This window comes from Ursus arctos, unplaced genomic scaffold (genome assembly GCF_023065955.2).
Source record: "Ursus arctos isolate Adak ecotype North America unplaced genomic scaffold, UrsArc2.0 scaffold_4, whole genome shotgun sequence".
In the NCBI taxonomy this organism is placed as follows: Eukaryota; Metazoa; Chordata; class Mammalia; order Carnivora; family Ursidae; genus Ursus; species Ursus arctos.
The window spans coordinates 85551204-85623292 of record NW_026623056.1 but is presented as its reverse complement, the minus strand read 5'-3'; the positions used below and the strand labels follow the sequence as shown (position 1 = coordinate 85623292).

The window sequence follows — 72089 nt, the reverse complement described above, 5'->3', positions numbered from 1 at the left end:
TATGTTAGTTACCATACAGTATATCCTTAGTTTTTGATGTAAAGTTCGATGATTCATTAGTTGCATATAACACCCAGTGCACCATGCAATACGTGCCCTCCTTAATACCCATCACTGGCCTATCCCATTCCCCCAACCCCCTCCCCTCTGAGGCCCTCAGTTTGTTTCCCAGAGTCCACAGTCTCTCATGGTTCATTCCCACTTCTGTTGTCTCTTTCTAAAGTCATTGCTAATCTCTCCTTATCAACTGGGGATCTTGGTTCCAGTAGAATTTGTGGCTTTGGAAGTTCTTTTTCTTTTACTTATGATTATTGATAATATTTCTTTTGAATCAATATCATGTGGAAGAGGAAAAATTAAATTTAATGAAAATACAGAATTTTTTTCTAGTTGTCATTTAAATATGGTAAAAAAAAAAAAAAAAGCAACCCCCCCCCCCCCCAATCCCAAGAATTGATTTGAGGGTAACAATGAAAAACCTCTGTTTTGTCTGTGGCTTAGTAGCTGATTTTATTTCTATCATGAAGTGTTGGCCATATCTCATTTTTGCTTTAGCATATTCTTACATTTAGGTATTTATGCATGCTACCTTAAAGAGAGATTTACCACTCAATATTTTTAAAAATTGAATGATAAATGAATAATCTTTTTTGTTAACCTGGCATTTGTTTTGAAATTACATATTAAAAGGTCCTTTCAAAGAGTTCAAATCTAAGGATGGTGAGCTTTCTTCTATTTTGAGAATAGTTTGCCTCTTAGTGTCTCTTGAGGCAGCAGAAGGTATAATACGTGAATATTTGTGCATATTTTTGAGACATTCTGAAGTGAATGCAGCATATCAATTAAATTATGTTCTTAATTTGTCTGAATAAGAAAAATCAGAGTCTTTAGTTCATTCATCTCTAGGTTACAGAGTTTCTCAAGGCAGTTCATATAACTGCTTTAGAACCACTCATGTGGGTTTTTCAAATATGGCATAGACCTTTCCCAGCATAGACCTACTGAACGAGAATTTCTGGGTGAAGCCAGGTGTCTGATCTTTAGTCCCCAAGTTATCTTTATACTCACCTGCAGGCTAAGAGCTTAGTAGAGTGGTTCCAGGGTATAGGCGAGGACTCCATGCTGAGGCAACAGGGCTGTGCATGGAACTGAGACAGGCATTTACAACACCACTCAATGTGAGGACAAGAGTCATAATCCTTTTCATTTCAACACTAGATCCTGCAACTGTAGATTAGAAGAGAAAGCACTGTATGGCAGCTGTGTAGGCATCAGTCTTAAACTTGCAACTATACTTGAGTCTAGTCATTATTTGTTTAATTTCTCTATGGCCATGTAGACTGTAAGCTCCTGGAGGGCAGGGACTGGTTCTTCATTGTTTGCATCCATGTCCTCATCTTGGAGCTTGATTCACAACAAATACTCAATGTGCCCTTATTTACTGACACACAGGAAAGCTATCTACTTAACCTGAGGCAAGAATTACACACACTTGTCCTCATTCACATGCAAGCATATATCCCTCACACATAGCTTGGAATGCTACAGGACTAGGTTCAAAAGACAATGATGACCATTCTTGCCTTGCTATGTCAGAATAATTCCAGTAGGATCACATGATGAACCTCAATCTGTTCAGAAGCAAGAGAAAAATGAACATGACATGAGTTCTCATGGACAAGGTTCTCATTTCAAGATAGAAAAATTTGGGGTATATCTATTCTATTTCAAGTATGACCCCAGAAGGGGTGAATTTATAATGAATGATATTGGCTTCCTTTGGGAAACTCCTTGAAGCTCACATTCAACTGAGTGTGAGCTCTCCTGTTCTTGACTCCCCCAGCACCTTGCACCTTTCTTTGGTGTTTTCCAGTCCACTGTATTTTGGTTTAACTGTCTTGATTATCTTATTAAATTATGAGTTCTTTGAGTGCAAGACCTTCCTTAGGTTGAATAACCATAGCCATGTCTTGGACTCTGGTTGTTTAATTCCAAGTCCTTCTTTGCACTAAAATCATAACCAGAGATGATTATGAACTAAAGTTTATTATTATTCAAAGGGAATGGTATCAGATTTAGGACAGATAGGTGGTCGATATCAGGTGTCTTGAGAATAAGAAGCAGTAAGGATATTTTTATTTGCAAAGACAGGGGAAGAGAGTTTTGGAAAGCAGGGCTTAGTTAGTGAGGATGGTCTTGGGAAGAGGCCACCTTGTGAGAGGGGCCCCATAGGCAGTAGAGGCCAACATGCAGACACAGAATATCTTGATGGGGAGTTATCACTGTGTAGTGTGGGCATCATGAAGTCATTGGAAATTCCGAGTAGGGGACGAGAAGGATGATTCCACTATTTCAGAGTTTGACCTCTCTTAATATTCTTGTTGCAATGAAGGTATCTGGTCTGATTAAAGACTGTAGAGGTACTAGAGTAATTTTCTAAGACTGGACTTGGGAGGCAGAATTAACAGATGCTGCACAAAAATATCGACAAACTACTTTATTTTTTAATATTTTTTTTCATTTGTTTGTTTATCAGTCATAGAGAGAGTGAGAGAGAGAGAGAGAGCACAAGCAGGGGGAGCAGCAGGCAGAGGGAGAAGCAGGCTCCCCGCTGAGTAAGGAGCCCAATGTGGGACTCGATCCCAGGATCCTGGGATCATGACTTTAGCTGAAGGCAGACGCTTAACCAGCTGAGCCACCCAGGTTTCCCTAGACAAGCTACTTTACAAAGTACTTCTCTGTGCTGGTGTTCATGGCCAACCTTGCTCATATGTGCTGACAAATGCTTTTTATTGAAAATATGAATAATCAGACAAGTGAGGATAACGTGAAATCTTTTGTGAGGGCCATCTATTTATGTCAAGAGGGTGGAATGAAATGTAAAGCAAATTAATATTTTAATATTAAATGTAATTTAGTATTTAAATTTAAAGGGTAATATTAAATTTTAATATTGTAGTATCTTGGTATGCTGGTATTCTATAGTACTGCTAACTTGCATTCATTTATAATCCTTCAAAATTTAGAGGAAATGAGCAAACACAGTTAAACACAAAATTCTTGATAGTTGAATTGGAGTGTGTGTGCCAATTGATTGCTAAATTAGGCTTTAAGTGGATGATAGTACTAAGTTTCTCTGGTTGAGGTTTAACCTGTGACATAGGTGATTTTGTGAACTGGAAAAAGTATTGTTTAATGTGGCGATTCTCATATGTTATCATGCTTAAGAATCACCTGGGTGTTGTATATAAGTGAAAAATCACTAAATTCTACACCGGAAGCCAATTTTATCATATATGTTAACTAGAACTTAAATAAAACATTATATTAAGAAAAAGATGAAAAAGGAAAAAAGGATCGCCTGGAGAGCTTCTTAAAATGCAAATCCCCAGGCCCCATCCCCACATATTCTGATTTAATAGTTCTGGGGTGGGAATCAGGACATACATTTTAACCAAATGCCCAAGGAATTCTAATCCTGCTGGTCTGTGGAACCCTCCTACAGAAGCAAGGATCTAAAATAATTGAAAAATGCAGTTTCTTAGTCACAATTCTCAGCACTAAACCAACCAGTATGGTGATCATTAAATTAATCCTACTCTTAATATAGTTTTCCTAACAAAGAGAAGAAAGAGCATGAAGCCCAATTAAATTTTTTTTTTACAGGACAACTTGGCATTGATTCTGACTTCCTCAAATTATAATTTTATTGATTCTTCTTTTTATTAAATAAATGTTCCTCAAGCTTGCTTTAGCTGAGTGGGGGGGGGGGGTCAGTTTTCAATGCAGTTTTACTCCCATCTATTGTCTGCTTGTTGAAGTGCAAAAGAAATATTTTTTTATTTTTATTTTTTATTTATAATAATTTTTTATTATGTTATGTTAGTCACCATATAGTACATCCCTAATTTTTGATGTAATGTTCCATGATTCATTACTTGTGTATAACACCCAGTGCACCATACAATACGTGCCCTCCTTAAAACCCATCACCGGCCTAACTCAATCCCTCACCCCTCTCCCCTCTGAAGCCCTCAGTTTGTTTCCCAGAGTTCATAGTCTCTCATGGTTCATTCCCCTTCTGTTTACCCCCCCCTTCATTCTTCCCTTTATTCTCCTACCGATCTTCCTATTTCTTATGTACCATAAATGAGTGAAACCATATGATAATTGTCCTTGTCTACTTGACTTATTTCACTTAGCACAATCTCCTCCAGTCCCGTCCATGTTGCTGCAAATGTTGAGTAATCGTTCTTTCTGATAGCTGAGTAATATTCCATTGTATATATGGACCACATCTTCTTAATCCAGTCATCTGGTGAAGGGCATCTCAGCTCCTTCCACAATTTAGATATTGTGGACAATGCTGCTATGAACATTGGGGTGCATATGGCCCTTCTCTTCACTACGTCTGTATCTTTGGGGTAACTACCCAGTAGTGCAATTGCTGGATCATAGGGTAGCTCTATTTCTAACTTTTTAAGGGACCTCCACACTGTTTTCCAAAGTGCCTGTACCAACTTGCATTCCCACCAACAGTGTAAGAGGGATCCCCTTTCTCCACATCCTTTCCAACGTTTGTTGTTTCCTGCCTTGTCAATTTTTGCCATTCTAACTGGCATAAGGTGGTATCTCAATGTGGTTTTGATTTGAATTTCCCTGATGGCTAATGATTTTGAACATTTTTTCATGTGTCTGTTAGCCATTTGTATGTCATCATTGGAAAAGTGTCTGTTCATATCTTCTGCCCATTTTTTGATTTGATTATTTGTTTCCTGTGTATTGAGTTTGAGAAGTTCTTTGTAGATCTTGGATACTAATCTTTATCTGTAGTGTCATTTGCAAATATCTTCTCCCATTCTGTGGGCTGCCTCTTAGTTTTCTTTGACTATTTCCTTGGCTGTGCAGAAGCTTTTTATCTTGATGAAGTCCCGCAAGACTGAAATTATTCCCTGCATATTCTCAGACCACAATTCTTTGAAATTGGAACTCAATCACAAGGAAAAATTAGGAAGAAACTCAAACACTTGGAAACTAAGAACCATCCTGCTCAAGAATGATTGGGTAAACCAGGAAATTAAAAATCAATTTAAACAATTTATGGAGACCAACGAGAATGAAAACACAATGGTCCAAAACCTATGGGACACTGCAAAGGCGCTCCTACGGGGAAAATACATAGCCATCCAAGCCTCACTCAAAAGAATTCAAAAATCTAAAATGCAGTTTTTATATTCTCACCTCAAGAAGCTGGAGCTGGAACAGAAGAACAGGCCTAACCCACGCACCAGAAAGCAGTTGATCAAGATAAGAGTAGAGATCAATGAATTAGAAACCAGGAGCACAGTAGAGCAGATCAACAGAACTAGAAGCTGGTTCTTTGAAAGAATAAATAAGATTGATAAGCCACTGGCCAGACTTATTCAAAAGAATAGAGAAAGGACCCAAATTAATAAAATTATGAATGAAAAAGGAGAGGTTACAACCAACACCAATGAAATAGGAAGGATCATTAGAAACTTTTATCAACAGCTTTATGCCAATAAATTAAACAACCTGGAAGAAATGGATGCCTTCCTGGAAACCTATAAACTACCAAGACTGAAACAGGAAGAAATTGATTATTTAAACAGACCAATTAATTATGAAGAGATTGAAGCAGTGATCAAAAACCTCCCCAAAAACAAGAGTCCAGGGCCTGACAAATTCCCTGGGGAATTCTACCAAACATTCAAAGAAGAAATAATACCCGTTCTCCTGAAGCTGTTTCAAAAAATAGAAACAGAAGGAAAACTACCAAACTCATTCTATGAGGCCAGTATTGCCTTGATCCCCAAACCAGGCAAAGACCTCATCAAAAAGGAGAATTACAGACTGATATCCCTGATGAATATGGATTCTCAACAAGATCCCTGCTAATAGGATCCAACAGTACATTAAAAGGATTATCCATCATGACCAAGTGGGATTCATCCCTGGGATGCAAGGGTGGTTCAACATTCGCAAATCGATCGGTGTGATAGATCATATCAACAATCAAAGAGTCAAGAACCATATGATCCTCTCAATTGATGCAGAAAAAGCATTTGACAAAATACAGCATCCTTTCCTGATTAAAACCCTTCAGAGTGTAGGGATAGTGGGTACATTCCTCAATTTCATAAAAACCATCTATGAAAAGCCTACAGCAAATATCATTCTCAGTGGGGAAAACGTGAAAGCCTTTCCCTTAAGATCAGGAACACGACAAGGATACCCACTCTCGCCATTATTATGCCAAAGAAATATTTAAACAAAATGGACAAAAAGAATCATCACAAAAAAGGGATGAACAGAAAATTACATTATCATTTGTATTAAGACAAACAGAAGAAAAAGTGTATTTGCTTAATATTTGACAAAGTTACCATGACAGTTAATTTTATGTAAATTTGGGTCATGAGGTTCCCAGATATTTGGTCAAACATTATTCTGGGTGTTTCCCTGAAGGTGAAGTTAACACTTCAATTGGTAAGTAAAGCAGATTGCCGTCCCTAATGTGGGTGGACCTCATCCAATCAGTTGAAGGCTTTAATAGAACAAAAAGACTGGACCTCTCTGAGTAATAGAGAACTCCTCCTTCCTAAATGGCTTTGACCTGGGACACTGGATTTTTCCTGTCTTTAAAATTGAACTGAAACATTGGCTCTTCATGGACCTCAATATAAATAAATATATATATTTACATCTCCCATCAGTTCTGTTTCTCTGGTGAACCCTGGCTAATAGAGTTATACTTTTCTCTCTTATTTTGTCTTTTTATTAAAAAATGCTATAATTTTCATAGTATTAGGAAACACAGAATGTTCGAACCCCTGTTTACATCATATTGTGTGCCTCAGCACTTTTTGTCTTTGACGGACTACACACAGAGGATAGGAATGAGGTACGTCTCACATATATCACAGCAGCACAGCCCAGTGCAAACTGGAGCCTGGTGTGTAGCCTGGAGCATCATACTAGCTAGTCTGTCATCTCCCTTGAGAGCATGTCAACCCAGGATATCATATGATAGACCTTTCATCAAGGTGTAGACGAGACAGGGAAGGACAACGGAGGAATAAACACTTGACAGGTGCACCTGCCACAATGTTCATAGCTACATCATGGGCTGTCTGTCCATTGTGGTGTCTTATGACTCCACAGTCATCATTTGAGAACCCTTCATCAGAACAAAGATGGACAGTTTCTGCATCCCACTGCAATCTTGGAGAGCTATTCTGCTCCACTGTATGTATGTATGTATGTATGTACGTATGTCTTTACTTACTTTATTGAAGTAGAATTAACATACAATATTATATTAGTTTCAGGTGTAGAATATATTAACAATTCCATACATTACTCAGTGCTCACCACGATAAAGTAATAGTGCCCTAGAGTGACTATAACTTCAGTCTTCTTAAAAAGAGAATTGCCTTTAAGGTTGTGGTCTCATTACCAACATGGCTTAAAAACATGTACACATACACTTACATAGAATCCTGTATGAAGGACTCATGGGAAAAATCATTTTCCTCCTTTTCTTAAAAATACTGACTTCATTAGTAAAATGGAGATGTTTACTTAGTTGCAAGAAAAAGATCTGTTCAGCTGAAAATGGGAAAGAATTTACTAAGTTTGAAAAACTAAAAATAATTCCTGGCTGGTCTTATTCCTGTCCTCTGTATTTAGAGGAATTTACTCCTGATACTGTTATTACAGGAAATTCCAAAAGCATGAACATTTTCTGGTATTTTCATAAAAACAAGTGTTTATGTTTTGTTTAATTTAGGCATGGAGGAAAGCAGGTTTGCTTTGTGTGCATTGAAGTGTCTAGTGGACGCCGTGACAATGTGATTTTGTGTAAAATGTAGACAATGAAAGCATTTAAAAATTCATGGGAGGCTTGTAGAGTATCACACTTACATAAAATGTCTTTTAAACTCTATTGAAGTCCATTACAAACAATGGTTCTTAACACTAACACTGTCAACATTACTATTTTGGGCAAGTGATGTTGTTTTCTTTCTCCACGATCAGCTTTTAGGTTATTATGAAAATGATCAGTGCTTAATAATCATGAACAGATCTGATTACTGTGAGATGTCCAGTTATTGTTGGCAGCTAAGTAAGTATAGGGATTGAAGAGTGATAAAATATCAGATGTTTAAGAAAAAAAACCATGCGGGCCGGTCTTTGGTTAATAGCATCTCGTGCTGGTCTCGGCTCCTCTTTCATCTTATCTATTAATTTTGGAGCATGGAAGCACCATCCTCAGGTGTGTCAATATTGTACATGTGTAGGACAAAGATAAAGATACCGAAATGTTGCCCTCCAGTTTAAAATGTCTTCAGACCACAACTCTGAATTTCCAAGTTCACTGTGCCCTTTCAAGGTCCTATAAAAATTCCATCTTGATTTATAGTTAGCATTTTTTTTTATGCCTGTAAGTGGGTTTCAGGAAAGGAGAGCTACACAGTGAAGAAAACTCTTTACATGCCCATGAGTTCAGTTCTTGTGAGTTTTATACAATCACCACCATGGGTCATGTCAATAATTCACTGAAGAAAGCTGAAAGAAGTTCTGTTCATCGAATACACCGGTGACATTTGCCTGAATATGTTCCTTAACTCTTTTAGCAGTCAGCTGAACATGTGCTTTTATTAGAGTCATTGATGCCACAGGTAACTGTATAAAAATCTCATCTAAGAACTTTGACTTAAATGTGCGTCGGACAATACCTTTGTACCAGCAGGCCGCATTAATTTTTTTGCATCAAACAAAATCATTATTGAGAAATTTGGTATTGCTTTGCTAAAGTGGGTATCTACTGAATATCCCCAATCCAATTCTTTCCTCTAATATGGTAATCTGTTATCTGTATTCAATTATCTGGAAGGTGAAAGTTGCCGGGCTGCCCAATGGAAAATTTTAAGCCCTTTCACTCTGGGTCTGTTGTCTTTTCAGATCAATCTTTCTGCTAATGACAACCAATACTTTCATATGTGATTACAGGCCTGCTCCATCTTTTCATGAGCCGAGACTCTTTGGAATCATATGTATTGATCTTTTTAATAGAAGTCAGGAAAAATAAAATTACTCTGGCTTCTTGCGGCAAAACGATGATAAATGAGAACTTAGAAACTTATGGGAGAAATTTTTTCTGCCTTGGATTATTTTAATCACTAAAAATGATTGTCTTTTTAATAATATTTGCTTTCCATTATGCACATTTGCAGCAAAGCCAAAAATTGTTTCTGTATTGCTTTATGTAACCACACTGAGGCAGGGGACTGTTGGTATTCCCGTACCTGCTGGTGACTCAGGTACAGCGGCCCCTAACAGGAGGCAAAGAGCCAAGCTCCGGTTGAGTTTCTGCAGAGCACTTCTGATGAAAGAGAACTTGCTGAACTAGGCATTTTTAAAAAGGACTTTTGTTTAGAAGCTCATTGTTAATACTATTTTCTTAGAAGCAAGCTTATATATTTTTTTAGACTAAATATATTTATTTATTTTTTATAATAATTTTTTATTATGTTATTTTTTAAAAAAGATTTTATTTATTTATTTGACAGAGATAGAGACAGCCAGCGAGAGAGGGAACACAAGCAGAGGGAGTGGGAGAGGAAGAAGCAGGCTCATAGTGGAGGAGCCTGATGTGGGGCTCGATCCCATAACGCCGGGATCAAGCCCTGAGCCGAAGGCAGACGCTTAACGACTGCACCACCCAGGCGCGCCTATTATGTTATGTTAGTTACATCAAAAACTTGGGATGTACTGTATAGTGACTAAGCTTATATTTTATCACTCCTCCTTTTTGATTTCTCCTTGGCTAAGACTGATTATTTCCCAATCAGTCTTTGCTTTTTTTTAAAGAGGAAGTATATACAATTCCTCGCCTGTGGTTTTGGTTGCTTTCTCTGTGTGTCCAGTAGCTGCTGCTGGTGCCATTTGTGATAATTAGGAGTCAAACATGTGGGGTCACTGTTATATCACCTTTTCTCTGAAACCTAAAACTATAGGACTCACTTTGGCCCTCATTTTAGAATCTAAGCTCTATGTTTTGTATTTGAATCAAGTTCCCAGTTCTCAGCCGAAGACAGGATTGTTTTCCTGGCTTCAGGGGAACATGTGGCCAACATAGATGATCAAAGAGAGTCGATGCCACTACACACAGAGATCAGATCTCTGTTGGTATGAAGACATGGATGAGGATCAAAATTTTGCAGATGTCAGTTCAAACTACAGCCTTACTTTGCTTTGTTTGGCCCTTGGAGACCTATCTGTAAGAAGGAAAACTTGTCCCACTGGGACGCCACATAAATAGCTTCCATAGTTCAATGGGATTGTTTCACCATGATGCAGCGATGAATCCCACTCCACCCACCCACCCCCCTCCATTTCTGTCTCCCTACTACCTAAACATGACAAAAAGAAAGATCTCATTCAGATACAAATTATGTTCAATGAACTTGTCATTTAACTTGGTTTAATCCAGTCCCATGAAGACTTGTCTGGAGTATACTATGTATGTGGCAGGCATTGGGAATGTAGGACCGAACAGGGGAGGCAGGTTTCTGGATTGCGTGTATAGGATTGATGGTCATTCAAGGAAGATAGCCAGCAAACCTCATTATGAGCCTGAGGCATGTTGCCAAGCCTCAGGTGTCCAATGACACTGAGGATAGATAGAGTCTGATATGGGGGTACAGGGAAAGCTACATTTAAGTTGAGAACTGAACAATAGGAATAAGCCAGAGGAAAATTAGAGAAGATTAGTGGAGAAAGAATATTCTAGGCTGAGGAAACTGCCGCATGGAAGTGGGAATTTGAGGGCAATGGTCTTTGTGAGAAACGGGTATTATTCCAGTATGGCTTCAATACAGAAAGTGCCCAGAGATTGGAGTAATTGTTTCTAATGTCATCTGGTAGTACAGGTGATCTCTGAGTCTAAATTTACTCACACATGGATGTAATGATGATTCTAAGGCAGCTGCTGAATGAGCTGTGTGTGTGGTGTTGCCTTTGTCTAGACTGTTCAACTTTGGCCCTTTGCTATCTTTGACTGAAAGGCAGTGTTTGTAAAATTGTTTGAATATTTCTAAAATTTTGGCCTTAATTTATAAAAATGAGTGGAAAATTTTAGAACCCAAATGCTGATATCTGTGATAAGAAACATAGGCTTTAAAAAATTTATAAAATTGGAAGAAAATTTGAAAGTTTTGTGGTATATTAACCTGAGGCATGCATTACTTTTAAGCCCATCAATCGTGTATTCAGATGTGAACCTTTAAGCCTGTCAGTTGTGTATGCACACGTAAAAAACAAACTAAATATTAAGAGGCGTGCTTGAAATACTAGAAATAACACTAGTGAACAGTACAAGTATGTCTAAAGATGAGGTATAATTAAGGACTTTTAATGTGTATCTCTAGTCCCCTCATCATGAAGAATATATTATTTAAGTTGGATTCCACTTCCTTTCTGCAGTCCACTCCCCCACACAGATTTTTATTTTATTTGAAAATAGAGGACTGTCTTAATTTTTTTTTCTCTTGGTAGTTTGTTAAAGATGGTTAGAAATTACAGATTCAAAATTTAGTAGCTTACATGATATCAGTTCTTAGTTCTGTGCATTAAACAGTGGAATAATGTGAAATGAAAAGAAACCATAAACATCTGTTCGTACCTACTTTGCTGAGAACTTCTGCAGATGCCATTAACTCTTCAGATTTCCAAAATCTAGATCTTGCTATTAGAAAGTGACAACAGCTCTTGGTAATGGTCAATATTACAGAAATTGGTAACAATTTGGATAAATGAAAATAGATAGCAATGTATGACTATAGAGACAAAAAGGAGAAAGAGAACTTGTAATTATACTGAATTAGGAATTCTCAAGTTTTATTGAGGTGAATTCTGTAAACAAATTTTGTCATGTAGTTACTTAAAGAGTACTAGAGGAATATTGTACTTTGGTTGCATGCTTGCCTCACCATGGGGGGTTTAAATACTTTTAAATACAAGAGCGCCCACTGACACCAAGAGATTTCAGCTACTGATAATTTTGAAAGCCCACCTTACATCACACCTTCTCGAGGTTGTTTCAGTTCAAGCCAATCTCTGACTTGATCCTCTATAGGCTTTGGTGGTTGCATTAGGAAGAGTCTAGTATCTTGGATAATTTAAAAGTCTTTTTGTAGACTGAAGAATCAGCAGGTAGAATATAGACTCTAAGTTATCAAACTTTTAAGTTCGTAATTAACAAACTAAAATATGCAAGAGGAAAAGTACCTTCTCTCTTTGCCATCTAATATGCGTTAGAGAATCTTCTACTTCCCCACCCACTAGTAAGGTCTGCTGGTATTTTATTTACAGTTGGGGATTCTCTTCTCTTTATCTATTGAAAACATTGAGGCCTCTGTTGTCATTTTGGTTGCAATTCCATCAATACCCAGTGTACCTTAAAATGGCCTTTAATTTTTTATGACTCAAGCCTGCAGAAAAACATTGTGGGTCATTTTTCTAGGCTGGTTTTATCCATCACCTCTTTCTTGATACTCTGCCTCACAACCACCTGTCAGTCTTTTGATATCCCAGAGGGTTGGGGAGGTTAAGATATTGATCACAACCTTGTGGGTGATTACTCAAAGCTCTTTCTCAGGAAGATTCTAAAAGCTGGTATGTGCTGAGCCATCCATCTGGACAACTCTTTAAAGTCTGCAGGTGAGACATTGCCATCAGCATAAGCATATGATGTGGATATTGTATGGCCTGCTTGTGAGAATGTGTTGGCCCTTGACTATGCACCCTTCTTTGCATTTCTCTCCTGTTTGCTGTTTAGATGTTACACATACTTTAATTGGTAACTTTGCTCCTTCCTTCAGGTCCAGAGTTGTTCCTGCTCTGTAAACTACATAGTCCCTCTAGCAATACTTGTTAATTACCTGGGGATAGCACTTTAAAAAGTCTGTCAGTTGAGACATTGCAGCATGTCTTAGGCTCTAGTCCATTGCTGAGTCATCTGAGGTGAGCAGATGAGCACCTCAGGTCTAAGAGGTCTGTCAATGCTGACTTCCGAAATCAGAGAGTTCAGTTTATTTAGAGCAACCAAACTAAAATTACCCCATATTGACACTAGGAGATAAAGGGGACCTGATAACTGAAAGTGTTTCTGAATCATCCATAGGGGGCAATCTAGGCAGTATCTACAATAAGCTTTTAAGAATTCAAAATGCTGATTTATGTATTATTTAACTAAAATACAATATTAGTTTCAGGTGTACATCATAGTGATTTGATATTTTTACATATTACAAAATGGTCCCCACAATAAGTCTAGTTACCATTTGTCACCATACAAAGTTAGTACAATATTATTGATTATATTTCCTTTCAAAATCATTAATTCTTTCATTTGTTCACTCATTCATAAGTGCTTACTTAGTACCAATGAGATGCCAGGTACTGACAGAGGCACTGGACCTCCAAAGATTGATTAAGCACTCCCTCCTCAGGGAGCACAAGGTCCAGTGGAGGATCTAGACTCTCAAGAATGATGACAGTAATTGGTCCTGAGGCTATGAAGGAGGAACATTTAGGTGCCAGGAGAGGAAGGAAGTACCCTAATTCTGCCCCAGCGCTCATGGAATGGTGTGGACATTTTTTTCCCTTATGGATTACAGAGCAGGGAAAGCTAGGTATGCAGAGATGGTGGTATTTGGGTTAACATTTAGAATTGAGTAGGAGTTTTCCAGATAGATACAGTTTTTTTGTTTTGTTTTTGTTTTTGTTTGTTTGTTTTGGGGAGGTTTTTTGGTTTTATTCGTTAGTTTTTGGTTTTGTTTTTTGCAAATTAAACAACAATTCTGAAGACCCAGGGAATGGTGGAGATTTGAACATCCACTCAAAACAGTTTATTTTCATATGTGTTATTTATAGTAAGAACACAACTTTCCCTTAAAGATCTATGTTTTTTCAATATTTTCTATTTGTATTCTTGGTTTCCACATTTTAAAACTGGGAGCCATATTTTATATGTCTTAAAATGTAGGTCAGTGGGAAAGAAGATTCGATGACCAGTTTTTATTTAACACCACTTCTTAGGGATCTATTTAATTTGTAAGTTTAGAATGGTTTTTGTCACATCTATTTAAGCATATAAAAATAGATTATTTTCTGTGTTTCATTCTGGCTATTCTTTTTTTTTTTTATTTAAGATTTTATTTATTTATGTGACAGAGAGACAGCCAGCGAGAGAGGGAACACAAGCAGGGGGAGTGGGAGAGGAAGAAGCAGGGTCCCAGCGGAGGAGCCCGATGTGGGACTCGATCCCGGAACGCCGGGATCACGCCCTGAGCCGAAGGCAGACGCTTAAGGACTGCGCTACCCAGGCGCCCCATTCTGGCTATTCTTAATATGAAAATATTTGAAGTTGATATGTTGATATGTTTTTTCTACCTCAGTGGCAGTTGTTCACCTGTACATGTTTGGATTTGCTATGGATGGACATGGATGTGCTAAGGAGTTACCAGTACTCTCATTTCTGAATGTAGTAAAACACACAGAATTTGAAAGTGCAAATTGGATGCTTGACAGCTGGCAAGAGAGAAACAGAGAGAATTTGTTTCCCTTTGGGATTTGATAACTGTTAATTCTTCATGAACTTGGCTTCTGCCAAACATATATTATCCCTTCCTCTGAATGGAAATTCATATTGTTAAACTCTATGTGAACTCAAGGTATTAATGTAGAGTGCTTACTAGCAAAAATGACTTGCAAATGTCAGATAAAATTAAATAACATGGCTTAATAAAATAAGCTTGTTTCCGAAAATCTGTTTTTCATATTTGTGAAAGAATTATCTGTCCTGTTATTTAAACCAAGATATTGCCAGGACAGGGAAAAGAGACACTCTCTTATCAATTATCAAGGGAACCATTGATTTCACAAAGCCAATTAAAGTATTTCTGGAGGAACAAGTAAATATTAGTTTTAGAAGCATTTCTTTTTAAAAGAGACCAGGTGACTAGGATAAAAGTACTAAATAAAAATAAGACCTACTATTCATTACTTAAGGCACAGTGAGCAGCTGGGCATGCTTGGAGACCATTGGTTCTCCAATTTAATTGATTTAAACAATATGGATGGTTAGCTTTCACTAAGCCAAAGACATAAAATAGATAGACTTCATGGCCATTTGGAATGAATTTTGACTTGAGCAAATGTCCCATGGTTTGACTAGATATTTTGTGAACAATGAAGAGTTATCATTAAAAAGCAAGTCTGAATATAAGGTATTCTCTTGGGATGCTGGGGAGACCCATTTGTTCTTTGTGGTCCTTGTTGAAATTAGGTGTGAATCACCATTTGTCCAGCATAAGTGATGTGATACAGAACAGAAACAGGGGCTGCTTCCAGAGCATGTTGGCTCCTGCTCGGAAGACACTTTAGGGAAATCATGTTAGATTGGTTTATGGTGGAAGTGAGTAGGGGTTGTTTCTTGGAATAATGTTCTTAGGTGATGGTCATTTGATCTGTAGTGCTTGAGAAATATTTCTTCTGGTAAAATTGATCTAAGATGACTTTTTAATTCTGGTGGATCTACATCCAGGAGTCCATCCAGAATCTACTGGATCTCTGTTTAGTACCAGCTCTTTTTGAATAAGATAGAATTATTGCTGTGGGTGAAGGTCAAAGTCTGTCTTCTTAGAGGATATGCTATCAATCTCAGGACAATTACTGTCTCTTTCAATAATCCTTTATGATTCTGTCAGTTGTGAATGGTCTCATACCTTTCATCCACCCTGGGAATAATCAATTCCCTGAACCTACTCACTACATGCACAAAATAGTCTGATTTTATTTATTTTAATTTTCAAATGGCCTATTTCATGTTTCTCTAATTTAAGGAGATAACTACCAAGTTAGAGTCCACTGGAATTTGGTAAAGAACCAATAATAGTTGGGAATCGAAGAGCAAATGTCTATGTAATTCAAGAATTTTCCAGTTATTTTCTCCTCTGTAGACATTAGCTATCCATTAATCTTTTCATACCCTAATAATAGAATCAAGAAAAATGTGAGCATCACCCATGAACATAGGAATTCTTTTCTCCTTTGACTTTTAATTGATATTTGGTTCTTGTCTTAGTCCATTTGAGTTGCTATAACAGATACAATAGACTGGATGGTTTATCGACAACAGAAATTTGTTTCCCATAGTTCTGGAGGCTGAAAGTCTAAGATCAAGGTGCCAGCAAATTCTGTCTGGTGAGGAGCAGCTTCATGGTTCATAGATGGCCATCTTCTCACTGTGTCCTCACATGCAGGAGAGGTGGGGTAGCTCAGTGGGGTCTCTTTTATAAGAGCACTAATTCTGTTCATGAGGGCCCCACCCTCATACCTAATTACCTCCCAAAGGCCCCACCTCCAAATACTATCACACTAGGCTTTGGGATTTAACATATGAATTTTGGGGGACCACAAACATTTAGCCTATAGCAGTCCTTTTTTTAAAATTTAAGTTTTTATTTTAATTCCAGTTAACATATAGCATTCTTTTAGTTTCAGGTATACAGAATAGTAATTCAGCAGTTCCACATATCACCCTGTGCTCATCACATGTGCAGTCCTTAATCCCTGTCACCTATTTCACCCATCTCCCCCCCCCCACCCCGGTAACCATCAGATTGTTCTCTATAATTAAGAGTCTGTTTCTTGCTTTCTCTTTATTATTTTTTCCCTTTGCTTGTTTGTTTTATTACTTAAATTCCATATATGAATGAAATCATATGGTATTTGTCTTTCTCTGCCTGATTTATTTTGCTTATACTCTCTAGCTCCATCCATGTTGTTGCAAATGGCAAGATTTCATTCTTTTTTATGGCTATATAGTATTCAATTGTGTATTTATACCACATTTTCTTTATCCTTTCATCAATCAATGGACACTTGGGCTGCTTCCATATCTTGGCTATTATGAATAATGCTGCTATGAACATAGTGGTGCATGTATCCTTTGATTTAGTGTTCTTGTATTCTATAGGTAGATTCCCAATAGTACAATTGCTGGATCATACGGTAGTTCTATTAAATTTTTGAGGAATTTCTATACTGTTTTCCACAGTGGCTGCCCCAGTTTGCATTTCCGCTAACAGTGTATGAGTGTTTCTTGTGTTGTTGATTTTAGCTATTCTGACAGGTGTGAGGTAATATCTCAGTGTGGTTTTGATTTGCATTTCCCTGATGCCAAGTGATGATGAGCATCTTTTCATGTGTTTGTTGGCCATTTGGTTGTCTTCTTTGGAGAAATGTCTGTTCATGTCGTTTGCCCATTTTTTATTTGGATTATTTGATTTTTGGATGTTGAGTTTTATAAGTTCTCTATGTATTTTGTATACTAGCCCTTTATTGGATTTGTCATTTGCAAATATCTTCTCCCATTCTGTAGGTTGCTTTTAGTTTTGTTGGTTGTTCCTTCACCATGCAGAAGCTTTTTATTTTGAAGTAGTCCCAAGAGTTTATTTTTGCTTTTGTTTCCCTTGCCTAAGGAGACATATCTTGAAAGGAGATATTGGCTATGGCCAATGTCAAAGAAATTACTACCTGTATTCTCTTCTAGGATTTTGACAGTTTCAGGCCTTACATTTAGGTCTTTAATCCATTTTGAGTTTATTTTTATGTATGGTGTAAGAAAGTTGTCCAGTTTCATTATTTTGCATGTTGCTGTCCAGTTTTCCCAACACCATTTGTTGAAGGAACTGTCTTCTTTCCATTGGATATTCTTTTCTGCTTTGTCAAAGATTAATTGACCATATAATTGTGGGTTTATTTCTGGGTTTTCTGTTCTATTGATCTATGTGTTTATTTTGTGCCAGTATCGTACTGTTTTGATTACTACAGCTTTCAATTAGAACTTGAAGTCGGAATTGTGATGCCTCCAGCTTTTCTTTTCTTTTTCAGGATTGCTTTGGCTATTTGGGGTTTTTTGTGGTTCCATACAAATTTTAGGATTTTTTATTCTAGTTCTATGAAAAAGTGCTGTTGGTTTTTTTTTTTTTTTAGATTTAAATTTAAGTTAGTTAACATATAGTATAGTATTGGTTTCAGAAGCAAAATTTAGTGATTCATCGCTTACATATAACACCCAGTGTTCATCCAATAAGTGCCTTCCTAATGCTCATCACCCGTTTACTGCAGCCCCCACACTGGACCCTTCCAGCAACCCTCAGTTTGTTCTCTGTAGTTAAAAGTCTCTTACGGTTTGCTTCCCTCTCTGTTTTTATCTTACTATATGTTTCCTTCCCTTCCCCTATGTTCATCTGTTTTGTTTCTTAAATTCCACATATGAGTGAAAGCATATGATATTTGTCTTTCTCTGACTTCTTTTGATTAGAATAATACACTCTAGTTCCATCAATGTTGTTGCAATGACAAGATTTCATTCTTTTTGATGGCCGAGTAATATTCCATTGTGTGTGTGTGTGTGTGTGTGTGTGTGTGTGTGTGTATACATACATACTACATCTTCTTTATCCATTCATCAGTCAATGGACATTTGGGCTGTTTCCATAATTTGGCTATTGTTGATAGTGCTTCTATAAACATTGGGGTGCATATGCCCCTAAGAAACAGCATTTTTGTATCCTTTGGATAAATACCTAGTAGTGTAATTGTTGGGCTGTAGGGTTTCTATTTTTAACTTTTTGAGGAACCTCCATCTTGTTTCCCAGAGTGGCCGCACCATTTTGCATTCCCACCAAGAGTGCAAAGGGTTAACCTTTCTCTACATCCTCACCAATATCTGTTGTTTCCTGAGTTGTTAATTTTAGCCATTCTGACCAGTGTGAGGTGGTGTCTCATTGTGGTTTTGATTTGTATTTCCCTGATGATGAGTGATGTTGAGCACCTTTTCATGTGTCTGTAAGCCATTTGTATGTCTTTTTTGGAGGAATGTCTGTTCATGTCTTCTGCCCATTTCTTATTTAGTTTTGGGGCATTGATATTTTGATGAGTTCTTTATAGATTCTGGATACTAGCCCTTTATCTGATATGTCATTTCAAATATTTTCTCCCATTCCATTGGTTGCCTCTTAGTTTTGTTGATGATTTACTTCTTTGTGCAGAAGTTTCTTATCTTGGTGAGGTCCCGATAGTTCATTTTTGCTTTTGTTTCCCTTGCCTCCAGAGATGTAAGATGTTGCTTACTAGATGTAAGAAGTTGCTGTGGCTCAGGTCAAAGAGGTTGCTGCCTCTTTTCTCCTCTGTGATTTCGATGGTTTCCTATCTTACATTTAGGTCTTTCATCCATTTTGAATTTATTTTTGTGTATGGTGTAAGAAAACAGTTCAGTTCTGTTTTTCTGCATGTTGCTGTCCAGTTTTCCCAACACCATTTGTTGAAGAGATTATCTTTTTTTTTTCCTTAAAGATTTTACTTATTTGAGAAAAAGAGAGGAAGAGAGCACGAGTGGGGGGAAGGGCAGAGGGAGAGTGGGGAGCAGAATCCCCGTGGAGCAGGGAGACTGACATGGGGCTTGATCCCAGAACCCTAAGATCATGACCTGAGCTAAAGGTAGACATTTAACCACTGAGCCACCCAGGTCCCCTATCTTTTTTTGATAGGGATTGCATTAAATGCGTAGATTGCTTTAGTTAGTATAGACATTTTAACAATATTCTTTTAATCCATGAGCATGGGATGTCTTTCCATTTCTTCGTGTCTTCTTGAATTTCATTCATCCATGTTTTATAGTTTTCTGAATACAGGTCTTTCACTTTGTTGGTTATGTTTATTCCTAGGTATCTTTGTGTGTGTGTGTGTGTGTGTGTGTGTGCAGTTGTAAATGGGACTGTTTTCTTAATTTCTCTTTCTGCTGCTTCATTATTGGTTTAGAGAATTGGAACAAATCTCTGTATGTTGATTTTATATCCTGTGACTTTACTGAATTCGTTTATCAGTAATAGCAGTTTTTATTGTTGTTGCTTTTGGTGGAGTTCTTAAGGCTTTCTGTATTTAGTATCATGTAATCTGCAAATACTGAATATTACTTCTTTACTGATTCAGATTCCTTTTATGTTTGTTGTTGTTGTTGTTGTCTGATTGCTATAGCTTGGACTTACAGTACTATGTTGAATAAAAGTGGTGAGAGTGGACATCCTTGTGTTTTTCCTGATCTTAGGGGAAAAGCTCTCAGTTTTTCCACATTAAGGATAAGGTTACCTGTGGGTTTTTCATAAATGGCCTTTATTATGTTGAGGTATGTTCCCTCTAAATCTATTTTGTTGAGGGTTTTTTAAAAAAATCATGAATAGAAGTTGTACTTTGTTGAGTGCTTTTTCTGTGTCTATTGAAATGATTGTATAGTTCTTATCCCTTCTCTAATTGTGATATATCATATTGATTGATTTGTGTACATTGAACCACCCTGGCAACCTAAGAATAAATCCCACTTGATTGTGTTGAATGATTTTTTAAAATGTATTGTTGAATTTGGTTTGCTAGTATTTTATTGAGAATTTTTGCATCTGTATTCATTAGGGATATTGGCCTGTGGTTCTCTTTATAGTGGTGCTTTTATCTGGTTTCAGTATCAGGCTAATGCTGGCCTCATAGAATGAATTTGGAAGTTTTCCTTCCTTTTCTATATTTTGGAATGTTTTTTTTTTTTTTAAAGATTTTATTTATTTATTCGACAGAGATAGAGACAGCCAGCGAGAGAGGGAACACAAGCAGGGGGAGTGGGAGAGGAAGAAGCAGGCTCATAGCGGAGGAGCCTGATGTGGGGCTCGATCCCATAACGCCAGAATCACGCCCTGAGCTGAAGGCAGATGCTTAACCGCTGTGCCACCCAGGCACCCCTGGAATGTTTTTTAAATGTTCTCCTATGAAGCTGTCTGGTCCTGGACTTTTGTCTGTTGGGAGTTTTTTGATTACTGACTGAATTTCTTTGCCGGTTATTGGTCTGTTCAAATTTTCTATTTCCTCCTGTTTCAGTTTTGGTAGGTTATATGTTTCTAGGAATTTATCCATTTCTTCTAAGTTGGCCAATTTTTTTGCATATACCTTTTCATAATATTCTCTAATGATTGTATTTCTGTGGTGTTGGTTGTTATTTCTCCTCTCTTATTTGTGATTTTATTTATTTGAGTCCTTTCTCTTTTTTCTTTATAAGTCTGGCTAGAGGTTTGTTAATTTAATGATTTTTTTTTTCAAAGAACCAGCTCTTGGTTTCATTGGCCTGTTTTATTGTTTTTTTTTTGGGGGGGGAGGCGTTGTTTTGTTTTTAGTTTCTGTATCATTTATTTCTGCTCTATCTTTATTATTTCCTTCCATCTGCTGATTTTAGGTTTTGATTGTTGTTCTTTTTCTAGGTCCTTTAGGTGCAAGGTTAGGTTGTTTATTTGCGATTTTTCTTGCTTCTTGAGATAGGCCTGTATTGCTATAAACTTCCCTCTTAGAACTGCATCCCAGAGATTTTGGACTGTTGTGTTTTGATTTTCATTTGTTTCCATGTACTTTTAAATTTCTTCTTTGATTTCCTTATTGACCTATTCATTATTTAGTAGCATGTTATTTAACCTCCTCCATGTATTTGTGGTCTTTCCAGATTTTTTCTTCTGGTTGACTTCTAGTTTCCTAGTATTGTGGTCAGAAAACATACATGGTGTGATTTCAGTCTTCTTGAATTTGTTGAGGTTTGTTTTGTGTGTTAATATGTGATCTATTCTGGAGAATGTTTTATGTGCACTTGAGAAGAATGTGTATTCTACTCTTTTAGGATGGAATGTTCTGAATATATCTGTTAAATCCATCTGTTCCAGTGTGCCATTCAAAGCCATTTTAAAAAAAATTATTCATTTATTTTAGGGGAGGGTAGAGAGAGAGAGAGAGACAGAGTGAGCAGAGGGAGGGACAGAGGGAGAGAGGGAATCTCAAGCAGACTTCCTGTTGAGCATGGAGCCCAATGCAGGGCTTGATCTCATGACTCAGAGATCTGATCTGAGCTGAAATTAGAAGTTGGATGTGTAACCGACTGAGTCACCCAGGTGCCCCAAAGCCATTGTTTTTTTGTTGATGTTCTGTTTAGATGATCTGTCCATTGGTGTAAGCGGAGTGTTAAAGTCCCCTATTATTATTATTTTTTTTATTAATAATGATTTTTTATTATATTATGTTAGTCACCATACAGTACATCCCCGGTTTTCGATGTAAGGCTCGATGATTCATTAGTTGTGTATAACACCCAGTGCACCATGCAATATGTGCCCTCCTTACTACCCATCACCGGTCTATCCCATTCCCCCACCCTCCTCCCCTCTGTAGCTCTCAGTTTGTTTCTCATAGTCCATAGTCTCTCATGTTTCATTCCCCCTTCTGATTACCCCCCCTTTCTTTATCCCTTTCTTCCCCTACTGATCATTCTAGTTCTTATGTTCCATAGATGAGAGAAATCATATGATAGTTGTCTTTCTCTGCTTGACTTATTTCACTAAGCATTATCTCCTCCAGTGCCGTCCATGTTGTAGCAAATGTTGAGAACTCATTCTTTCTGATTGCTGAGTAATATTTCATTGTATATATGGACCACAACTTCTTAATCCAGTCATCTGTTGCAGGGCATCTCGGCTCCTTCCACGATTTAGCTATTGTGGACATTGCTGCTATGAACATTGGGGTGCATATGGCCCTTCTCTTCACTACGTCTGTATCTTTGGGGTAAACACCCAGTAGTGCAATGGCTGGATCATAGGGTAGCTCAATTTTTAACTTTTTAAGGGACCTCCACACGGTTTTCCAGAGTGGCTGTACCAACTTGCATTCCCACCAACAATGTAGGAGGGATCCCCTTTCTCCACATCCTCTCCAACAATTGTTGTTTCTTGCCTTGTCTATTTTTGCCATTCTAACTGGCGTAAGGTGGTATCTCAGTGTGGTTTTGATTTGAATTTCCTTGATGGCTAATGATTTTGAACATTTTTTCATGTGTCTGTTAGCCATTTGTATGTCTTCATTGGAAAAGTGTCTGTTCATATCTTCTGCCCATTTTTTGATTTGTTTATTTGTTTCTCGTGTATTGAGTTTGAGAAGTTCTTTGTAGATCTTGGATACCAGTCCTTTATCTGTAGTGTCATTTGCAAATATCTTCTCCCATTCCGTGGGCTGCCTCTTAGTTTTTCTGACTGTTTCCTTGGCTGTGCAGAAACTTTTAATCTTGATGAAGTCCCATAAATTCATTTTATCTTTTGTTTCTCTTGCCTTTGGGGATGTGTCATGAAAAAGGTTGCTTTGGCTGATGTCGTAGAGGTTGCTGCCTATGTTCTCCTCTAGAATTTTGATGGATTCCTGTCTCACATCGAGGTCTTTCATCCATTTGGAGTTTATTTTTGTGTATGGTGTGAGATAGTGGTCAAGTTTCATTCTTTTGCATGTAGCTGTCCAATTTTCCCAGCACCATTTATTGAAGAGACTGTCTTTTTCCCACCGGATGTTTTTTCCTGCTTTATCAAATATTAGTTGCCCAAAGAGCTGAGGGTCCATTTCTGGGCTCTCTATTCTGTTCCATTGGTCTATGTGTCTGTTTTTGTGCCAGTACCATGCTGTCTTTGTGATCACAGCTTTGTAGTACAGCTCGAAATCCGGCATTGTGATGCCCCCAGCTTTGTTTTTCCTTTTCAACAGTTCCTTGGAGATTCGGGGTCTTTTCTGGTTCCATACAAATTTAAGGACTATTTGTTCCAGTTCTTTGAAAAACGTTCTCGGTATTTTGATCGGGATAGCATTGAAAGTGTAGATTGCTCTGGGTAGCATGGAGACCAATGAGAATGAAAATACAACAGTCCAAAACCTATGGGATACTGCAAAGGCAGTCTTAAGGGGGAAATACATAGCCATCCAAGCCTCACTCAAAAGAATAGAAAAATCTAAAATGCAGTTTTTATATTCTCACCTCAAGAAGCTGGAACAGCAACAGAGGGACAGGCCTAATCCACGCACAAGGAAGCAGTTGACCAAAATTAAAGCTGAAATCAATCAAGCAGAAACCAGAAGTACAGTAGAGCAGATCAACAGGACTAGAAGCTGGTTCTTGGAGAGAATCAATAAAATTGACAGACCACTGGCAAGACTTATCCAAAAGAAAAGAGAAAGGACCCAGATTATTAAAATTATGAATGAAAAAGGAGAGGTCACGACGAACACCATTGAAATTGGAAGGATTATTAGAAATTTTTATCAACAGCTATATGCCAATAAACTAAGCAATCTGGAAGAGATGGAATCCTTCCTGGAAACCTATAAACTACCAAGATTGAAAAAGGAAGAAATTGATTTCTTAAACAGGCCAATTAATTATGAAGAAATTGAATCAGTGATAAACAACCTTCCAAATAACAAAACTCCAGGCCCGGACGGTTTTCCTGGGGAATTCTACCAAACATTCAAAGAAGAAATAATACCTATTCTCCTAAAGCTATTTCAAAAAATAGAAACAGAAGGAAAGCTACCAAACTCATTCTATGAGGCCAATATTACCTTGATCCCCAAACCAGGCAAAGACCCCCTCAAAAAGGAGAATTACAGACCGATTTCCCTAATGAATATGGACGCCAAAATCCTCAACAAGATACTTGCTAATAGAATCCAACAGTTCATTAAAAGGATTATCCACCACGATCAAGTGGGATTCATACCTGGGATGCAAGCGTGGTTCAATATTCGCAAATCAATCAGCGTGATACATCATATCAACAAGAAAAGACTCAAGAACCATATGATCCTCTCAATCGATGCCGAAAAAGCATTTGACAAAATACAGCATCCTTTCCTGATTAAAACCCTTCAGAGTGTAGGAATAGAAGGTACATTTCTCAATCTCATAAAAGCCATCTATGAAAAGCCTACTGCAAATATTATTCTCAATGGGGAAAAGCTGGAAGCCTTTCCCTTAAGATCAGGAACACGACAAGGATGCCCACTCTCGCCACTATTATTCAACATAGTACTAGAAGTCCTTGCAACAGCAATCAGACAACAAAAAGGGATCAAGGGTATTCAAATCGGCAAAGAAGAAGTCAAAATGTCTCTCTTCGCAGACGACATGATACTCTATATGGAAAACCCAAAAGAAGCCACTCCCAAACTATTAGAAGTTATAGAGCAATTCAGTAACGTGGCGGGATACAAAATCAATGCTCAGAAATCAGTTGCATTTCTGTACACGAATAACGAGAACGAAGAAAGAGAAATCAGGGAATCCATCCCATTTACAATAGCACCAAAAACCATACGTTACCTTGGAATTAACTTAACCAGAGACGTAAAGGACCTTTATTCTAGAAACTATAAATCACTCTTAAAAGACATTGAGGAAGACATAAAAAGATGGAAAGATATTCCATGCTCATGGATCGGAAGAATTAACATAGTTAAAGTCCCCTATTATTATTGTATTATTATCGATTCATTCCTTTATTTTTGTTATTAACTGTTTAATGTATTTAGGTGCTCCTATGTTGGGTGCACAAATATTTACACTTGTGATATCTTCTTGTTGGATTGTTCCCTTTATTATTATATAATGTCCTTCTTTGTATCTTGTTACAGTCTGTTTTAAACCATTTTTCCCCCAATATAAGTATTGCTACTCAGCTTTCCTTTGACATCCCTTTGCATGATAAATATTTCTCCATGTTCTAACTTTCAAACTGCAGCTGTCTTTAGGTCTAAAATGGGTCTTTCATAGGCAGCATATAGATTGGTCTTGCTTTTTATACATTCTGTTACCCTATGTCTTTTGACTGGAGCATTGAGCTCATTTACATTCAAAGTAATTATTGATAGATATGTATCTATTGCCATTTTATTATCTGTTTTGTGGTTGTTTCTGAAGATTTTCTCTGATCTCTTCATGTTTTACTCTCTTTCATGTTTTACTGATTTCTTTAGTGATATATTTGAATTTCTTTCTCTTTTTTGTTTGCCTATTTATTAGTGATTTTTGATATAATGTTGCCCTAGGTTTGTATACAACCTCTTCTGCATATTGGTACTCTATATTAATTGATGGTTGTTGAAGTTTGAACCTATTCTTTTCTTCTCTCCTCCCCAAATTTTAGGTATATGTTATTATATTACATATCCTTTTTTTGTGAGTTTTTTTTAAAGATTTTATTTATTTATTTGACAGAGAGGGAGACAGCCAGAGAAAGAAGGAACACAAGCAGGGGGAGAGAGAGGAAGAAGCAGGCTCCCAGTGGAGGAGCCCGATGTGAGGCTTGATCCCAAGACTCTGGGATCACGCCCTGAGCCAAAGGCAGACGCTTAAGGACTGAACCACCCAGGTGCCCCTTTTTGTGAGTTTCTTGACTGATTTTTTTTAACAGAAATATCGTTTGTACTGCCTTTATGTCTCCTACTGTCATTTTTGGTCTCTCTTTCCACTCAGGGTATCACTTTTAATATTTCTTGGAGAGTTGGTTTAGTAGTCATGAACTCCTTTAGTTTGTGTTTGCCTGGGAAACTCTTTTATCTCTCCATGTATTCTGAATGATAGCCTTCCTAGATAGAGTATTCTTGGCTGTAGATTTTTCCCATTCAGCACTTTGAATATATCATGCCACTCTCTTCTAGCCTGCAAACTTTCTGTTGAAAAATCTCCTCCTAACCTTATGGATTTTCCGTTGTAAGTTAATGACTTCTTTTGTCTTGCTGCCTTTTTTTTTTTTTTAAAGATTTTATTTATTTATTTGACAGAGAAACCATGTGAGCACAAGTAGGGGGAGCAGCAGGCAGAGGGAGAAGCAGGCTCCCCACTGAGCAAGGAGCCTGATGTGTGGCTCAATCACAAGACCCTGGGGTCATGACCTAAGCTGAAGGCAGATGCTTAACTGACTGAGCCACCCAGGAGCCCCTGTCTTGCTGCTTTTAAAGTTTTTTCTTTATTACTATATTTTGCAAATTTAATAATAATATGTACTGGTGTTGGTCTGCTTTTTTTGGTTCTGTTGGGGGCTCTCTGTGCCCCCTGGAGCTGGATATCTGTTTCCCTTCCCAGATTAGGATGTTTTCAGCTACTATTTCTTCAAATAAATTTTCTGCCTCCCCCTTTCTCTCTCTTCTTCTGGGACTCCTATAATATGAATGTTATTACATTTGATGGAGTTACTGAGTTCTCTAAGTCTATTCTAATTTTAAATAATTCTTTTCTCTCTCTTTTGTTCAGCTTGATTTCTTTCTATTACTTTATCTTCTAGGTCACTAACTCATCCTCTACTTCTCTCATCCTGCTGTTCCTTCCATTAAGTGTGTTTCTCATTTCATTTGTTGAGCTCTTTATCTCTGCTATGTTATTTCTTATCTCTGTGTTAAGGGACTCACTCATGTCTTTCACTTTTTTCTCAAGTCCAGTGAGTATCCTTATGATCATTGCTTTAAATTCTCTATCAGGCAGGTTACTTATTTCTGTTTCACTTAGATCTCTGGTTGTGGCCTTGTCCTCTTCTTTCATTTGGGATAAATTTCTGTCTCCTCCTTTTGTCTGCCTCTCTGTGTCTGTTTCTCTGTGTTAAGAAAGTCAGCTGTGCCTTCTACTCTTGAAAGTAGTGACTTTATGAAGAAGAGTCCTGGAGTGCCCTGCAGTGCAGTGTCCCCTGTTCATTAGAACCCAGCCCTTCAGGAGAGTATCCTATGTGTGTTGCTTATACCCTGCTGTTAGGTCTGAGTCAATTTTCCTTTCAGTGCAGTTGTCTGCACCGACTTTCTGCCTGTTTGGGCTGTACTTGCTCTCTGTGGTGCCCGTGGGACTGAGTCAGCCTGGCCGTGAGGGGGCATGCCTGCTGCGGAACTTGGGAGCAGGGTGGTAGTGTTAGCAAAATTTGCACAGGGCCACTAGTTCTATGGAGGATACCCTGAAGCTCTTCAGCTTCCGGGGCCTGTGTACCAGGGTAGCTGGGGGCATGAGGCTGGGTGCAATATGGGATGGTGGCTGAGAGTCTGTGGCTGGGAGTGGTGTGGTGGATATATGGGTTTCAGTGGGAACTCTGCAATTAGAGGTTGGGTGGTGTACCTGCTTGGCTTTAACAAAATTTGCCCTGAGCCCAGGGCTGAGGCCAGCAAGTGTGGGGTGGGAGAGCCCTCAGGAGAACTCATAGGCATGGCACACTTCTAGTGGGTTAGGTAGCAAGTGTCAGTGCAGCCCTGCCTCCTGCAGGTATTTCTGTGTTTATGCTGGGAGGTGGGGGAAGAAAGAGGTTCCTGCCAGCTCCCTCATTTTCAGAGAAGTCCCCCAACATGCTCTGAAATCATTATGAACAGATCTGTCTCCTCTTTGCCCCCCCCAGCATTGTGATTGGCTCTCTGTGTAGGCTGCTGGCTCTTTAAGTGTGGCAATCCAGCCATCATTCACCCTCCCAGTTTGCCTAGTTCTTAGTCAGCTGGCTATTAAAGCTCCAGGTTCCAAGTCCTACTGGTTTTACACACTTACAGAATTCAGCGACTCTGGTTTTTAAAGCCAAATGCTATAGGCATTAGTCTTCCCTGTGTGAACTCCCTGGTATGAGGGCCCATTTCTCTGCCTTCTCTGTGCACAGCTCCCTCCCTCCTGCAGGCAGCCTTCCTCTGCCTTTCTGACCTTCCTAACCTTTCAGATGCAGAGTCTTCTCTGTATTTAGTCCTGGAGTTTGTTCTGCCAGTCTTTGGATTTCTCTCTGGTTTGTTGACTTGGGTGTGGAGGATATCTAGTTGTAAACTTGGGATGGGGTGAATTCAGGGTCCTCCATCTTCCCAAGCTCCCAAGATCTTCATAGCAGTTCTTAATAGTTTTCTGGGGAGATTTAAAAAAGTTTGATTTTACTTTTTCTGTGATCCTTATTTATTAGATCTAGTTTTTAAAATTTCATTTGGAGATTTGAATGAAATTTTAAAAACCTAATGAAATATCACTATTTTGATGTATATGTTAATGAGAAGACTATATATATATTGTAATTCCTTAACAGAATATGTTAAAAGCAGAAAAATATTCCTAAAAGGGACAGCCTGCGTGGACTGTGACACCCCTACCCCACCCCTAGTCTTTGTCCGTGGCTCTCCTGTAGGAGATTCAGTAGCTGTGTTGACCTTTGTGTCTGGCTTTTGTACGACAGAGGAGCTTTGAAATGGTGGTTTCTGGGGCCTCTCTGCAAAAATGACCTTGGTGGTAGATCACACAGAACAATCAGTGAGGTGTGCTTGCATCCTGAAGTTCTCTTTAGTGGACAAACTCTATAGGTTTCCCTACTCAGAAGAGTAAGAGTAATTATTTTCTAGCTTGCTGAATGACTTTCTTTAGATGCCCCTTTTACTAGTATATAGATAATCTCTCCAGTATTTCTAGGCCCTGAGCTATTCTAGATTTAGGTTCGTTCTATCTATCTATCTATCTATCTATCTATCTATCTATCTATCATCTATCTATCTCTATCTATCTATCTATCTATCTATCTATCTATCTATCTATCTATCTATCGATAGTGTGTTTATTTTTTTAAGTAATCTCTACAGCCAATGTGGAGCTAAATATCATGGGCCAAAGGGAAAAATTAACCCAAGAGGGGCTTTGCATGCACTGATGCTCTTAATAAAGTTCTCGGAACTGAGAATCATGATTAACTTGATTTCTGTGTGTGGGACCCATAAAATCAAACCAACTAGCCCTAACTTCCTGAAGCATGTAGGCCGTGGGCAATTCAAGCTCAGAAGTGTGTCCTCTGGAAAGGCAAAGACTGTAGATTCTGAATAAGGAAAACCACATTCAAAGTCATATTCAAAACACCTCCCTTTTTCCTTCTTATTCTGTCGTAAGGTCACTTCCTTGACTCAATGGCTGCTTCTTACTGACTCTGAGTTGGGAAAGGCCAGGGGGAACTGCATGGGTCCATGTGACGCAAAGGAAACCTTCAGTTAATATAGCAAGTTCTAATCCCCTGCATTTCTCTCCCTAGTGTAAACAAGATTTGCTTGTCATCCTGATGTCCTCCCCTTTCCTTTGGGAACAAGGCACTGTTTGCATGGTTTGGGTGGTTGGAATTCTGGATCTTCTACCATTTGGGTTATTAATTAATATAACCTCCTGCAACAGAAGGGATAAACTGTGTCCATCTACTCTTCCCTAAAAGATTCTGTAAGCAAAAGGGAAACACACTTATGGGACAAAGAGGTTAATTGCAGGTGTGACACATCAAGTCAACATTTTCCATGAATTCCCCTGATAAACAGTTCCATGGAATCTTATAAATGACATATTCCAACCCTTTTGTGAGCCCCCCTAAGTATATCTGCAATCCTGGAACATAACTCCATCCTCACAGAGTTAAGAGGTTTGGAAAACAGGAAGTTTCATGTGTGTACATGTCAGTCATTAAACAGGGAGCCTACAACTGTGCACCCTCCTTCCTGCAAAAACCCTGGACTCCCTCCTTTCTGCAAAACCTCTGCACCCCAGGTCCAAATCATTGGTATTTTCATTCCTATCCAAGAATGAGTAAGAGTGCAATTGTGGGATTCTGGTTTCCATGTCCAGCCTCCCCATGCATGGTCCAAGATTCCACTCAATGGAGTGAAAGTTACCTTTTGGCTCCACAGAATTGCCACCGTTTCTTTCTGCTGGCATCTGCCCTACCTTTGTGGGCATCTGGACTAAAATGATGCTTTCACTTCTTGCCACCCAGAAAACCACAGGGCAGGCAGCTGCTACATCTGGCTTCTCTGATCTCTACCAGCCCTACTATTGTTACATCCCCCTCACCTTGTCTGAGGGGAGGGAGGTTAATTATATTTGCTGATGCTTACCATGTTTTTCCTTCTCTCTGGCTTTCCATATCTATTGGGCTCTAAAATAGTCTTTCTGTCCCTTTGATTTCTTTGGCTGTCCTTCTCGATTCCCTTCTAGATTACACTTTTTACTACCTAGGGTGGGAATCAGAACTTTCCAAGTGTAGGTGGAGAGACTCATGCAGAATTCTGAAGTTCTCCATGTCAGGACAAGGCTCAGGCTAGACACCCAGGAATCCCGGGGACCCTGCTGCCTCGTCTCCTTGTTGTCTCCACCTCCCGCCTCTGCCCAAAACTACACATTGTCTCATACACGCCCATCATGCAGTCCTGTCCATCCTGCTTCCTCCCCACTTTTCCTGCTCCTATTGCCCCGCCCTGCCCTACCTCCTTCCTCTCTGGTAGTGAGCATCTCCCGTGTCCTCCCTTTCTGTAGCCAGAGCCATCTTCAAAACCCCACCCTGGATGGATTCCTCTACTTAGAACCACTTAGCAGCTTCCTCCTGCCTTTAGAATAAACATCATGCAGGCCCTAACTACCTGGGCTGCCCTTGCTGACCTCTTCCATCTCTTCTTCCTTCATTCTGCAGAGCTCCCGGAAAATGTCACACTCCTTTCCTCTTGGCCCTGGTTGGTGGTGTTTGCTCTGTTCTCTTCATTTGTTTTCTGTTCCCCTTGTGGACACCCACTCACACTTCCCATCTCAGCATGACTCCCTAGACCAGGTTGATCCCCCCATGATGCACTCCTACAGCACCCCTACTTTTCCGTTACGAGTCTTCTGTAATTTATAATCACTTTACTTATGTCACCTTTCCCTTTAGGCCATCAGTTCCACAGGGGGAAGTGAGCAGGTTTATTTTGCTTCTCATTGTCCCTTCCATGGTACCTGGAAGACAGAGTGCCTCAATAAATATTTGTGGACTGGCTGATTTTCTGAAGTTGGTTAATTGCTTACCCAAAGTTCAGTGCTCTTGAACAATGCTAGGAAAATCTACCTTTGAAGCACAACTACTCTGTGCCCAAGTTAATCCTTCCTCCTTGCCCATGATTATAAATACTACATTCTGTGTGAACTAAGACATTTTCTAGCTCAGCACAACACTGTCTACTGTTTGTGTTCCAATGATTTCCTTATGTCTCGTGTGTTTCCTTTGGGCCATGTCTGAGCTGCAGTCCTGCAGGAATGATTTCTCATCTGTTTCTTGTGCTAGATAACACCATATTAGTCTTGAGTAAATGTGACAAAGTTCTAGCCAAATTCATCATCCCAGTGGAAACCAATGCCCAGGATTTCAATCAAATGGAAAAAGGAGAGATAAATAGGCTGCCCTGAATTTATTTATGAATTGTGTGCGCCCAAAGTTATAGTCTATAAGGGCTAAAATAAAATAATGAGGCTACCATTTCTCTCTAGCTAGGAATATATCCAAGCCAGTTGTGTCTTCTTTAGACAGTACAGTCAGAGGAAACTCCATAGGCAAAAAAGTTCTTTTCCTCATGTAGATCAGGAGGCAGGAATGTTTTAGTAAATGGCACCATCATCCACTTTAGCTCAAGCCAAAAAGTAAGAGCTATCTTTTCTCTCAGAAGCTATGCTCCACCTGCTAGTGGTCTGTTGCCTCAACCTGCAAGAACTTGCTGATCTGTATGTACCTCTCTGTGTCTCCACGTCTCTGCCACCATCTCCTCACCCTTCCTTGTGGCTCTGGACTTCCACTTTGACCTCCTGAAAATTCGTTCTCTGCACAGCAACTGAAGTGATTCTTCAAATCTACAATCAGTGTATATCTTCCCATTGCTTAAAACCTTCCAATAATTTCTAACAACTTAAGGAAAAAAAAAAAGGAATTTCTTAGCTTACAGGGTAAATGCCCCCTCCTTGGGGAGAGATTGATGAGATCCCCTTTTCTGAAGCAGCAACTCCCACCAGGACCTGTCTCCTTTCTGGCTTTGCTCTTTCTCAGAGCACCGATTGCTACATGACAATGGTAGTAGGTACTTAGTGGATTATTTGTTTATTCGTCTTGCCCACCAGAGTGTCATCTCCTTTTGGGCAGGGACTTGGAAGATCTTGTTCATTGTTGCATATGCAACATCTATGAGAGTGTCTGGTGCAAAATCAGTGCTCAATGAATGTTGAATGAATGAATGAATGAATGAAACAAACAAATGGATGGACTCAGACTTCCTTGGTTCCCTTCCGTAGGAAAATTTCCCGTAAGTCAAAAGGGAAAGTGGCAGAAAGCAGTCACAATTGAGCAATTACTATGGTGAATATGTGGCTTTCTGGTTATCTGCCTTGATGTTTGGAGAACCCAGACCTATGAGCTTTAGCATGTCCTTCCACTGAGTCTGTGGCCTGATAATTACCCAGGCCTCCTTTTGGCTGTGCTACCTAGCAATCAATGCATGACTGTGCCTCCTGGCCGGTACCTGCTGGGCACAGAGCTCATTTCCCTCGGTGGAGCTGCTGACTGGAGCTGTTTGTCCCCCAAAGGGTGCTAAGCCCTCATTAGCAGCTTATAAACATTTTCCTGCTCTTCAAGCCCTGCTCTTTAGTAAACAGTGGGGGCATTTACTAAGTCCTGTGAAGAAATGAGCCAAATTTTTGGAAATGTGCATATTGAGAGGGTTTGGAATAAAAGTTCACTTATAATAATGCAAATAGTATGTTTCTTTGTAGACAGAATCAGCAGGCTTCAATTAGGTGTTTTGGAAACATTTTTCTTTCTTTCTTTTTCCCCATGAATTGTCTTGGTGACTCAATTTCAGAGTTGGTTTCCTCAAGGCCCTAAATGTACTTGCTCCTCTTTGCATAGGGAGTCAGGGAGGGCTCTTCCTTTCAGTAGTGGGGTCAGAAGATGCCTGATTAAGGGGTAGAACTCTTGTGCTTAAAAGTTAAAACTTTTATTTTTTTTATTATTTTTAAAAAAAGATTATTTATTTATTTATTTATTTGAGAGAGAGAGAGGGAGACAGAGCATGAGAACAGAGGGGTGGGGGCAGAGGGAGAAGCAGACTCCCCACTGAGCAGGGAGCCCCACATGGGTTCCACCCCAGGACCCTGGGATCATGACCTGAGCCGAAGGCAGACACTTAACTGACTGAGCCACTCAGGCACCCAAAAGTTAAAACTTTTAATTGAAGTGTACCATACATACAAAAAAGCACGTATGCTAAAGAGGACAGCTTGATGAAATTTCAGGTTCAGTTGTTGATGGGCAATTGAGTAGTTTCAGTCTGGCAGACATGGGCAAAATTCTGCTTCTCTTGCTCACTCTCACTCAATCATACTCTCTCCCTCCTTCCTTGCCTTCCTTTCTTCCTTCCTTTTCCTGTCTCCTCCCCTTCCCTTGCCATCTCCCCCTCACTACTCCTCCTCCTCCTCCTCCTCCTCCTCCTCCTCCTCCTCCTCCTCCTCCTCTGTTTCTTCTCCTTTTTTCAGAATGGAGACTATCTACCAGCACGAGCTCCACAGAGGTAGGCATTAGTGTGGGGGTCCCACTTTGAGGATAAATCTGGATCTTGTGCTCATGAAGGTCTTTACCCAGCATCTGTCCAAACTGCTCATTCTCCTCTGGAACAACATGATGCTTTCCTGGGGCTGAACCCAAGCATCTTCTGATACCCCCTCTCCCATCTACAAAGACTTGAAGGAGCCCTGCACCAGACCTGGAGTAAGGGATGGGACAGCGGGCAGCTACCCAGGCACTGAACTCTCTAATGGTGAATTCAAACATCTCTCTAAATGGTGAACCAGTTAACTCATTTCCCTATTCTGCGACTCCCACAACCAAGGAAGTTTAACTTGGGCCACCAAAGATAGTGCACTCCAGTGCAAAATTTAAAAATCCCAAACCGCTCCCTACTTGCCCAGACCTCTATGTCTGGTATATCTGCTGTAGAAACACTCAAGCTGAAATTCTGATCTCAAACAGTGCTTTCTACCAGGAACAACTGGTTTAATTTGTCTATAAGTTTTAAACCTTTTATATGCCTCCCAAAGACCTGCCTGGTTTGTAAGACAGAAAAATGAGAGGTGTTCTGTCATTATTTCTCATATAATGTTCATGCTGCTTTGGACCAGAAAAGTGAATGGGAAAGTCCATTGGTTTCTGTATCTAATTTTTATTAACCTAAACAAATCTTGTCCCCACCAAAAAACATAGAACAAATGCTTAAAGAATATTGTTGACAATTATTATAAAAAATAAATAAATAAAAAGACAGCATCAAAAGATAATACCCAAATTTCCCCCCCAAAAAAGAAGAATTAAACTTTCTGGCAGATTAAAAAAAAAAAAAGAATATTGTTGAAAGAGCTCAGATTATTGGCTGGCCTGAAGCTCCTGAAGCACGTGTTTACTCTGGCCTTGTGTGTAATTCTGGCGCTTTCTGCTCCAGAAGCCAGCCAGCCTGAGGGAGTTGGAGTGGGGTAGGGTTGGCCCGGCAGCCCAGGGGCTGGCGCTGAGTCCTGGGGCCTATGTGAACTGACTGTGTGGCCTTGGGTGAATCACATGATCGCCTTGGTCCTTAGTTTCCAAAAGATGACAGGGTTAGACGAGATAATTCTGAGATTCCTTCCAGTGTTGACAGCTGTGAAAGGATGTGAACTGTGCTGTGTGGGCAGTTGTATCTTGTCCTGAATGAATAAAAGGCTTTATAAAAGCACTGTGAATGCCCAGTGACTCAGCCTAATGAACGGACTGTTGCGACTCCATTTTTCTTCACTGGTTTTCCCCTGACCTGTGAAAATGCCTGACTGGGTGGAACAAGAAAGCTGGTGTCAATGTAAAAATTTGATGCATAATTCTTAACAAAATAGTGATTATTATCAAAGTCCTCCTTGTTAACCAGCTGGCCTGCCCAGTGTTGCCAGAAGAATCAGTGATCAAAATGAGGAGATCCTGTGGCTCTGTCCTTGGCGCTGGTGGAATTCCCCTGGGAGAAGCACCCCATTGCGGGTGTGTGTCTGTCCCCGGCACTTCTGGCTTCAAGTCCAAAGTCCACATTTGACTCCAGCTTGTTTTTTGTTTTGTCTGTTTGTTTTGTTTCATCCTGTCTGTGAAATCTTAATACATGTGCCTCATCTCTCTTGACTGCCCGGCCTAGAAGCTTCTCAAGAGGCACCAGAGAGTGACCTCTGTCTCTTTGACAGGCCCCATAGCCTGTTACCGTGAATTTTCCATTTGTCAGTTGTCTTGATTTGTGTTAGTTTTCCATGGCTGCCGTAAAAAATTATCACAAACCTAGTGGCTTAAAACCACATGAACTGGTTCTCTTACGATTGTGTAGGAAGTTTATTGGGGTCTCACTGGGCTAAGATCGAGGTATTGTCAGACCTGCAATTCTTTCTGGAGAGCTTTGGGAAGAATCCGTTTCCTTGTCTCTTCCAGCTTCTATCATGCACCCTCCCTCCTCCCCCTATAGCCCCTTCTTTCCTCTTTAAGCCAGTGATGTCCCATCTCTCTGATCCTTCTTCCTTAGCCTTACCTCCCTCTGACCCTAACCAGGAGAGGTTCTCTGCTTTTAAGGTTCACATAATTAGTTGGGCCAATCCAGAAAATCCAAGGATAATAATCTTTCATCTCAAATTCCTTAACTTATTTGCACCTGCAAAGTTCCTTTTGCCATGTGTGATTCACAGGTTCTGTGGGTTAGGGCGTAGGTGTCTTTTAGGGGAACATCATTCTGCGGAACATTGTATTTTGTGTCAGATAATTACAAACTTCTCCAAGTCTGGGGTTGCCATGGATTGGGTTCACTCAGAGGCTGGTGGAGCAGTCACTAGCTTGCAGAATGTTCACTAAGGAGTGTCCTTGGAAGCAACACCTATGGGTGGGTGGGGAGGCAGGAGTGAGCAGGGCAGAAGTTGAGCTCCAGCCTCAGTCAACCCTACAGGGGACTCTGGAGTTAAGAGCTGTCCTGCTCAAAGCTGAGTTGGTCTTCGAGTAGCTAAGAAATTGTTCACAGTGGCCCCATTAGTAAATGGTAGAGCCAGCATTGCACATCATATTATTTGAATATGAAACCTATATTCTAATCCATTGTACACAAGGTAGTCAACCTCCAGGAAAGGGATAAGCAAACTTTTTCTGTAAAGGGCTTGATAGTATACATTTTTTTGTCTTTGTTTACCATGTGGTCTCCATCTCAATAACTCAATTCTGCCCTTGCGGTGCCAGAGACAATAGGTAAAAGAATGACAGTACTGTGTTTCAATAGAATTTTATTTACAAAAACAGGTGGCTGGCTGGACTTGGTTGCAGGTTACCAACTCTGGCTCTAAGAAGTCATTGGGTTGAACAGGTACCATGGAATAAGTTAGTGGTTCTCACATTGGTGCATGCATCACAGTGACCCAGAGGACTTGTTAAAACACAGGAGGCTCATCCCGATCTCCAGAGTTTTAGTTCAACAGATTTGGGGTGGAACCCTACAAGTTGTGGTTTCAACATGTTTCCAGATGGAGCTGATGCTGCTGGTTGCAGGGACCACAGTTTGAGAACCATGGGCTTAGGTTAACACTCATGAATGACAGACAATGATATTTTCTCAAAGACAAGTTTTTAAGTCATCCTTCAATAAAATAGTAATGCACACTTGTCTTCTGAATGCGTAACTCAAGTGCACACTACCTGTGTGGATTCCTTTCTTCAGGTGTCTGGCAGAGGAAGAGCCAACACTTTCTTAAGTTGTGTCGTTTGAGGGATGTCAGAATGGCTTCCCCAAAATGTTTTCTATAATCTACTGAATGAATCAATGCTCAAATTTTCAGCAGGGCCAGTCCTCCAGGAATGCAAATTCCTTTTTTTTTTTGAAATGCAAATACCCTGAATAAAGAGGAACAACTTGAAAGGGAGGAGAGGAGTGTAAGATCTGGGGGTGAGAAGCCACTTACTGGTTTAGTGGACATGGAAAGGAGAGTTTTTCCTTTCTGTGCTACAGTTTCCTAAACTGTAAAATGAGAATGATATTTAGTATGTCACAGATTATTATAGAAGTCAAATAAGATCTAATGAGCTAATACATCTAAAAGCTGTCTTCCTGTTCATATATTTATTTAAACTAGTTTTATTAATTTTTTTTCCCTTCGGGACAGGAAGGCTGGGGATGGCAAGAGATAGTAGTATTTTAGGGAAAGAAGGTGTTGTGTTAGTGAGGGTGAGGGCAAAAGCAGGATAGACAGTGAGGTTGCTGAGGACAAACTACTTATTTTATAATATTACCTAAAACATAATACATAATAATGTCTAGGGTAAACTTTGTTTAAGATAAACCAGATGTATCAGTTGGGTTTTGTTGTATAACAAATTGCAAATCACCTGGATGAAAACAACCACCATTTATTTAACTCATGATTCTGCTAAGTGGCTCTTTTGGTCTTCTTTGAGCTTGGCTGATCTTGGCTGGGCTTGTGAGTCTGGTCTTTGGTGGGTCAACTAGGTGCTGGCTCATCCCAGATAGCCTCTTTCATATGATTGGTTGACTAGAGACTGAAATGATGGGGTGGTTACATCCAAAGTTTCTCAACTCCCAGTAGACTAGCAGGGTCTGTTCATGTGGTGGCAAGGTTCTTAAAACCAAGCCAGAGCAACAAGGCCTCTGGAGGATTAAGCAGAGAAGTGGCCCAGTATCACATCTGCTGCCTTCTATTTTTTAAAGGAAGTCATATGGCCAGATTAAAGGGGTGGGGAAATAGACTCTTAATGGGAGGGGCTATGAAGTTTTTGAACCATATTTGAAATCTACTGTACTAGGTATAAACTATTCCAACTACTTAGTTTGGTTTTGTAATTTACTGCTTCAGATTTTTGTTATTCAAATTCCAAAATTCAAATGAGCTAGGAATTACCCAGCACATTCCAGGCATCCCAATATTCTTATTCTGATTTATAGAAGAACATATAGAAAAACCACTAAGAGTTTACACAATTCTAAATCAGAAATATGAATGACCCTTGTACCCCAGGTAGAAGAGAAAAGCATTTCAGGTGATTAGAATTTTGAAGAATATGAAAACTAAATTAATTTTATTTTAGTTTTTGGTATATGTAGGGAAAAGATACAGAAATTTGTGCCTTAAGATGTGTGGGTGGAAGAAAGGACAAATAAAATGAAACATATATAAATGTTCCTTGAGCTAATTCTGAAGCCTGAAGAATAAAAATGAAACCTTAATATGAAAATAAACTAAAACCTTAGTATGGATATTTGACTTGAAACTGGTGGGCTAATCCAGAGATTTATCTCTAATGTAGATGGTATTTAGGGAACTTTCTAACTCTGTGACTCTTTTCTATGTGTTGGATCTTTACATGAAAAGATCTTTAGGAAATTGTGGCCCAGACAGACTGAATTATCTTGGGGAACCAGCCAGTTAGTAGTAGAGTTAGGACTAGAGCCTACATCACCAAGTTGCAAATCCAAGATTTTCCCATTATTTCATACTGTTTCCATCATAGCTGCTGTGTTCAGAGGCTCCTACCTTTAGGGGTTATACTTACAGAGTTTAGAGAGGAAATCCGTTGGAAAACTGCAAAATATTAGTCATCCCCAACAGAATGGGAAGTTGGATGGGTGAGGGCATCCCCTGTTCTTCCTATTTGAAAAGGCAGCCGTGTCTTTCAAGGCATTTTGGGGGATGTGTTAATAGTGCCTCTTGCCTAGCTTTTGGTTGGGCATGTCTACATTACCTACTAAGTAGGTGACAACATTTTCCTTGGTGGAAAGTGCATTAGGTAATGATATTTTTCCTATGCACTCATCAACAACACTGTCCCTGTCCAAGACATGGCCATGAGTTAGCTCATGTTCTGTCTGGGGGGGTGCACAGTCACACCTCTCCCAGTCACCCCTTGTTGATTTTAAGCTACTGAAACTACTCTTTGTGTTGCTCGGTGACTATTAACTATATTTGACAAAAAGAATGTTTTCCATGTTCTGGTAAGGAAATCCTCTGTCAAGATAAACAGCCCTTCCCCTCCTGTCCTCCAACTTGGGTCTTGCCAGGAAGGTCTAAATAGGTTCTCTGTAGTCATTTTCTTTTCAGTATTTCACACTGGAGTTCAGTTATAAACTTGAAGCCAGAAAAATTAACTTTTGCTGAAAGACCACAGAACCCACAGAATAGAGAGCTATTTTAGGTTCAGGTAGCCAGCCCCAGACCTCTTTTAGACATTTTGTGTCTAGGGAAATGTCCTTTCTCTCTCTTCTTCTTTTCTGTCATTTTCCTATGCAATTAATTTAATAAATATGCCTCCCTCTTGAATTTTTGCGAATATAATTTTCTACCCAAACATGCAGCTCCTCCATTTTTCTGTTCCGAACTACTTTATGAAGGATCTGGTTTGCCAATGAGCTGAAATCTACACTTAATACTTTATGATGCTACTGAACGATGTTTGGAGATGACTTTTGTCTTTTTGTTACAGCAAATAGATGCTCTTGCCGCTCTGGGGGGTGGGGGTGCCTCATGTTACTGCTGCAGATGGGCTGTAACTCCACACACAGGTGGTGTCTCAAGAACATGAAAACTCGTTCGGGGCCCATTACATGAATAGGAGCTACCATCCTCATTCCAGCTTTCTCTCCCTTCACCCCTTGCACTCTTTGTGACTTCTTTTCTTCCCAGTGGCCATCGACGTGGATTCTTTCTTCGAGGCCCGCCACATAGAAATTGGGGCAGTGGTGAGAAGGGGGTGTGTGGCGGGGAAGGGGAGCAGACGGTCTTTTGCCTTTGGATTCACACATCAGAAGAGCCATCCTGCCCACAGATTCTTGCCTTTTGGAGAGGGCTGAATTCTCTGCTGCCCTTGCTAGGCCCACACAGTGACTTCTGCAGCTGGAATCTGACTTGGATGCTAAGGGTGCCTACAGAAAGTGATCTGAGCCCAATCAGAAAGTGAGTTGGGAAAAAGAAGTGAGTCTGACTTCTGGGTGAGGGGTATCATGAAGCCTTGGGGCCCCATAATGCTTCCCCTTGTGACTCTGCACGTCTCAGGGATGGAGGCTTGAGATTGCAGCAGCCCGGGCCTCCTGTCCATCTGGCTATTTCCTCATTGCATCTGATTGAACTATTTTGTGCTTCTCTAAGACCCAGGAAAGTGTGGAATTCTGAATTATGGTCCTGGGCTGCCCGCATCACACCTGAATGTGCTTGGCAAGAAGAGGACACTCAGCCATTGAAAATCGCTTCAAGTTTTCCTTGGCGGTAAATGGTAAGGAAGTGGAACTCATAACGTTAAGACTGGAAGAGGAGAAGTGGCTATTGTCTCTCACCCCATCACTTATTTATTCTTCCATTTAATGAATGGTCGCTGAGGACTTTCTCTGTTCCAAGGACTGTGCTGGGTGGCTGGGCTTCAAGCCTGAGGCACCTTTCTTCTACATTGTCTCCAATGTACATACACGCTCACACACATATGCACACCTAATTTATTATTATGGTTATAATTATTTGCATCTGCCCTCTACATCCCAACCTCTTACTTTTAGGCCATTGTCTCATTATTCTTAGTTCTAACTTAGAAAGTTTAAATAAGTCTCTACTGTCCGCCCCTCCCCCCCTTCCCATCACTCTCCCTTTCCACAATGGCATCAATTTAATCTCTCATTAAGACAGTGATGTATGCTGAGAAGATCATGGGGATGGGAGCACTGAGAAGTGTTAGGACCCTGGGGTTATAATCGCTGTTCTGTCTCAGTTACTTTATCTATAGAATACAGGGTTAGCAGGGTGGGAGGATTAGGTGACTTTTCATTTCCCTTCCTGTATTGATTTTCAGTGATTCCATTTCCTGCCTCCCCAGCTAGGACCCCCCCCCCCCCTTCCCACACACACTTCCAGCTTCAACAGCCAACTATGGCCCAGAGGACATGATGCAAACTCATTTGTTGCCTATTCCTTTTTTTTTTTTAAAGATTTTATTTATTTATTTGACAGAGAGAGAGACAGCCAGTGAGAGAGGGAACACAAGCAGGGGGAGTGGGAGAGGAAGAAGCAGGCTCCCAGCAGAGGGGAGCCTGATGCAGGGCTGGATTCCAGGACCCTGGGATCACACCCTGAGCCGAAGGCAGACGCTTAACGATTGAGCCACCCAGGCACCCCACCTATTCCTGACCCTACCAGTGAGGTCCTTTGCAGAGCCCTACCTGCGTCCTGCACATGGAGCCTCCAGGACAGCACACTCCTGGTCTGTTGGCTTTTCCCACTTTCCCTCCTGTCTATTTGCTCATAAGGTTCTCCCTATTTACAAAGCCACATCTGTGTCCAGATCTTCCTCATCTTTCCAAGGCAATGTCCTCCAGGAAGACTTCTCTCTTTTTACTCAATTGACACTACTACCCTTTCTCAGTGTCACAGAGATTGAGCCTTTCATGTGGCACACATACATACAAACACACATGCACACATAACTAGGCATCATGTACATGTATGATGTATAGGTATGTATGTACATATCCATCTATCTGTTTATATCTTTATTATAAATTCTGTTCCCATGTCATTTTGTATCTAGGATGTATGACATGAAAAATACTCAAGAATGGGCATTCACAACTCTTCCTCACTTAGAAGAATTCGCAGCATTTTTTTCCACCTTGAGGACTTCTGTATACGCTAGGTCAGCACACAAACTTTTATTTGACAGAATCTGAGTGATGGGAGAGGGGAAATATCTGTATTGATTTATTTCAGAAAGTTATGGGTAGAAAAGAATGTAGTTAATCAAGAAGATTAGAAGGTTCATTGCCCTGCTGTAAAATTTAAGCTCCATGAGAGCAGGGATTTTGTGTGACATGTTCTCCAGTTTATCCCTGTTCTTGAAATGCTTGGCACACAGTAGGTGTTGTTTCAAATGTGTTGAAAGAATGAGTGACATTGGCCCATACCAGGTGGGCTGTGGGTGATGGAAGGGAGAGATCTTGGAAGTTGAGGGAGGCAGGTGGTGCTGACATGTGGCTGCTGTGTATGTGAGCTTTTGAGAAAGATGGGAAAAGGTTTTAGATTTTGCTGTGAGTTATGAACAAATCCTTCCTTGGCTTTTTTTTTTTTTTTTTTTCAGATGCTAGTAAAGATTCAAAAGATTGACAATGATTTCTTGGATGTTGGACCGATGTTTCACTGAATGAGGTAGCATCCCATAATCCCTTGCAAGGGAGGGGAGTCCCTGGAAATGAGGCACAGGCCCCCACAGGAGGGGGTGCTACACTGAGTGGGGAACAGGAGAGGTCCCCTTCCTCATGTGCATTTTTGCCACCACAGGCGAGACCTTGGAGCATGCAAGTTCAGCCATGGGAAGGCGGGTCACCTTCCTGGAGGAAAGACCTAATTCCCAGGTGCTGTGGCTCACTGGCTATTTTGGATACCTCTGGTCACTGGTTCTGTTGTGGTTCAGTGATGTTCTGCTTGGAATGAATAAGCAGAGTGCCGGGAGGTGCATCCACACTCTGTAGGGGACCCTAGGAAGGAAGAGAATCTCAGCAGATAAAACTTAATGGTCTGCAATTTGAAAAAATAAGATGTATCATGGTGGAGGTGGCTCTTTTCTTGTGTTTGGGTCAAGGAATCAGAATTTAAGATGTCAAAAATTTTTCTACGACAAAGCAGTGGTTTGAGTGTAGAAAATGGCCAGATATATACAGGAGGGGCTGCTCTCTAGATGAAAGAAATATATCTGTTGTCCCTTATTTATTCATGCATTCATTCATTTTGCAAATTTGTACTGAGTACCCACACAGCGGGTGTTGGGGGTACACTGGTGAATAAGAGCATCCTAGACTCTGTCTCCTACCCAGGAGTTTATAGTCTTGTGGGGAATAGACATTAAGGCCAGCAGAGCTTCGTGTGATGCATAATTTTGAACAGGAAAGTAGAGGGAACATGGGAGCTTCTAACATTACAGAGCCCCTTACAGACTGAGGGGTTCTGTAAGACATGTTTGAGAAAGTGACTTTTAATTTGAAGGTTGAATTTGGGAATTGGAGTTCATCAAATAAAACAGAGGAGGGTTCCAGGAAGTGGCAGTAGTGTGTTTTAGCCTCAGAGGGGAGGACTGTAGTCCCTTTGAGAGTGGAAAGATGTTCAGTTGGTGGCAGTGGGGATAGGAAGGGAGGGTGGCTGGAAGCAAGGCTATGTGTAAGGATTCTGGACTCTATCCCAAAGGCACTGGGAAGTTATTGAAGGATATTGCATTGTTTAGGTGCTATGAATTCTATGACACCATGATACTACTTTTCTAGGGCTGCTGTGATTGATGACCACACACTTGGTGGTTTAAAATAACACAGTTCTAGAGGTCCAAACTGGGCCCTCTGTCAAGGTGTTGACAGAGCTGTGTTCCTTCTGAAATGGGAGAATCCTTTATCATGCCTTTTCCAGTTTCTAGAGGCTGCCTACATTCCTTAGCTAGGGTCTTCCTCCTATTAGGATATGGACATGTTTGGGGCTGTGACTCTGCCGACCACAGATATTAGGCCTGGAAGTGACACTATCTGATTAGTGTGTATTCCACGAGGATGGGAGCCATGGCTCTTTGCTCACCACTGTATACCTTGTGCTTGGCACTGTGCCTGGCACGTGATAGGTGCATCTTAAATATTTGCCGGAAGAGTGAGGAGAAAGATATTTAAGACGTTCTGGCTACAGAAGGAAGAATGGGTTGAATTAGGGCAAGAGTGGTTGTGGATAGGCCAGTTAGAAAGTTATTTTTGTTCAGGAGATGGATCAGAGTTGCCTGGGAAAGGTGGCATCTATGGTTGGACTTGGAGGTTGATTAGATGTGAGAGTGGGTGACACGTAGATGTGTCACTTGGGCACAAAGGAAGGTGGTAGTGCCTCTAATGTCATCTGGAAGAGTAGCAGGTTCAGATGAGATGATGAGCACAGACTGGGATGGGCTGAGCTTGAGTTGCGTGAGGCTGGGATACCTAAGAGTCAACTCCTAACAGGCAGTGACCTATATTGAGTCTGAATCTTAGGAATGAAGTGGAGGCTGGAATTTAAGATTTGGAAGTCAAATCAGCACTTCGTGGTGGTTCATAGAGGTCACGGACTCTGACGTGGTCACATAGAGGAGAAGTGTAGATGGGGAAGGAGAGAGAGCCTAGACCAAGCCCTGGAGCACAGTTCACAAAATCTGTTTCTCATTCCCATATCACTGCTCTGCATGTTGAAACTCAGCTTGGAAAGAGTCATCGTTTGTGTCAAGTGTTTTTGCCGTTGTGTTGCTTTTATGAACATTTCTTATTAGGATGAACCCTGGGGGGTTGTCATGGAATATGGAAATCACATATTTTTAGAAAACCCACTTGCAGATTGCTTGCACTGACGTTTTTTGTGTGAGATTTGGAATTTGGGTCTAGTTAGGTGCATATTTATCAAGTTTGAGTGGAGAGTGTGGTAGGAGCCTCAAAAATCGGTGATGACCAAACAGGCACTCCCAGGGGCTGGAGGGAGCTGGGACTGGGTCCATCCTCTCTTTCTTTCCTTGTTTGCCTTTTTACCATGAACGCTTAGACTGAAGTGGGAGCCAGGGTCCCAGGCTGGGTATCCTGAGGGCTCAAGCCCAGTGAGAGTTTGGGGACCTTGGAGTAATTGTTATGAAGGACGGAAAGAGCCAGGACACTACCAGAACCCAGTGACTTCACCCTGGGAAACTGCATAAAGCCGCGTTGCCGAATCTAAATAGGACAAAAGAAGAGAGGGTGTTTGGGGCCCTTGTACTTAAGAATATTCATTGGGAGTGGACAACCTTAGTAGATCCTTTCCAGGACTTTAAAAAGCTTGAGGCAGGCCCAGGATACTTCAAGGTTTTTGAGATCCTAAGTATAAAAAACCCAAACCAACAACAGCAGCAACGAGAAAGGGAAGAAATGATGACACAATGTTGCAAATATTCTGGAATATTTAAGTTTACATTTAACAAACAAATTCTTTTAAACTCCAAAATGGACCCCACAATGAAGTTTAATTATGTGAGGCACGAGACAGTTATTTATTTATTTATTTATTTATGAGCAAGCATGCAAGCAGGGGGAAGGGGCAGAGGGAGAGAGAAACTTATGCAAGCTTCATGCCCAGCATTGACCCCGATGCAGGGCTTGGTCTCATGACCCTGAGATCATGAACTGAGCCAAAATCAAGAGTTGGCTGCTTAACCGACTGAGCCACCCTGGCGCCCCGGGCATGACATATTTAAAGGGTTTATAAAAGTTAATTCACTGTGTATCTTGTGGTATGGCCTCGTGATGCAACATGCGATTAGAGTGGATTGATGAATGTCATCATCTTTCAACTGTGTGTCATCTCTGTGTCCTATATCTATTATGAAAGTCAAAAATTGAGACCCTGGGGCGCCTGGGTGGCACAGCGGTTAAGCGTCTGCCTTCGGCTCAGGGCGTGATCCTGGCGTTATGGGATCGAGCCCCACATCAGGCTCCTCTGCTATGAGCCTGCTTCTTCCTCTCCCACTCCCCCTGCTTGTGTTCCCTCTCTCGCTGGCTGTCTCTATCTCTGTCGAATAAATAAATAAAATCTTTAAAAAAAAAAAAAAATTGAGACCCTGTGATTGTGAGGCCAAGGTCAAATGACCCTTCAGTGATGGTTCTTAGTACATTTTATCCGTTGTTTAAAACCCAAATAAAGTGTTCTTCCCCTGTCTTCAACATTAATCAAGAGCCAGTACATGCCAGGAAGTGGGCTGTACCAGGTACGGGCAGCACAAAGATGAGTAACATGCAGCTGAGGAAACAGCCGCAGCTCGCTCTAATTCTGGGGGATTTTTCTTGCTCTTGCTATCTTCTCTTGAGTTCTGAAGATTTAAAGGTTGTCCCATTTCCTTTTGCTTCTCTTGCACTTGAATTCTCTACTACTTTTTAAAAGAACAAATCTTAAGCACGTTATGTCGCTATTTATTTTAATGTGAAAATAAATCTTATTGTTATATTTATGTCTTATAAATAGTTAATTGTAAGTTACAGGCAGTTTTGTTGAAAAATGTAATAATCAAGCGTCATACCCTTCGGGGTAGACTCGGCAGCATGCAGCCCTATTCCTTGCATATGCAACAAAAGCTGTTTTGCTGGTTGATGCTTTTGATGTTATGGCCCCTTTTGGACTCCCATATAACAATGGTTTAAAATGACAGGAAAAGAAACTGCTAACTGTGGTCCAGTAGTCAATTCTCTCTTTCTTTTGGTAATGGGAACTCCACCACTTTAGGGAGTAATGGCTACTCAGCGAGAGACTACATTTCCCAGCCCCCTTTGCAGTTGGGTGTGGCGATCAGAGTCAGTTCAGACCAATGGCAGAGGAGAAAGAGCCACTCCTGTAACTTCTGGGTTTTGCCCTTAAACAGAAGCTTCTAGTTAGCTCCGATAGCTGTTATTATCTCTACTGCTGGCACTCCTGGAGAAAAGCTTTTACCTCTCCCTGACTGCCAGACCATGTGCACAGGTACATATTATCATATCACTTACCTTTCTCAGTTGTAAGAACCTTCTTTATCTGCCAGGCTCACTGTGGAGCTCACTGAACTCTTAGACGTGTTTGCGTTTCCAGCACTGGGCAGCAGACAATGTTCCTATTACGTTAGAGGGCCCCCATCAGTGTTTGCTAAACAGGGAGGGAACACCTGCATTGGGTTTCCAAGGTCAGTTCGGGTCAATCTACAAAATGATGCAGGGAGCACAGAAAGCATGTCATTCGAGTGTGCTAGTCACTAAATCGCTGATAGTAACGGTATTTCAACAACTAACCCCTCCCCTGTTCCCACCCTGTACATCTTACAGAATGCATCCATACCTTCATGCTTCTACCATCCATAAAATGCCACGTATCTAGCCAACAATGACAACCTTTAATTTTCAGTAAATGTCTTTTAGGGTGTTAGCACATGATTTGGCCAAATGGTTAAATGCAGCTTTCAGAGAATTTGCTAACTACCTTACAGAAAATTCAGCTTGGAAAAGAGGCTGATCAGTTGTGTTCCTTTAAACAAAGTTGGTTGGTTTGTAACTGGAGGAGTGCCCTAGCCTCGTGGAATTCTGACAATAATGTTACATTTTGGAGCATCTCTGGGTAACGTGACATCACTGAGCCACGCTAGACACGGCTCGTGGCCATCAATGCCATCATCCACTGCCTAAGCTATTCTGATTTCCTCTGATTTGGGAATCCCAGGCTAGTTTTGCCCGGGCTCTGAAGATGATCTTGGAATACCCTCCATCAGTTGCCATTTGTAGGGCAGGCAGGTAAACAGCAAGGCAGGGGGGAAGAAAGAAACCAGTTTATTGTACCTCAGTGATACCAGCAACAGCCATCGCCAATCACAGTGGAAATAGATTTTATTTTCCTTCCCTTGTGTGCTTTTCTGTAAACAGCGAAACACATTGAATCAATTTTTCAAACAAACTTGTAAAATCAGAAAATACAAGGACCTTTAACAGTTGGTAGCATGAATTATCAGGGGCCACAAAGAGGTTTTTAACTATTGAAACATGTTGGCAATGAGACAAGTGAGGATTTTTCCCCTTCCAAACCGTTAAAAATAGCTTTTATAAACTTTTAACTCCCTCTGATGGTGAGCTCAGCATTAATCACCTTTATGACATCTTATATTTAGGCCACGGATAAATCCGTGGGTCCTAATCAACCACTTTCCTGAGGAAATTGGCCAAATCCCGACTTGGGGGAGATGAATCACAACAGCCCTGCTATTCAGACAAATCTCTTTTCAAGTGCCCTTAAAGCTTTTTTTCATACACCAGCGAAGACAGCCACACAGGAAACAATCATAGTTTAATCTCTTGAAAAATTTCCTTCCTGCATCGCAGTGCTTTCAGACAGGTAGTCAGAGCCAGCCAAAGAAAATTAGCAGCGGCCCCTGCCAAGAGCAGGCTGCTACTTGAGCCTCTGAGCTCCCCGCCCCTTCCTCCCCTTCCGGTCCCCAGCGTGGGGGCCTGAAATGGGGTGCTCTTCTGCCTGATGGCGGCCCTTACTGCCATTGGGAAGGAAAGAACAAGGCGCAGAAGGGCCATTGGTGACTCATCGTATGACGAGGCATTTTTCAAGCCTCTCCTCCCTCTCCTCCTGGAATTCTCTCAAGCTCCTGGCTGGGAGGATGCACGTTGTCTGCAGGAGCACATTTGGTTCTCAGGAAGGGCAGTTTCTCTGAGATGGAATCATGACAAATGGGTGTCTGCCCTTTGCTGGTGGAGCCTCACTCTTCCTGGGGAGCAACGTGGGCTGGTTCTGAGCCCCCTGGGGAGTGCTGTTGTTTTCACAAGGCTCCCAGGAATCTGAGCTAGTCCTCAGATTGGTGGAAGGGACAGGCCCTAGTTTCCATAACTCTGCTTGCTTCACCTTCTGCCACCAGCAACGTCCAGAGTTTTACTGCAAATTTCGTTTGGGGCTCTCTGGATGCTTTCCCTTAGGGATTCAGTCACGGGTCTCATGAAGGTCTAAGGCTGGACCTTGCCTCGAAGGAGCTTCTTCCAACGAGCAAGTTCACGGAAACTGGACAAAAAGTGATCCCCTTCCCCACTGAGCCTTCTAAGCCATTGACCTCTGGCTCAAGTCCCTGGATGGCCTGTCCTCATCTGTTCTCTTGACCCCCTGGGAACACCCCCCCAATTGCAAGCATGCCTCTGCCCACCGCACCATCTCACTCTCTTGCCTCTTGGTGCTGCCTACTCACCCAACAGTGTTTTCATCCCCCCCCCCCTTGGCTTGGCAATTTCATGAACAACCTGGACAAAATTAGTTGCATTTCCATCTCTTGTGCACTTCCCCCTCCCATGTTTGTGACTTGTATAAAAAAAAAAATCTGTGTATAGACCAGAACATTGCCCAATCTTTCAGATTAGGAGAGAGGGGGCAAAAGGATTTATTGGCCAAACTTCTGATTGGCACAAAAGAAAGTGAACAGAATGAATGATCGTAAGAATAGTCCCTCCAGGCCACCCACGGTGTCTAGGAATTCCCTGGATCTGTTCTCGCACATTTTCAGGCCAAGCAAAAAGTCCTTGAAATAGGGCCTAATGGTTTTCATCTCATTCTTCCTCCATTGTTCAAGGATAACTGAAAGAGAGCTTTGTAATGTTTCCCTGAGACAGATGCGTCGGCCAGCTGGGAACGTTGTCTCAGCAGCCCTTGTCAGAAACCTGGCAGTCCAGGTCCCCAGTGTGGCTGAGGAGGGGCCTTGCTCACACTGCTGTGAAGGAATGTCAGTAACTCAGTGGCACCTTAAGATGTTCATCGTAGAGTTATTTATAATGTAAATTATTAATGACTTGAATTTCCAGCAATAAGGGGATGCTTAAATCACTGTTAGTACTGTCCATTCAATAGATACTTGTCTCAGGGATGAAAAGCCATGTTTTCAAAGAAAACTAAACTAATGGGAATATGCTTACGGTATGTTCAATGAAAAAATGTAGCATGCACTGTTTATACTAATTCCACTTTAAGTATATTTATTATAGAAAAAAGGACTATTTTTGGTAAATGGAATCAGGAGTGGTTTTAATTTCACTCTCGCAAATTTCATTATATCTAAAATGTTTTTAATGAAAGCAACGTTGTTTTATAACCCCAGATACCATTGTCATTATTTATGATTGTATCACTGCACTCCATTTTACTTTTTTAGAACCTTGAAACTCTCTTGAATTGTCTTCTCCCCCCCCCAAAGTCTTTGCCCATAGAATTCTATGTAATTGTTTTCTGATTAAAAAAAATTTTTTTTTTGGGGGGGGAGAGTATTTTTTATATGTATTCTACTTGGCTACAAAACCCCAAGGACATGCAATAACTTTCTTTATGTTCCTGTTCCTTCTCCTCTGCCAGACAGTTTATTTTGGTTAATTAGAACTTGGGCTTGGGTGGGACTTACTATTTTCCCTACCTCCTGATAGATGAAGTTACCACTGAGGTGAGTGAAGAGTGTATTAGGTATGCTGCTATCTAGAAGCTTTTGCAGGTAAGGTCCCTATTCCTCTCGTCTTGCTCTGCCTCTGAGCTGAATCAGGCCAGATTCTTCAACACTTTCCTCTGGTCTTTGATCTATTGACATACTCTCACCATGACATCCCTTCTGCTCATCTTTTTTTTTTTTTTCTTGTCCACATTCAAATGCCTTTAACTCTTGGTTTAGTAGTTTCCTCCCACATGCCCAGATCCTGCCTCTCTGTCTCTGTCCCCGAGACACGATTGGAGGTCCAGTCTCCCTCTGTGCTTCCCTCAACCCTGACCATCCCCTGCGTTGCATTTACCACCTCGAAGGGAAATTACCTGTCTGTCTCCCTCTGCAGGGGCAGGGATCACTTCCTCCTTATCTGTCCAACCCCAGTGTATAACACAACACCCCATTTTCCTAGGCACTCAGAGCAATAATGTGAACTGAGTTATGCTGGTTGTAATTTCCGTCTCCTCAACTGCAGGATCAGTTTATTTTCGACATTGCTATGTTCCTTTTGTGATTCCTAGACCATCAGGTTCTCATGGTCTTTTTAAGTCCTTGCACTAAAGCTTCAACTTTTCTTTATGGGCTCATCCAGCTACATTGGTTTCTAGCTGGTCCTTTCCAGTTGTTTTCTCTGACTCTGGCAGTTCACACATACGTAATGATATTCATACAGAATTGCACAGATATTATGTCTGATGAATTTGCCTGTTTTATGTATTTTTTTTTAATTTTTTAAAATTTGTGTTAGAGATAGATAGAGAGTTTGGGGAAGAACAGAGGGAGAAGGAGAGGGGAAGCAGACTCTCCGCTGAGTGCAGAGCCCAACATGGGGCTTGATCCCATGACCCTGAGATCACAACCTGAGCTGAATCAAGAGTCTGATGCTCAACCAAATGCACCACCCAGGCCCCCTACCTGTTTAGTTTTATCTGAGAACTTTCCTCCTTTCTCAGTCTGTCTTTGAAAGTCTTGGAAGGAGGAAGTGTAGAGGGGAGGAAGGGAGAAAAAGAGAAAGGGGACCAAATGATTATTTATGTATTTCATCTTTAAAATGTTTGTGCTCTACTTTGGTGAACACTCCGTGGCTCTTAATTAGACATTGTATTTTTTCTGGAATTTTGATACTAGGCGGAGTCTAAAGACATTGAGATACCAACTGGGCAGAGAAAAATTATGTTGACTCATACGTTCTAAGGAAATGTTGGGTCAGTAATGCTATATTACGATGTCTTTGGGTAGTGGCATTACTGTATAAACAACCTCTGAAACACTAACATTTGGCAAAATCAAGATCTTTGACAGATATTTTTAAGGCAACGTTAAGTTTTATCTTCTGGGCCAATGAAAGACTGAATGTCCAGAATTTGATGTTTGATAGGAAATTTCCCTACTATACATAACTGAAAAGGAATGCCTTCAAAGGCTGGCTGATGAACCAAAATAAAACTAAGAATAAATAGGACATAACCGAATGACAAGGAGGGAGGTCGTCAATCCTTGACAGGCATCTCTGCCTTATTACAACGGCTCTTCCTGGATCCCTGTAACTATAGCCGGCTAAGCCCTGATTTATTTGACTTCACTTCATGAAACTCTTATGACCTAATAATCACATAAGGTGTGGTGGGAACCAGAGTGAGATCCAGCCTGCCTGAGCCCAGACTAAGCACTCAGCAACAGGCTTATCCAAAGCAATGCCTTGCCCAGGTCAAGGCCATGTCAATGTATGAACACTTTGCTTACTTCAGGCCCAAGTTCAGATGAGTCAGAGAACATCCGTGTGCCTCTGGCCTCCACCCCATGATGCTTCTTTTGTTTAGTTGTTGATAGAGACCCTGCCCCAGAAGATTCCAAGGATTGATTGCTCTTGAAGGCACAAGAAATCACAATGCGATTTCCTGGCACCAGAAGACGTGTGGATGTTGGCTTTCTGTGTGGGGCAAGGTGAGGAAGGGAGTGTGGCATGCCACACTGGATAGGTCGCCAGGGACCAAAATTTGTCTCTTGCTCTCTCTCCTTTGCCCTCACCTACCCTACGCTTCTGTCATCTTTCCAATCATGAGCTAAGTGTGCACCAAGCCGCTTATTTTCCTCCTGCTCACACAGGAGACCACATTCTAGGCCTCTCTATTCTCCACCAGCTGGACATGGTCCAAGGAGAACTCCAAGGGCCAGAGGATAGTGAAATCACCAGAAGGAATGAGCCAGGGTCCCTGAATCCCCTTGTGGTAGGCTGCTGCTGAATGTTTGATCAGACTGTGATATGAGTGGTACATAAACTTGGATTAGGGTACACTGCTGAGATTTAGGGTTGTTTGTTACAGTAGTTAGACCGACCAATACCGGGTGGTTGCAAAATCCAACTTTCCAGTGGCCAGGATACCTTCCTTGTTCTCTGCCTCCACTGCCTCATCTGTAAAATGGGACACTGATTATACTTAAATCAAAAGGATGTGGGGAGATAGAATCACAGAACAGTGCCTGGTACTCAATGAGATGTTAGCCTACTACTACCGTTAGGTACCATGATTACTACCACTAGTATCTCTGCTGGAATACCACCCCAGTTATTGCTGTGGAGCTTTCTTTTGGAAGGAGGAAGCCCATGAAGTAAGTGCTTGCTCATTCTAAGAAAGCCTATCAGAGCCCTCAACATTCCTGAGAGGAGGAGAATAGGTTTCTTGATGCGAACTCATGTGAAGTACTTGCTAAACGAACAAAACAAGTCTTAGATCATGTTACTTGGGGATTATGTGCAAGGAACTGATACATTTCCTGTTGTTACTGAGGCTGAATACCATCTAATGGCTCACAATGGATTTAGAAAGGAGCGATCATTTTGGATTATGAGAAAAATCACTGAAGAGTTCATGGCAAGGCAGTTAATGATTTAATCTTCTCGGCTTATTTAGCAGTGGTGATCTCACTTACTGAAAAGAACATACAGTGAAATTGGCCTTAGACATTTAATAGTGGCCATAGAGCATATTTGACTTTTCAATGGGAGATTTGCTTTATGAAACTTAAGTAATGGGATTTAAACAAAAACAAGTGGCATTTATAGTGATGTCCCAATCAGTCAATTAGAATAATTAAAACTGTTCAGCTAGCTAGCAGGTAGAGATCTGAGTCTAAAGAGGGTAGAGTTGAGACGTCTAGTGTGGTCATTAAAAATGTGAGCTTTGGAGTCAGACTGACTGGGTTTAGATTTGTTGACTTACCAGCTGTGTGACTTTAGGCAACTAACTTATTCTCTCTGAGCTTTGGTTTCTTCATTTGTAAAGTGGAAATAATCATAATACTTCTCTTGTAAGGTTATGATGATTAGATGAGTTAATACATATAAGGCTTAGAACAGAATGATAGTAATTCTTATTATTTATCATAATTATCATCATTATTAAGAGAAAATATTATTTAGTAACTTGGCCTGGAACACAGCCATCAATTTCAAAGGTGTTTTGAGTTTTAGAACATTGAACGTCCATCTTACGGAGCTCCCCCTAGGGGTATAGCATAGAATTGCACTTGCCTGATTTAATGGACAAGACCGCAGCAGCAGGAAGGAGAGGGTTCAGAGCCAAGATGGTGATACACATTGTTTGCACCAAGAGGCTCATTTTCATACTTTTTGTTTGATGATATTTTTAGCTAACCTGAATGCTTTTGAATGCTGTTAGCTGATGAGAAGGACTAGAGAGATAAGAATGAGCCTGGTGGACAGCAGTACAAAGAACATTTATGGCTTCAACCCATCTCTGAACATGAAAATGGCATCTTCCCATTTTGCAGAGAACTGTTTTCCAGGAAATTAATTTTTCGTCTTCCCTTTTGTCTCTAGACGTTTCAACTCTTCTTTTTTAAACCACATGACATCTGTTTTTAAAACTTTTTGCTTGGAAATAATTTCAGACTTACAGGAAAATTGCAATAAGAATATTTACAAAGAACAACAAATACCTTTACCCAGATTCACCTGTTGTGAACATTTTATTGGGTTTGCTTTATCGTTTGTTCCCTCTCTTTCTATACATATACGCATGTAATATTTTTTTCTGAACACTTGTAAGTAAGTTGCATGCATCATGGCCTGTAATCCTTGAATACTTAGTGTTTATTTCCTAAGAACAAAGATAATTATTCTCTTATATAACCACAACACACTTACCAGTTTTAGTAAATTTAGCATCAGTATAATATTTTTATCAAATCTGCTGTCCATAATAGCTCCTATAACATTTTTTCCTTCAATACAGGATCCAGCCTAAGATTGCATTAGTTGTATGTCTTTTAGTTTCCAGAAGGCTTATTTTTAAAAAGACAGAACACTTTTAAGCACTAAAAGGTTAATCTTACTTTATTGCTCTTAATAACAGAGGCAAACCAACTTGATCTATTTATGATACTTGATACTGTAATAAAAATGAAATAAAATGTTCATCTCTTAGAATGGTTTACTTTTTTGCATGCCATTTAGAGGTAAGTGGTTAATTTTTCTAAGTTATCTCATGGTTCCATTCTGGGGCTTCTGTTCCCATAAACTTCTCAAGGATAAGCACTCTCTGCCTTCCTCAAGTTTAATTTGATAAATGTATGGACATCAACAAAATGGAATTCCAGGGAAATCTCTCAGTAAATAGCTGGGAAATACATCTTTTTGGAATTCAAATTGAATGTACTTTTTCAGGTTCAAGTTTGCTCAGACAAATGCCACATATTTTTATAGAAGAAAAGTTCTATTAATATTTTTAAGTGCCTCTCAAGTTTCTGGGACAGTGAACACATTACTGGGGGGAATGAACCAACCCATAAAACCTCTTCCAATGACTTGAACACAGAAATGCGAAATAGCCTTCAAATTTGAAGTCCAACTTGTAATTAGTTTGGGTGATTACCTCTTTGGCCATTTCTTCTGCTCTTATAATGGACCTCTGTAGGCGGGACCAGTGGCTTTTAGAGTCAGCTTCCTGCATGTCTTTATGGGTTCCATGAAAAGAAAGGTGTGTGTGTGTGTGTGTGTGTGTGTGTATGTGTGTGTGGTGGGGAGGGTAGAGGGTAGAGCTGCAGTTATTTGCTGTCCCATTCTTCAGAAGCTAGTAGGTGGTGAATTGGCCTAGTCAAATCCAGGGGTAGGAGAGAAGTAGTTGAGGAAGCAAGGGAGGTGCTGGGCTTTGGAAAGGAGGGTTAATGGGTAGACGGGAGATGGCGGAGGGCAAAGAGGGGGTTTCCTTTGCAATCTTTCAAAGCGAAATGTTCCTGGAAGTCATTATCAGGTAATTATTTATACAAGAGTAGCACTACCAGAGGACCAAAACAAACAGAAGGCCATGTGGAGAGCGAGCTGCTTGGCTCCCTTTTCAGATCGAGTGGAGTGGATGGTTGGTTGAGTACTCTGGCAGAAACTGTGTTTCTGAAAATAATGAAAAAGAAAAACACCAGGGAAACTGGTATTTGAATTTTGGATCAAGATGAGAATAATATGAGAAAGAAGGAAAGTTCTGGAACCTCAAGTCTAAGGGAGCAGAGAGTGAAAATGAAATTCTAGTCTAAGTGAGGAAGGAGTCACTATTGACCAGTGGCTAGTGGGTGGGGAGGAGGCAAGGATGGAACAGAGGGAGCTAAAGCACGGCATTTTTTGATTCACTGAAAAACGCTGAGGTGTTCTAATTCTCTAGCTACAGGATTTAGTCCTCCGGGGTTGAATGTGGATGAATTCCTGTCTTTTAGTGCATAAACTCACTTCTATTAGGAAGGATTGGAAGCTCATAATTACTCCTTAAGAGCAGCCATTTTGTGTGCATAGAAGGGCCCAACTCATGGACAATGGGGACCTTAAATATTTGCCTCAGATAATGGCCACAAAGGAAGGCAGGCTATCATAAGGCGTCTCACCTCCATCTCGTGGGCTTGCGGGGTGTTCGGTGTGGGAATACCCGAAGTATGCTCTTTCTGCAGCTTCTCAACCAACAGCTCGTGGCAGCTATTACTTGCCATGGAAGTTAAGCATGACACGGAATAAATTAGGCAAGTGAGGCGTAACTATAGTGGTTCAATTGTCTTTTCTGTGCGACTTGTACAAATTAGTCTGATTATTTTATAGACTGACTCTATAAGGAATAAGGATCTGGAATACAGTCCAAGTTTTTCTTAATAGGTAATATAAGTGGGATTAAAGATTAAACTTTAAATGGTTTTGGTCAACAGTGAAGACTTAGATACCACACAACCAGTGATGTTTAGTGATCCCTGGCATTTTTTCGGTGTGTATGTGGGAGGAACGATGAATAAGATAAAGTTAAATAAAATCTACCTGTCATATGATAGTTGGCAGTATCCATCCGTTTCCAGAGCAGCAACTTTGATGTCTTGATTTAAGTAACCCATGAAAGAGAAGAGGGTGTAGTTCCTTCAAGGGCAGGTGCAGTGGGCCTCTCTCTGTCCAGCAAGTCCTTTTCCTGTTGTGACTCACAAATTGATGACAATGGTGAAACTTCCTTAGTTTCATAAAATATAGTTTGATGTTTAGATAATCATGCTTATTGTTTTTGACCTTTCTCTTTAGAATTTTTCTATAGTAAGTAGTGCACATAACAAAAGTTAAATTATATTAGCTGTGTGGTCGATCAATACACAAGAATAGATCACACATGCATGCATATATTTAGCTCTATAAAACTGACATTCTTTAGGTAAAAGTGCACAAATATTTCTAGTTTCATGAGAGTCAAATTAAAATATATACAGGCATATTGCATTTCTACTTATCAAACGATAATGTAACATCACAATTCCAGTAAAATAATGTGCGAACAATAACCGCTATATTAAAACACTCAGCAGACTAATTTGTAGAGTAGTTGTCAATGGAAGTCATTATACTATTGTGTGCAGGTGGTGTGCTTCATTCTGTGAGGGAATTTGGGGTTCAGGTTCAGGATGAAGCAGTCAGAAAGATCTCACAGGGTGTAGTAGCCAAGCAAGCCTGTAAATAGGTTTTCCTCCCATGAATAATGGGGGAGGGGTGTTATATAGGGGTGTGAGAATGTCTGGGGGAAGATCTTCCTGCCGGGAGCACATGTACAAAGGCTGGTGGGTATGGAAAACTATGAGCCGTCCACTATTGCTGTAATTAGCATTCTGCAGAGGCCAAACCTTGGAAAGCCCTCTATGCCACCCTAAGAGATGCAAAACAGCTTCTGCTGTTATTCTAATACCTTCCATTTATGGAGTTGAGCAGAAAGCTGGGTCTCTCGTGTGGATGGTGAGCTAGAGAGCCCACTGAGAGGCGACACTGAAAGCTTGGGTCCAGTGGCCCCCTGAGCCATCTTTCTAGCCCAGATGTCTTCACAAGTTCATGGTGTAGACAACAGAGAGATGGGGAAGGGTTTCAAACAATTCCTGGGTACAGGTTAAAAGGTGGTCTGGGCACTGTGATACCATTTCTAGTTGTGCACTGGAGACGGAATGATGGGGTTGGAGAGGAGAGGACAGATTCAGGGAGACTTTAGGCCAGCTCTTCAGCAGGATTTGGATCTGACTTGGAGATGGCAGGGGATGGTGGAAAAGGAGAAGTCCAGGATAACCCCCAAATCCCTGCCTGATTTCACCTGCAGAAGGGGCAAGGAAGTTGGCCTTGGTGGTGACTTTTGCCTCTTGGACACCTAAGTGCCTCTGAGACACCTCAAAGTCAATTCAATCTGGAATTTGTGGAGTGGTCCGAGCTACACAGATGGACTTGGGAGCAGCTTGTCCTCCAGTTCTTAGTGCTTCCTTTTAGCTTGCTTTCTAGCTCAGGATTCCGTGAGTGGAAGATATTAGGGTAACAACAGAAGCTCACTCTCTATATTATCTACTGGGGTCACAGGAAGCCTCATGATCTTTTCCATAAGGCAGAACCAAAGGTGTAAGGTGTGAAAGGGGTTTGGGGTGGGAGAAGGGATCATTTACTCACTTAGGGGCACATCAACCAAAAGTTGTACCCTAGGGGTGGGAATTGAGATTGTGCTTGTCAAGCTGGGCTGAGGGTTCTGTATAAACGTGGAGGGCTGTTGGCCTCAAAATCACATGTTTTGTAGGCAAGGAGCGTTTGTGAGCTTGGAAGGAATGATTTTGATTTAATATACACATAGAGAATTAGGATTTAATGCATACTTGTAGCATTATAATTTATTATACTCACAGTGCCACTGGGACTAACAGGAACTCCTGTTCTTAGCATGCAGCATGAAACTATATACCCCAAATCAGAGCTGGCCTGTGGAGGCTGGCCACCAAAAGTCGTTATTGCTGCAGCCTATTGCAATGCAGGTAGGTCGGGGAGGTTCCTAAATTGGACGAGGAGCACCATGAACGTGGACTGGCAATACACCGGAGGCCCGAAGATGTTGTTAGGTGGAGTAGGACAGAGCTGGCTCTGTGGGGTGATTGCAGAGGGTCTCTGGAAAGGTCAGGAAAAGGAGGTAGCTGATGGTTTTGGAGCAGAGCTATGGTTTGGGGGAGGTCAGGGGAGCAGGGAGATGGATAACATTCATGTTCAGAGGAAAGTGTCAGGGAGTCCTGGGCCCTGAAGAGGGGGAGGGAATCAGGTCAATGCTGGTTGCATAGAGGGAGGCACAGAGCAGGAAAAGAGACCCAACCACTCCCTGTAAGTAGGGTTGGACATTCCTGAGACGTGAGAGGTGAGAAACCTGGTGGGCCATCCTCTGAATATCTGATGGATGGGCCAAGTTAGAAATACATGAGGTGGGGTTTTTTGTTTATTTTGTTTGTTTGTTTAGTTTTGTTTTAGGATACAGTGGAAACTTGGTGAGATTGTAGATCAGGGACAGAAAATGCAAAATGTGTTTACTTTCTCCTTGGGCAGGAAAAGAAGGAAAAAACTCCATCGGCCTTAGAATTTGCATATGTTTGTTAAATGAAGTGACAAAGTGGCCTCTGGAAAGAAATCCCGGAGACGCAGCAATTGAAAGCGGGGTGTTGGTGAAGTGCTATGAGTATTTAAGGGCACCAGGAACGTGTGAGAGAGAAGATTAGGTTTGCCCCAGTATGTGGGACAGCAAGTTAAAGGTCTGGGGACAAGTAAGTTAAATCCAGCCATTTTTATGGAAGAGGAAGAAATAGAGAAAGTGGGGTCCTCAAAATAATAAAAAAGCAGGAGCCCAGAGAGTGAGAAAAAGGGCCATGATTCAGTGTAAAATGAGCCAAGAAGCCTGGATTTGGAATCTGGATTTGGCTGTTTCCATCTGTGTCTGCTGGGCAAGTACCAGTGTCTCCAAGCCCGAGTTCTCATGTCTCTCCTTTTGAAAACAGGACCTAACTCACCTTCTCTGAAGGGTTATGGAGCAAGTTAAACAACCCAATTTCTCCTTTCTATTTTTATTTTTTTATCCTCTATGGAACCTGTCCGGAGGTTCATGGAGACAATATGATGGCGGCAGGAAGGATGCGGGGCTCCAGGTGGGACGTACGTGGCGGAGGACCTCCAAGCTCTTCTGGTTCAATAGGTTAAGTTAGAGAGCTCTCCTGGACCAGTTACAGGGCTTGGACTTAGGAACACACACGGCCCCGGAGGAAACACTTTGCTTACCGCCCGCCTCCGCTGGAGTTCTGGCCGTTCAGTTGGTCAAAAGGCAGCAAAGATCCGTGAAGCCTGTTCTGAATCCACCCAAAGTTTCTGTGCAAAGGGCGTCCTTCTCCCTTCTTCTCGTGCGAGGTGCGGCTATTAATTACACTAAGTGACAAAGATTCTCCTTGTTGCTTGGTGGACACAAGGATGAATCTTTGTTACTGACTGCAAGTAATAGAAGTCTGGTGCTGATAAAGAGCCGGGCCAGGAAAACACACGCGGTGACACGCAGGGGGCATATGGCACCTTCTTCTGAATCAACCCAAGAGGCTGTGGGGAAACAGAGTAGGTATTATTTAGTCAAGTTCCTCCTATGAAAATATAGCCCGTGTCCTTTTCTGCTTGTTCAGTTTTGGCACTAGAACAACCTGTCTCTTTACATTAGTTCAGTTCTGTAGAGAAACGGTCATTTAGAAGGAAATACTTGGAAAATTCAGGCACCCGTCCATTTTTAAAGTCACAACTGAATGATTGCTTTCTTATTGTGCTACACGGAGCTGGAAAAATCATTCCTTTCTGTACATATTTTTCTTTTTTGCTTTGTGTTTTCATTATGCTTAAAACACACATATGTGCCAGAAATGAAAACATTTTCAAAGGGCAAGTTTCAAGGACAACTAAAAATAGGACCTATTGCCAAATATACGTTTCCCCCGTATGTAAATGACTGGAAAGGAGCACAATGAAAAGCATATGCTATTGAAATTCTCTTTAGGAAAAAAAAAAAAAAGAGCTGGAGGATTTGACTTCTGGCCCTGAAACTCTTTAAACTAGTAGTTTGCACTTAAATTTTATCCTCAGTCTTTAGACATAATCCTTCGCATAGTTTATGTCTATCTTCTCATGAACATTGAAAAAAAAAAACCACTACTAAGAACAATTTTATTCTCCAAATGGGAAAATTTTATGTCATTGCATCAGTCTGTGGCCTGACGTGAAACATTCAAGTCATTATCGAGGCTGAAAAATGTATAAAACCAGAACATATAGGCTGCTAGTGGCCGCATCCTAGACCCAAGGATGAACCAATGAGTTGAGAAGTAAATGCAGATTTTTTAAGAGAAAGCCTTTGGTTTCTTGTCTTCCGTGGTCTGCAACCATGAATTACCTCAAATTCTATTACTCAGCAACCAGAAAGAATGAGTTCTCAACATTTGCTACAACATGGACGGCACTGGAGGAGATAATGCTTAGTGAAATAAGTCAAGCAGAGAAAGACAACTATCATATGATTTCTCTCATCTATGGAACATAAGAACTAGAATGATCAGTAGGGGAAGAAAGGGATAAAGAAGGGGGGGTAATCAGAAGGGGGAATGAAACATGAGAGACTATGGACTATGAGAAACAAACTGAGGGCTACAGAGGGGAGGGGGGTGGGGGAATGGGATAGACCGGTGATGGGTAGTAAGGAGGGCACATATTGCATGGTGCACTGGGTGTTATACACAACTAATGAATCATCGAGCCTTACATCGAAAACCGGGGATGTACTGTATGGTGACTAACATAATATAATAAAAAATCATTATTAAAAATAAAAAAAAAAAAAAGAATTACCTCAAATTCTTTCTGGGGGATAGAAAAAGGAATAGAACAAAGTACGTTAATTAAAATCAAAGACGTCAACGGTGACAGGGATTTGCTTGGGGTTCGGGGGAGTCACCCCATGTGAACGAATTGCCCTCTGTGCTTAAATCTGTCCCTTGTAACTTAGCAGAATCAACATTCTTCACGAAAAATCCCACTGGGGAGCCACTCGAATGCCTTGTTTTATCGTCTGAAAAAAAAAAAAGAGTTTGAGCAACGAGTCACAGTCACAGCTGTTCTCCATCGTGGTACAGTACAGTCACAAACCTGAGTCGCGGTCTTCCTCGTGGGGGGCTCCCGCGGGGCCGGGGTCCGCTGAGCTCCCTGGAGCCCTCGTCTTCCTCTGACAGGGCTGTGGAGGCAGTGCTGTCCCACACACTGTGACCGCAGGTCTCGGCCTCTACCCTTGGAATTATCTCGCTTTCCCAGCCCTGGTTAAATTTTGCCTTCCGTATCTTAATATTTCCATGATAGAACATGGAAAAAGAAACTTAGAAAAGGTTTCACCTTTGCGATGAAGAAGTTATGACCTTTGCTCGCATTTGCCAGAGAAAGTGGCTTACAGCACCAATTAACATGAATTATTAACTCCCAGATTAATAATTTATTAGAAGCCTAACGGCCCGAGGCACTGCCAGATCACACTATTGAAAGAAAAACGAAGAAAACAGCATAGCTCTAATTATAACAATTCGTCAACGGTGCTTGGAATAAGTAACGGCATTTACACTTTCTAGAGGATTTTTAAAATTTTCCCTTAATACCTCACGGGCTGCAAAGCCAGATGAATTAACCCATAATTCCTGCAATGACTTGTGTGATGTTGATTTAAAAAAAATTAAGTGCTCACATACCCCTTCCTTTGTGTCCACTTGTCTTTGAAACCCCTGTGCGTGTTAATCCGAACACGCACCTCAGCGGGACACCTGCTGTATTATCCACGTGGGCCTGAGGCTGCGCCCGGAGCCACACGGAGACATGGGGACCGGGCGTACCCGTTGCCACGGCCGTCCTGACAAAGTACCGCCCAGTGGAGGGTTTAAGTCCCCAGTGTGTCTGTGTCCACATTTCCCCTTGTCGCAAGGACGGCAGTCCCGTTGGGTTAGGGTCTCACCCTGATGACCTCGTTTTGACTTGATGACCTGTGTAAAGACCTGAGCTCTGAATAAGGTCACGTGCCGAGGTGTTGGGGGATTAGGCCCCTAACTTAGGAATTTTGGGGGAGAAGCGGGGGAGAGGATGCAATTCACCGAACTGGGGAAGTCTGGCCTGGGTCTGTGCTCTTCGCCATCAGGCTAGGCCACCTCCCATTTGTTGGTCTTTTTGAGTATGAAAAGCTCATTAAGGGAAACTTGACTTAGAGCATCTGACCGAGTCCTACCCAAGAACTGTCCTCAGCACGGTGGCTCCTGGGGACAGTGTCTCTGGGAGGAGCTCAAGCAGGGATCTGGCTAATTTAGGGGGTCAGACTGGTTTACAGCTGGAGACTCTCTAAATTCCCTTTGAGGTCCAAGCCCACTGTGTTTTGAAATCTAAAAGATCTTCCAGCTCTTTCTGTTTGACTCTGGAGTACATGTTTTCTTAAATCCACATTTTAAAGGCATTTTAGGAGGGAGAGACCTAATTACTTCCTTTTCTCCCTTCCAAATTCCTGTTCTTGGAGCCACAATTACGTTATACAGCACCACCCTACCTTGCAAACCAACATGACCTCATCATCTCTTGAAATGGAAAGAGAGAAACCAAAAGGCCCCCCAGTTCTTATTCTTTGGCCTTCTGACTTGACAAAGAAGCAAAGCTTGAAAATCCCTGTTCTCTAATGGAGGAGTGAAAAGGAAAAAAAAAAAAAGAGAGAGAGAGCAAGGAAAAGGAAAATCAAGAAAAGGAAAGGAGCAGAGAAAGGAATTTTGCAAATCAAAGTAAAAATTGGGCATGGGATTTAGAAGATTAGGGGCGCCTGGGTGGCACAGTCGTTAAGCATCTGCCTTCGGCTCAGGGAGTGATCCCGGCGTTATGGGATCGAGCCCCACATCAGGCTCCTCTGCTATGAGCCTGCTTCTTCCTCTCCCACTCCCCCTGCTTGTGTTCCCTCTCTCACTGGCTGTCTCTCTCTCTAATAAATAAATATAATCTTAAAAAAAAAAAAAAAGAAAATTATGCTTTGCTTCATCCAATGCCAAATGTCAAAGGAAAAAGTGAGAGCTCACCCGTGGTTATTCCACTGGTGAGACCCAGGGTCGGGATTCGCACGGACTGCTTCTTATCACCTGGTCCCGCTCCCCGCCGAGCTCACCCCAGGGCCATCTGGCAAAGTCATTGCAATGATCAGATTCCCAAGAACATATGCTACATTTGGCACCCAGCCTCAATATTTTTAGGATTTTCTCCTTTCCTTCTTTGTGTTTCTCTGTGAGTAATAGCATTTTAGTGGCATTTACGTGTCAGACCACTTCCTTGTTTTGCTTCTCTTTTGAAGCAAAGAAAGTGATAAAATCATGCACGAGGATGCCAGGTAGATTATAGAAATTCACTTCTATTTTGCTTGAATGAATTGTCCACCCCTTTTGGTATGTTTACAGATGTGCTCCCTTCTGAAGACAGAAGCCATGGAGCCATTTCTAAGTTGACTCTAAGTGAGGCACAGAGAGGTCATCGGAGGGCAGAGTGAGTCCAGGAAGTTAGGGCTTCGTGTCTTTGCATTTCTACTAGAGGGACATGAGATCTGCTTAGGAATTTCTGATTCTTGCCTTGAATCGACTGTCCTAGGAGTCTGATCAGGTGCCTATATCCCTCCCTCTCTTGGGGGCCACTCTTCTTTGGGACCCCCTACAACTGGTCATTGATACACCATCTAGCAGACTGATAGATTGCAAAAATGGCCACACTCCTTGACTTTGCCCTGTATCCGTGTTCACTGTAATATGGTTTTGCAACTGTCTCATCAGAGGGTAGAGTCAGTCTGCTTCCCCGACCTTTGAAGCTGGGCCGCCCTGGGACTTGAACCTCACTGTCCCTGTCCCCATGCTTGAAGGCGCCATCCTAACAGCCGTCGTGCATAATCTCCCGGGGTCCTTGCTGAAGAAGTTTAAATAAACTCTAAGCTAGGCCAGTCTGCTCCGCTAAGGTCAGGGCCCCGGCTGGGAAAGAATGGGACCCTGGCACCTGGATGCAGGGCAGTGATTAGGAAGAGGTGAAGGAGGCGGCCAGGGTGTGGTTTAAGGAAGGACTCACTCTGAGGTCCATGCAAGGACAGGGCGGAGTGACTTCTGAAATTCTGTACCTTTCTGATGTTCCTGAAAGTCTTGAATCTCCAGATTCCCCGGGACCTGCTGAACCTACAGGCGAAGCCCACACCTCCTCTGAAGACCTTCTGCTTCCTTCACTCCGAGACCTCTCCCCTCTGGGCCCCGAGGCCTGTAACTAGGGTTTCATCGTGGCACGCCCCAGCCAAGGATGGGACAGCCCCGACAACTGAAGGAACGAGCTGCAAGAAACCAGCAGGACCCGGGAGCGTCTGTGGGCCTGGTTCTGAGGGCTCTGGGGTCATGGAGCTTGGGATGCAAGGTTGGATAAGGGAGAGGTTATTGATTTGGGAGCACTTTTCCAAAATCGAGGGCCCCAGGGTGCTGTGCAGGCTTGCCATGGGGGACACCGGGCAGCACATCCCTACCCCAGCACTTCCTTGTGCCAGTCCCTCCGGAGAGCTGACTGGTGACTGGACTGGGATGGGGATCCATGGAACAAGGAATTTTGATTCCTTGCACTTGGAGAGCAGGAAGTCTATGATGAAGACTTTAAATCTGATACACCCACCCCTGGTGCTCGCTCTACTCACTAATATCAATAACTCGTTTCCCGGCCTTATAAGCAGATTGTATCCTTACAAGTGCTGTCTGTACTTCTTTTCTTGTTCCCTGACTCCTCCTTCAAGTTTTAGGCCAGTAAACTCGACCCTGCCCTCACCCAGGTCCTCTTTCTGTTCAAAAACCCAGTGGACACTTTTCAGTCCTTATGTAATGAGATAAAAGCCTTATTTGCATAATACCTGTCACTGGAATTCTCCATAGAAAGGAATTTGCCTTTGCTTGGTATACTTGGCAGAATAATGCCATCCCCTCCCCCAAAGATATCCACGTCTGATCCCAGAACCTGTGAATATATTATATGACACGGCAAGGGGGAATGGAGGTTGCAAATGGAATCGAGTTTGCTAATCAGCTGACCTTGAGGTGGGGAGATTTTCCTGGATTATGTGAGTGGGCCTAATATCATCACGTAGGTCCTTATACGTGGAAGAAGGAAGTCAGAAACAGAGATTTGAACATGTTGTACTGCTGTCTTTGAAGATGGAAGAAGAGGCCACAAGCCAAAGAATGCGGGCAGTCACTAGAAGCTGGAAAAAGCAAGGAAACAGGTTCTTTCCTAGAGCTTCCAGAAGGAATACCGCATTGCCCACATTTTAGCCTAGGGAGACCCATTTCAGGCTTCTGGCCTCCAAAGTGATAAGATAATAAATTTACATTGTTTTAAGCCACTGGGTTTGTAAAAAGCAGCCACAGGAAGTGACTATGCTGGGGGCAACACTTTGAGACACAGTTTAGAGCATCAGGTAAGGCTGCATGGTAAATATGCACAGGCCAGAAGGAGAAGACTTTGGGGAGAAGGGAAGAAGATGAAGGGGAGGAAGTCAGCGCCTGGTTCTGTGGTGGGGAGAGAGAAGGCTGGGGCTGCTGGACACTTCAGTCCTGATGCCGTCCACTCTCCCTCAGCACCCTCCTTCTCTCTTTGGCTTCATGTCACACCCCACCTGCAGGAGGACACATCATCTCTGAACTTGGCCAGGCAAAGCTGTCAGAGCTGCCTGGTAGATCCAGGGGTCTTCTTGAGCCTTCCGCAGTTTCACCAGAATGACCCACCTCTGAGGGCCCAAGGAGCCCCCCATCACTGCATCTGTGTTGGATTCCTGCTGTCCCTGACTTCCACGCTGTGCTATGAGCTCCTGGAGATGGTCGTCATCAGTTGGGCTTCCAGATGGCAGCACCGTGCCTACGCACGGCAGATGCTCAGGAATTCTTTGTCAGATGAATGAATGAATGAAATCTGAGTTTAACTTTGAAACGTTCCCATTCCCATGATCAAGGCTGTTATGGGAGAGCCTCTTCTGAAGCCCAGCACCTGTTGCACAGACTTGCCCCTGATGGTCCTGAGGGGGCCACCCTGGAGCATAGCTTCTGCTGAAGTGAGGCCATATCTGCTGGCAGCTCTGCAGATCTTCCGTGGTATAGGGCTGGGGCCAGGGTGGGAAAGCCTGTGCTGCACACGACATGGGCAGGAAATCTAGTGCTGCTGCAGCTGCTCGTCACTTCTTACCAAAACCCAACCTCTAGAACTTGGGACAACTTATTTGAGCTGTGTTTTGGGTTGAATTGAGTACCCTAAAATTCATACATTACATCTTAACCCTTAGGACCTCAGAACGTGACCTTATTTGGAGAGCGAGCCCGTACAGAGGTGATCAAGTTCAAGTGACATCATTAGGGTGGCCCTGATCCAGTGGTGGCCGGGCCCTTATTGAAAGGGGGAAATTTGGACATAGAGACAGACGGGCATAGAAGGAAGGTACATAGATACACAGGGAGAAGACGACCATCCACAAGCCAAGGAGAGAGGCCTGGAACGGATCCTTCTCTTGAGGCCCTCAGAAGGAGCCGGCTCTGCTGACACCTTGATTTTGGACTTCTGGCCTCCAGAAGGGTGAGACAATACATCTGTGTTGTTTCAGCCACCCAGGCCTTGGAACTATGTTATGGCCGCTGTAGGGACCTGAATGTATGTTTTCGCTTCCAGGAACTTGTGCTGATTCCTACGGAAATGCTGAGGGCTCTCAATCACAAACCCTAAATGAGAAGCCCTGTCATCCCCTTCCTGTTCATCATTAAGGTTTAGAATCAAAGATCCCACCTTTGGTGGTTGTGTTTACAGTGCCCAGGCCAAGAAGAACATGTGAAAATATAGCAGCCCCAACCCAGGGCCTGGGGACGTGGAAAGAGGTCAGCGAAGAGCAACCTATTACGTTGTCGACCTTCTGGAAGAAGAATTAAAGGCGTGTAATCTCGTTTGCTCCGAAGACAAGTAATGATTATAGGGCCCCAACTTCTGGAAAGTAAGATGCTTCTGCGGATATCTACAAGGATAAACAAAGTTAAGGAACAGGTTATAAATGGGGCCTGTGCTTGGGGACCGTGACTCAGTGACACGGGTTGCGTCTCTAACTAGATTCCCCGGCTCTGCCCTCCCCCTTTGTATGACTTCGCTTCTTCCCAGCATTGCTCTGCCTCAAGGTCTCCGAAAAGCAGATCCTAGGAAAGGAAGTGAAGAGATTTTCTCTTCTTTGTTTCTGGTACGTTTTGGAGAGACATTTCTTAATGAAAGAAAGTATACAAAATGCGTGCTACAGTGTTTGCAAATAATGATTTCTCCCCTCTGGGGAATGTTTTCATTTATTTATGAGAGTCCTTTACTGATGCCTGATGCCGCCCTGACCTAGGGAGCTTGACCTTCGGGTGACTTTCAGAGCTGCCATCTGACCGTGACCCTTGTTTAGGGAGAGTCATTCAGTTCTGAGTGTCACAGGGAAGTCCGTGTCCACTCACGAAAGCCTGCTGTTCCTTTCCTCAGGCCACTCCCTGGTGGTCGAACAACACCGTCTTTGTTAAGGCTGTAAATAGTGATGTTACTGGGACGTACTGCATCATAAATGCTGAAATTAGGAGGTTAGCTGTGCCTTCACTGAAGATGTCTTAGGCCTCCTGGGTATGACTGTGGGGACCACGGGCTGGGGCAGAAAGAAAGATGGAAATGAGGTCCAAGTGTATGTATTGGGCAGGCGTGGATGGCACGTGCTCTGGTCACTTTGTGGGGAACGTGGATTATGGGCAGGTGTCCCAGGGTCCCAGAAAAGAGAAATCACTGCAGAGCAATGGCCTGAAGGGAAGTAAGTTAAAATGAATAGTAGGGTGCCCCGAGGGGAACGAGCCAGTGCTAGGAGCCCTCTGTTTCCAAAGCCCCGCTGAGTTCTGGCTCACTTGTGCAGGTGATAATGTCATGAGGTCTGATCAAGGAGGAGCTTCGATTCCTTGTCCCTAAGACCAGAGAAGCCGTTTACTCTTACATATTCGGAATGAAAGAATACACAGTTCTGAGTGCTATGATGTTTGGGAAGGGACTCAAGCAGGGAGGGTGAACATAGATTTTTGCCCCACACTCCCAGATGGGCGGCTGCTTGCAGGAGTCAGTCTGTGCTTGTAGGGTTATGGGATGGAGACACTGATGCTGGGCTGTCAGGAAGCAGGGCTGACTCTTCGCAGAGGGAGGGCTCATCTGGAACTCAAGACTCCACCTGTTTCCCTGGCTTGTTCATTCATTCACTCTAGAGTGTTGGAAAAGTCATCAAACCTCTGTTTCCACTCTACTGGTCCATAATAAGGAAATAATGTTGTTTTTTTTTTTTTAAAGATTTTATTTATTTATTTGACAGAGATAGAGACAGCCAGCGAGAGAGGGAACACAAGCAGGGGGAGTGGGAGAGGAAGAAGCAGGCTCATAGCGAAAGAGCCTGATGTGGGGCTCGATCCCACAATGCCGGGATCACACCCTGAGCCGAAGGCAGACGCCTAACCGCTGTGCCACCCAGGCATCCCAAGGAAATAATGTTAACTCCACTTGTCTCCCAGCAGAAATACGAACATCAAACTTGGAAGTGGTTTAAAGGTGGTTTTAAAAAAAATGTTTTGGAGTTACAGAAGAAAGGAAGGAGGAAAGAAAGGGGGGTAGGGAAGGGACAAATGGAAGGAAGGAAGGAAGGGGGAAGGGTGTCTTAGTCTGGACTGCTTTAACAAAGATGCTTATGAACTAGTTGCTTGTAATCAAGAGTCTCTCACCGTTCTGGAGGCTAGGAAGTCCATAGTTGCAGTGCCAGCAGATTCATGGCCTGGCAAGGGACTGCTTTCTAGATGGCTGTCTTTTCTCTATAACTTCACATGGTGGAAGGAGGTACCCTGCTCTCTGGGTTCTCTTTTATAGGGGCAAGAATCCCATTCACGTGGGCCCCACCCGCATGACTTGATCGCATCCCAAAGACCCACCTCCTAACACTGTCATGTTGGGGGTTAGGATTTCAGCTTATGAATTTGGACGGGCTGGAAGGGACACATAAACTTTCAGACCACAGCAAAGGGGGGGGAGGGAAGGAGAGAAAGAATGTGGGAAGGAGGAAGGAAATGAAGGGAAGGAAGAAGGAAAGGTAGGTGAGGGGAAGGAGGAAAAGAAAGTAGTTACTTAAATCTCATCTCTGCTCTGTGTTGGAATTTCTGAATTATTTCAGTGAAAGTTGGGTGTTTTTGGGGAATAGATATGGACGCTCTCAAAACCTGTGTCTTGACTACTTAAGTTAGAAAAATGTTGAGAAGTGCCGTCACAAAACTTACATCCTATGTGAAAAACCTGAACTCCTGGTCTCTGGAAACTTAATTGCTTTACACAAGTTCACTTGTGTTGTTGTTGTTGGCCACAGCTGCCCTTAAACTATCAGGATCCTCTTTAAAACTGCAGAACTGTGCAATATACTTTACGCATCCAGTCTAACCACAAAACCCATCACAAAGCATGGCAGAGCAGATCAGCGGTAAGAGGATATCTCTGAAAGACTAAGATGAACATTAAATTAATCAACCAATGCTCTGGGGGGAAATGGCCACTAATTTCAAATTTTTCATCTCTGGAAAATCAATTATTATTATGTTTATTGATGTTGTATTTGTCACTATTTTCAGCCGTTTCCCCTGATGGCACGGGTTAAAATAAGAACATTGTTATAAAAGAGATTAGACATGTTCGATTCGGTTTCTGGACTTTCCACCTTTTAGCTACCTGGCGTTTGGGGGAGAAATCAACTGCCACTCGGTAGAAGCTGAGCTTGCTTTTCTTCATTCCTTTCCATGGTGATCCCTTTTGCCTCTGTAAGATTTTATAAACATTAGCTAAGGCTCTGTACTCATGAGGCAGAATTTTGGAGACATGAGTGTATCCAGTGAACACTCCCTTTCCAGCTAGGATGGTTGGGGTTTGGAATTTGTTCCCTGACTCCCCGAAGGCTCTCAGTGTCTCCAGCTCAGGATGGGGTGGATCTCCCCATTGTCAGTTGCTCAGAAAGAGGCTTCCATGCTGATATGCTTGATCCCCAAATGGCCCAGACTCACATGTGAGCCAGTTAAGACCACCTCGGTGGTTCTCATCGCAAGTTGCAGACCTGATGAGCCGTTCTCTGCTGAATGGCTCTTGTCCTTTGTGGAGCACGTGGTGATTTGGAGTTCTCACAGCAGTGAGCAAGGTGGGATCGTCAGTGATGGGGCGCCTGGGTGGCTCAGTCGGTTAAGCATCTACCTTTAGCTCAGGTCATGATCCTGGGGTCTTGGGATCCAGCCCCGAGTGGGGCTCCCTGCTGAGCAGGAAGCCTGTTTCTCCCTCTCCTCCCTGCTCATGCTCTCTGTTGCTATCTCTGTCTCTCTCAAATAAATAAATAAAGTCTTACCAAAAAAAAAAAAAAAAAAAGAGGGGTTTGTCAGTGAAACAACAAAATGCAGATCATTCTCTCATTGGGGGGGGGGATATATATTTGCATATGCAAATATGCAAAACCAGTGAAATATATGACCTATGTAGAGCATTAAAAGAATGATTCTAAAAAAATAAATAAAAGAATGATTCTAGAACGACAGTTCAAGTTCCAACATGTTCCATTGATAGAGAAATTGGTAGCAAAATATATATCCTCCTAATAAAAGCCAGGCCTTATGCAAAGCAGTCTGGGGAAATACAAAGATGAGTTGGACCAGACTTTGCCTTCAATGAGCACACAGTCTAGTGAGTACATTACATTGTTGAATTTTAGGTTTATACATATACATATGTTAATGTACCCCAAATCAGAATACAATGGGAACAATTTCTATATGAAACCTTCAGATACAGATGCATTTATAAACCCTATATTGGCTTCAGGTATTTACATA

The 72089-nt window shown here is 41.7% G+C and overlaps 1 long non-coding RNA gene across 3 annotated transcripts; it reads right to left on the bottom strand.

The window, feature by feature from the left end:
• Positions 1 to 31319: 31319 nt before the first annotated feature.
• Positions 31320 to 63711, bottom strand: LOC123002100 (uncharacterized). Of its 3 annotated transcripts, none has more exons than XR_008957330.1 (3): positions 62287 to 63711; positions 47317 to 62209; positions 31320 to 31720 (listed from the first exon to the last, which is right to left on the bottom strand). It is a non-coding gene; the product is annotated as an uncharacterized LOC123002100 (long non-coding RNA). The 3 variants fall into 3 exon arrangements; XR_008957331.1 differs by lacking the exon at positions 31320 to 31720 and having other exon boundaries at positions 40050 to 47505; positions 48136 to 62209; XR_008957332.1 differs by lacking the exon at positions 31320 to 31720 and having other exon boundaries at positions 40050 to 47420; positions 48136 to 62209.
• Positions 63712 to 72089: the final 8378 nt, after the last annotated feature.